We start from the raw sequence: 71,233 nt of genomic DNA, 5'->3' as shown, positions 1-71,233 counted from the left end.
CCGTCTGTGTGCTGCAGCTGGGACAGGCAGCCTGACACGTTGTGGGTTCAACAGAGTGCAGGATGTTGGGGCTTCCGGCGGCAGGCATCCCCCCAGCCTGCTAGAGGTCACGGTTGATGAGACGTGGGGGTGGGGGGCAGACAGGATGCTCCCACCACATGATTGGAAGGAGCCGCATGTCTAGGGGGAGAGGGGAGACCTCATCCCCCTCACACCTCCAGCAGCTCCCTGCCCTCTGACTGACTGCAGCCCTTGCCCTGGCGTGAATGAATTCTCCTTAGCATAGCTCAGAGTTAGCACAGTCCTGCGGTTGAATGAAGGCCCTGGGCTAGACAGTCTGGGTCAGAAACTGAGCTATGCCCCATACCAGCGATGCCATTTTGAGCCTCACTTTCCCCATCTGTAAAAAAGATGAAAATAATCATACCTTCCTCATTAGATTATTGACAGGATCTAAAAGGCACATGGAATACTTCATCTCACGTAAAGTGGTTACATAGCCCTGCTTGGTATATGGCCAGTGTTGATCGTCTCTATTGCTTCTTTCCCAAGCCCAGCCTCCACCCCAGCTGCAGGGAGTTCCAATGTGGCTCTCACCTGCTACAAGAATTCCTTATAGGTGACTTTCAGAGTGATTGTTATTTCTGATGTCTGGCACATTTTAGGTGCTTAAGGAATGAATAAAGGAACGAATTCTTCCCTTATCTTGATATGATGGAATAGCTGACCTTGGAATGATAAAAGAAACAAAACCAAAAACCTGGGTTCAAATTCCCGCTGCACCCCATGGCTAGTGGTGTGTCCTGGCCAAGCTGGATCCCTCATTCTCGGCCCCTCCAGTCTCCTCACTGTCAAGAGGGTGTGATGGCTCCTGCCCAACCTCTTCCCAAGGCTGTGGGGGTGAATGGGCACAGGGTCTGACGCTGCTGTGGAAACTGGAAGGGGCTGTGCAGCTTGAGGAAGATGATTCTTTATCTTCAATTATTTCAGATTCCCTGCTCCAGGAAGACAGAACTGTTCTATTAAGCCCTCTTTCACATGACCATGTCTCCATACTGAGGTTTGCCTTAGCTGTGCCTCATTGTCTTCCTTCTGTTCTTGTCTCTCCCTCAAACTCTTCCTTTCTCTTCTCTCACCAGCCTCACCCAAGCCAAAGGCGCCATTCAACCCATCACTCCAATGTTCCCTGCACAGAGGCTTTGGGTGGTACACTGTCTTTTCCTTTGGGCGTGTTCTCATACTTTTGAGGAAATCATCCATTCACCATGGTTTTATGTCAACCTCAGTCCCTTTTTTTATTATTTTATTTTATTTTATTTTATTTTACCTCAGTCCCTTTTAAAGCAAGGCCACATTACTTCACTTGAATTTCAGCTCAGCTCTCAGCTCTTGAGGGAGCAGAGATGGGTTATTACCTTCATTTTATAGATGAGAAAATTGAAAGCTAAAAAATGTTATTTACTGACTCAAGGTCTCCTAGCCAGTGAGTTGTACCCAGTTCTTCGTTCTTCCTTGCATTACAGCTGGGGAACCCTGAGGTGAGGTGGTATAACCAAGGCTCTTCTGATGGGCCACATGGCATGGGAGCTCCGACTTCTTGTCTAATAGACCTGGAGTTTCCAATCTTTGCTTGCGCTTTTACTGGCTGTCACCTTGAACAAGTTACAAGTTACTCAGAATCTCTGATCTTAGTTAACATGTCTGTAAAACAGGGATATACTATCTGCCTCATATGCAAACACTTGACCCATAGTAGGTACCCAACATTCCCTTTCACTCCTTATACAGGGTGTTCCCCAAAATGTATAACAGCTGGTAGCTCATTATGAAAATGAAATACATTTTAATAAACACCGCCTTTGTAATTATTTAAAGTATGTGTATACATTTTTGAGACACCCTATATTTCCTCAAAACACCAAACTGCCTCTAATAAGTGTGCACATTTTATTATATTTTCATTACTACCCCCATAAAGGTCTCTCCAGGTGAGGTGGACTGAACATCTAATTATTCCGTAAACATACATTAAGTGCCTAGTATATACTAGACATTGTGCTAGACTCAGAGACAAATGGGTAAAAAGGCATTATTCTTGCATTCAAGAAGCTTACAGTATGGTGAGGAAAGGCACCTGCTAGAAAGAAGACTACTCTGAGTGTGATTGTGCCATGAAGGCTCTGTGTTCAAAGGCTCTGGGTCCAGCAGGAAGAGTCTCTGACTGGCCAAGGTAAGTCAAGTTTGGCTTCAGGAATGGTCCGTAGCTGACCAGAGTTTGAAGGATTATGAGTTAGCCACCTGAGCCACTTGTGATACAGGAGAGATTACTTTATTTATTTATTTTAAAATATTTTTATTGATTTCAGAGCAGAAGGGAGAGGGAGAGAGAAATAGAAACATCAATGATGAGAGAGAACCATTGATTGGCTGCCTCCTGCATGCCTCCTACGGGGGATCGAGCCCAAAACTCGGGCATGTGCCCTTGACTGGAATCGAACCCGGGACCCTTCAGTTCACAAGCTGATGCTCTATCCTCTGAGCCAAACCGGTTAGGGCAAGGGGAGATTATTTTGAAAGGGAGATCACATGTGGAAATACAGTCATGAAAGAACATGACATCTTGGGGAGGCTGTAAGGATTTCAATGTAAGCACAGCATAAAAGGAGGTGAGAAAAAAGGGTACTTCTATAATACTTTCAAAAATAAAGATAAATTAAAAAAAAATAAAAGAGGGTGTGAAGTATTGGGAAATGAGGGAGGAAAAGGTGGACAGTGTTGGATTATAGACAGACTTGTATGACATATTAAGGGATTTAGATTATAATCTCAGCCTATGGGGAAACCCTGAAAATTCTGAGCAGGGAATAAACATGATCAAACTCATGTTTCAGGATGATCACTCTGGTAGCAGTGTGGTGAATAAATTTGAGGAGGACTAAGACTATACGCATGGAGATCAGTAAGCAAAATTTCAAAATATTCTAGATGAGAAATGGTAATAGGCTGAACTAAGCAGGAGCCATTTGGGGCTAGAAAAAAATAGGATTATGAAAGATCTTAAGAAAGAACTCAGAGGAATAAATGATTGACTATACATGGGAGTCAGAGAGGAGGATTCAAGGATGACCCTGGGTTTCTGAGATGGGTGCCTCCAGGGCTGATGAGCATCAGAAAGCAATAGGTTTGGTTGGAGAGATGATGAGTTTGGTTTTGTTGGGTCTGGGGAATGTTAGAGGGTATGTGATTTTGGGGAAAGAGATCAGGCCTGGTGGTAGAGACAATGGGAGTTGTTTTCATACAGGTGATAGTTGAAGCAATATTAAGGATGGATCGTCCAGGGAGAGCACATGGGCTAACAAAGGAGAGCCCTGGATATTCGGGGAATATTGGCCTTTCCAAAGAGAGTGGAGGAACAGGAGCCCTCAAGAGATATCAAGAAGTGTTGCTCATAGACTTTTGCTGAGGCCCGTCAGTCCCTCATTTCCCGGCAAATGCCATTGGTTGCAGTGGCTTCCTTGTAAAAGACACACAGAAGATACCACAGGCAAAGGCACCACCTTTATTACCAGCCAGAACTTCTGCCCTCGTGAGCTGTACTAGGCAGTGAGTGACCTCGTGGGCATCACCAACTTTGAGATCTTGGCTACACACAAAGGCAGCTTCTTCTTGCTCTCTTCTCTGTAAGCTCATCCTTCTCTTGATCTTGGGGTCTTAACCTGTCTAATTCCCAAAGGAGGAAATGAATAAGACATTTAAATAAAGGGGAGAATGGAAGGCTCCTTTCCGAGAAAGGCCGGAGCAAAGCTGATGCGGATCTCTTCTCTTCTCCCTCCCACCCTGCCCTGATGCCCACTGGGATTCTAAGGAGGCAGAGAGAGAAGGGAAGAAATAAAAGGGATCTTAGTGGCTGAGAAGAGGGTATGGTGTGAGTTACCCCATGCTGCTTCTACGTATAGTTTACTTATTCCTTCTACTAAAAGGCTCCATCCTACAGTATCAAAACTTCAGTGTGCACCCTTCAGAAGAAGAAACCTATTTTGTTATTGACTCATATTTGAGATTCCATTCTTAGGGGTGGAGTGAGGAGTAAGTCTTAAGCTCCCTATGGAGATTGGAGTGTGTTCTTAAGGATCAGGAATGGAGAAAGGAAAATGAGGATGTGGGATAATACAAAAGCAAGAGGAAGCAGAACTTCCAGAAAGAGGACATGATTAACCATATCAGGTGCAGCAGAGAAGGATACATAAGCTAAGGGTCCAGATTTGCATTTTTTTCACTCATGATTTTGCAAAGAGCCATTTCAACAGAGTAGAATTGGTGACCAGATTGTACAGACTGAGAACAGAACAAGGAATGAGGAAATGAAAATAGAAAAGAGCCATAACTGGTTTGGCTCAGTGGATAGAGCATCGGCCTGCCAACTGAAGGGTCCTAGGTTCGATTCCGGTCGAGGGCATGTGCCTTGGTTGTGGGCACATCCCCAGTGGGGGGTGTGCAGGAGGCAGCTGATTGATGTTTCTCTCTCATCGATGTTTCTGACTGTCTGTCCCTCTCCCTTCCTCTCTGTAAAAAATTAATAAAATATATTAGAAAGAAAATAGAAAAGAGTGAACACTCTTTTAAAGCTTGGAGAGACAGTAGTAGGAAGAGACATAGGGTGATGTTTCAAGCTAATTATTTAAGAAATTCAAAATGAAAATGATATTATTCAGACCACACATGAAACAAATTCAGTGGTTCTCAACCTTCTGGCCCTTTAAATACAGTTCCTCATGTTGTGACCCAACCATAAAATTATTTTCATTGCTACTTCATAACTGTAATGTTGCTACTGTTATGAATCATAATGTAAATATCTGATATGCAGGATGGTCTTAGGCGACCCCTGTGAAAGGGTCATTCGACCACCAAAGGGGTCGCGACCCACAGGTTGAGAACCGCTGAATTAGAGGACAATTACTGCCAATCCTCACTTGTTTCATTTGTTCTAATCATAGTGCGTTCAGCTTTGGGAGCCATCCAAGGCTTTGTGTGACCGTCTTCTCCAGGCAGGAAAATTGGAAACCAGAAACTGAACTTTGAATTTAAAAATGATTTGCTCTGGCCTGGCTGGTGTGGCTTAGTGGTTGAACATCCACCTATGAACCATGAAAGAAATAATTGACAAGCTGGATTTCATTCAAATTAAAGACTTCTGCCCTATGAAAGACAAAGTTAATGGAATGAGAGGACTGCCGGGATCCAGCCCCAGCGGGTCCAGGGGTCCCCAAAGGTGTGGACAGAGTCGGCGAAGAAGGAATGCTTCAGATCTCCAGCCAAGTTCGGTCGCCAGGTTCTGTAGCGGGGTTCTTCAGCCAGGTTCAGTTACCAGGTTCTAGTCAGGTTCTCTTGCCAAGTTCTGTAGTCAGGTTCAGTCCAGGCTCTATTGCCATGTTCTCTCCAGCGAAGTTCTTTTGTCTCCAGGCTCCGCGTAGGTTCTGTCTTCTGAATTCTGTTCTAAGCTCTGTCTCTTTCTGTCTTGTTACATCCGTATTTATACCAGTTGATTCAATCCCATCAATCTCTATTACAAAGGTTAGGGCGTTTCTTATCTCCATTCCAGGGAGAAAAGATTATGTAGTTTAAGCATGATTGTTCGTAGTTAAAGGGATTAATTACCCGCCTGGCACTTAGTTGAGGGGTTTTATTCCCTCCCTAACTTCAGGGGAAAATCCCTACCTGGGGATTCAACCTTTCTCGGAGAGGTGACCTTGGTTAAAACACAGCGCCAAGAAGGTGAGCAAACATATTAAGAACCGTATGCCATATATGCCAGATCCCTTGAAACAGCAAGGATGGACCGGCTCCCGGCAAATTCCCCCTTTTTTATTTTTTAAAAGCAAGCATTAAAAAGAAAAACCTCAAATGCTCTCTTATATCCATTTTAAGAGTAGGATTGGCGCTTTCCGCTATTACCTGAGTCCTGATCTATCATCCCAGGGAGAGCTTGCCAATCCTGCACTTTCCCAGGGTAGAAAGGCTGCAGTGGGGTTAAGGATAAGGCTCCTTGGGCCTACCTTCTCCCATGCCATTACATTTACCTTTCCTTCCTCAGAAAAGCATGGACATACTTCTTGTATAAAACGTTCTGTCTGACTGGGAGTAACCTTAATTCCTCTGCTAGCAAGCACATATGTTAAATGATCAATACAGAGTCTTTTTTCTTTAGACTCAGTATGGCACATCTTCTTAATCTAAAGATCAATACAGAGTCTTCTTTCCTTGGACTCAGTATGGCACATCTTCTCAATCTAAGGATCAATACAGAGTCTTCTTTCTTTGGACTCAGTATGGCACATCTTCTCAATCTAAGTTCTGTACTATCCACCTTCTTACCCTACTTATCCTCTATAGGGGGGTTTGCAGCACCCTGGTGGAGTCCTATCCGTCCCGAATGTGGGGGTTCTCAATGGGGGGGGCTTACCTAGGGGAATCCTTTTCCAGGGGTTCCCAAAGGTGTGGACGGATTCGGCGAAGACTATCCACCCTCTTCCTACGGTGGAGTCCTATCCGTCCCGATAATGGGGCTTACCTAGGGGTCCCTGTTCGGGCGCCAGATGCCGGGGTCCAGCCCCAGCAGGTCCAGGGGTCCCCAAAGGTGTGGACAGAGTCGGCGAAGAAGGAATGCTTCAGATCTCCAGCCAAGTTCGGTCGCCAGGTTCTGTAGCGGGGTTCTTCAGCCAGGTTCAGTTACCAGGTTCTAGTCAGGTTCTCTTGCCAAGTTCTGTAGTCAGGTTCAGTCCAGGCTCTATTGCCATGTTCTCTCCAGCGAAGTTCTTTTGTCTCCAGGCTCCGCGTAGGTTCTGTCTTCTGAATCCTGTTCTAAGCTCTGTCTCTTTCTGTCTTGTTACATCCGTATTTATACCAGTTGATTCAATCCCATCAATCTCTATTACAAAGGTTAGGGCGTTTCTTATCTCCATTCCAGGGAGAAAAGATTATGTAGTTTAAGCATGATTGTTCGTAGTTAAAGGGATTAATTACCCGCCTGGCACTTAGTTGAGGGGTTTTATTCCCTCCCTAACTTCAGGGGAAAATCCCTACCTGGGGATTCAACCTTTCTCGGAGAGGTGACCTTGGTTAAAACACAGCGCCAAGAAGGTGAGCAAACATATTAAGAACCGTATGCCATATATGCCAGGTCCCTTGAAACAGCAAGGATGGACCGGCTCCCGGCAGAGGACAAGTCACAGACTAGGAGAAAATATTTGCAAAAGAAATATCTGATAAAGGACTGTTATCCAAAATATACAAAGAACTGTTAAAACTCATCAATAAGAAAATAAACATGTTGATTAAAAAATGAGCAAGCACATTACTAAAGGTGATATACAGGTGGCAAATAAGCATATGAAAAGATGCTCCACATCATATGTCATCAGGAAAATGCAAATTAAAACAAACAGATACCACTACATACCTATTAGAACGGCCAAAATCTACAACACTGACAACACCAAAGGCTGGCGAGGATATGGAGCAACAGGAGTTCTCATTCATTGCTGGTGGGAATGCAAAATGGTAGCCACTTTGGAAGACAGTTTGGTATCGTCTTAGAAAACTAAACATACTCTTAGCATACAATTCAACATTCATGCTCTTTGATATTTATCCAAAGGAAAACTTACGTCCATACAAAAACTTGCACATGGATGTTCATGGCAGCTTAATTTATAGTTGCCAAAACTTGGAACCAACCAAAATATTCTTCAGTAAGTGAATGGATAAACTGTTATATCTAGACAATGTGATATTATTCAGGGCTAAAAATAAGTGAGCTATCAAGTCATGAAAAGACATGGAAGAATATTAAATGCATATTCCTAAGTGAGAGAAGCCAATCAAAAAAGGCTTAGTGATATGTGTTTCCGACTCTTTTATTCTAAAAAGATAAAACTATGTAAAAAAATAAAAAGATCAGTGGTTGTCAGGGATTGAGTGGTGGTGGGGGAAGAGGGATGGATAGGTGAAGCACAGGAAATATTTAGGGCAGTGAAAATGCTCTTTATCTATCTATCTATCTATCTATCTATCTATCTATCTATCTATCTATCTATCATCTATCTATCTATATATAAAAGGCTAATATGCTAAGTGTCACTCCAACTGTCCAACTGGTCGCTATGACACCACACTGACAACCACGGGGCAGATGCTCAACCAGGAGCTGCCGTGACACACACTGGCCATTTACAAAGAAACGGCACCATGGACCTGGCACACGCTGACAAAGCAACACTCAGCTTCCCTCAGGTGGGACACAGGCCCCACCACCACCCCAGAGCGACACCCCACCAAATCACAGCCAATGCTGCCAAGACCCTTTGGTGCAAAATTTGGCCCACAGCCCAGCCCAGCCTGGAAACGGTCGCTGTGGGCGCTGGGTAATGATGTCACATAGCAACACCCTGCTTCCTCTCCCTAGCTATTAGCCTCCTTGGAGTTTCTTTAGCCCAGGAACCTGACTTGCTTTATAGCCAGGTGCAAACATTTTACACTTTAACCAAATGTCTGTGAAGCATTTTCCCATGCCTCATCTCATTTGATCCTCACAGAAGTTCCGGAGTAGGTAGATAGGAGACTCGGTAGAATCCAATTTTCTTTTCATTAACTAGAAAACGGAGATTTAGAAAGTTTAGAAACTTGACCTCACAGAAAAGAAGTAAGAAATGGTGGACCTTAAAAATGACTTCAGGTTTTCTCACTGCACAGAATATAGTCAAACACTGCTGCAGTTAAATATTTTACCCTTTGTTCTCCCTGCGTGATCTACAATAATAATCTGCTTCATGTTGGTATTTACTGCTGTGTTGCTGCCAATTACCTGAAAGAGAAGTTGGGGTGCTTCACTGGGCTGGGAAAAGTTTAGCTAAATCAGAAAGCAGGTCTAATTAAATAAGTTTATTCTATATATATAAAAGGCTAAGTTGACTCACACATGTGCAATACATATAAAGCTCTCACTGGCACCTATCGCACACGTGTGTTTCGATCTGTCATTGTTGATCATGAATTTGGTTGACACTTCCATTATAGAGAAAGGGTGAATAGCAATATTAAAATATTTCTTCTAATTAATTTCCTTTCAACGTGCACAAATCCATGCACCTGGCCAGTAGTGATACTATAATGATGGAAATGTGTCATCTGATACATTTGTCCAAACCCATAGAATGTACCACACCAAGAGTGAACCCTAATGTAAACTATAAACTTAGGGTGATCATGATGTGTCAGTGTAGGTTCATCAATTGTAACAAATATGTCAATCTAGTGGGGGATATTGATAGTGGGAGAGGCTATGCATGTGTAGGAGCAAAAAGTATATGGGAAATCTTTGTACTTTCCTCTCATTTTTTTCTATGAACCTAAGACTGCTCTAAAAAAGTAGTCTTAAAAAAATATTTCCTCCTTAAAATGTCCATGGACCTTATGGCTGAAAAGTTTGGCAAACCCAGAAGATTCATTTTAGAAAATAAAAAGCAGTTGCTGTGTCCTGCTGTAACATTTGCTCTGTGATACAGCTTCAGCATGCATATTTATCTAATAAATATGTATCGGGTAGAGTTGTTATGTGATACGTTAGCAGTAAAAAATGACAGACCTGGCCTCTGATCACAAAGTAGTTTGTGTCTAATAGGGAAGAAAGACAATTATAGAAGTCACATCAAAGTGTGATAAATGTTACAAGAGGGGTAGAAGACACACCCACTGGAAGGTGTGGCCACGGGGCCCATGCAGGCACAGGGGTCAGTGAATAACCAGGAGTACATGATGATGACTAAATTGAGATCTGAAACATGAGCAGCTTGGGAAACGATAGAAAAGTAGAGATAAAATTTATTCAGTCTCTCCAAACATAAATAATTACTTGGTGATAACTTAGTGTATTTCCTTCTGAACTTTCTTTCTCAAATATTTTTGGTTTGTGAAAATGAGTTACTCATAAATAATTTAAGTAAATAAACAAAGTCAAGAAAATTTCACCCATAGATATCTACTCTTGAATGAACATTATTCTAGACATATCTATGTTTATTTTTTATAAATAGAACAGGTAGAAATGTTAAAAGAAGTATTTTTATAAAAATGGAACCATACCATATGCTCTACTTTTTTAGCAAAAATGTTTAAATTAGATATTACTCAGATTTAACAGAATAAAAAGAAACAGAAGTAAAACTGGTGAAGGAATTGGTGAATTTCAGTTAAATATGATATTTGCACAAGATATTGTTTTTACAAAAATTCTTCTACATTTAAGAAAATAGGTTATGAAAATATTATGAAAAACATTAAAAGATTAGAATCTTTGCCTATATATATTTTTTGGTTACTGATTATTTTTGGCAGTTCAGTTGGGTAAGTGCTAGGAAAAATAAGGTAAGTCTTCTCTCTCTCCTCACAACTCCCTAATTTTGTTAATTTATATTAATTTTATATTGACAAAACTTATAAAAAATTTGTCAAAGTTTACATTGTCAAACTTTGTTCTATAATTATAATGTCTACAACTGTCTAGTTTTCATTCAGTATCTAAAGGTTTGTGCTTGCCCTAACCGGTTTGGCTCAGTGGATAGAGTGTTGGCCTGCGGATTGAAGGGTCCCAGGTTCGATTCTGGTCAAGGGCATGTACCTTGGTTGCAGGCACATCCCCAATAGGGGGTGTGCAGGAGGCAGCTGATTGATGTTTCTCTCTCATCGATGTTTCTAACTCTCTATCCCTCTCCCTTCCTCTCTGTTAAAAAAAAAATCAATAAAGTATCAACACTAATAAAAGAGAAAAATGGTAATTGGCGTACGAGCTACCCTTTTCATTGGCTAATCAGGGCTATATGCAAATTAACTGCCAACTAAGATTGGCAGTTAACTGCCAACAAGATGGCGGTTAATTTGCATATGTAGGCACAATGCAGGGAGGCGAAAGGGAAAGCAGGAAGAAGCCCCCTGCCACTGACAGTGATCGGAAACCCAGGGGGTGGCTAAGAGCTGGGGGGCAGGGCAAAGGTGGCCCTGAGGCCGCCTTTGCCCTGCCCCCCAGCCATGATCGGAGAATCAGGCGCCTTTGCCGCCCTGGCCAGTGATAGCAGGAAGTAGGGGTGGAGCCAGCGATGGGAGCTGGGCATGGTCGAAGCTGGCAGTCCCGGGAGCTAGGGGTCCCTTGCCTGGGCCTAAAGCGAAGCCCACGATCATGGGGCCGCTGCAGCTGCAGGTCCCCGCTGCCCGGGCTGGACTCCTAGGCCAGAGGCGTCAGGCCTGGGCAAGGGGCCGATCCTGCGATTGGAGGGTGATGGGGGTCAATGCCTGAGGGCTCCCAGTATGTGAGAGGGGGCAGGCTGGGCTGAGGGACACTCCCCCCCGCCCCACACACCCAGTGCACGAATTTCGTGCACCGGGCCCCTAGTTAAAAATAAATAAATAAATAAATAAATAAATAAATAAATAAATAAATAAATAAAGGTTTGTGCTTACTTCCAGTACTTTTTCAGCTGTTTCTCCTTTCCTGAGGTTTTTTAATTCATATTTTACTATATAATTGTATTCAAGTGGTTCTCCTTCTACCAAGTAGGATTCCTGGTGCTATCTTCTTAAGTTCTTTTAGGTTTGAGAAATTCTGGCCTTTATGTTGAATGATTTCTTGGTGGTTATCATTTTAAGTGTCATTCTCCCCGCCATCCCCCGCCCAGAAACTTATATATATTGTTTTATTATTTTATGGCATTAAATATTGATCTTGAAAGTCTGAAGTCAGCTTATTTTTTCCTTCATGCAGGTAAATTGCTTTTTATGCTTATATTTTTTATTTGGAAGGGCTAAGTGTCAAGCACTGTTTAACTATTTTTAATATTTGAGTTATATTAATTTAAAAATTTATATCATCTTCAGAATGCCTGAAGAGTTGTTAAATTTCAATAAGTTAGAATATATCTGGGTGTTGAAGCTTCTGTGTCAAGTTTTTCATGGAACCAGTGTGATCTTTCAATCTGCAGATTTGATTCTTCTTGCATTTCAGGGAAAATTCTTGTTTTATATCTTTAATACTTCCACTCCATTTCTTGGTTTCTCTATCTCAGGAACACCAAACGTCCTGTGTTAAGTTGTCTTTCACCCTCTTTCATATCTGAATTGCTTTTATTTTTATCTTGGTGTTCTTTATTCACTGTCACTAGCTCAGGCCTTTTCACCAACAAATATTGTCACAAATAGTACATCTAGCCTGTTTCTTATCTATTTATTACTTCTAGAATGATCTTGCTTTGCTTCTCTATTTATTTCCTTAGCTCAACAATCTCCTTTTTTTCTTTTTAATGCATATTATGTTTTATGGGAATAAATGCTAGGGGGAAAATTCAAATTTTCTGTGCATTTTATTTATTTTTGTTGTTGTTTATCCTCACCAGAGGATATTTTCCCATTGACTTTTTATTTTTATTATTATTTTTTAGAGAGAGTGAAGGGAGGGGGAGAGACAGAGACAGAGAAACATCAATGTGAGTGAGACACATTGATTGGTTGCCTCCTGCATGTGCTCTGACCAGGGCCTCTGGTCCAGCCTGCAACCGAGGTACGTGCCCTTGACCAGAATCAAACCTGGGACCTTCCAGTCTCTGGACTGATACTCTATCCACTGAGCCAAACCGGCTAGGTCTCTCTCTCTCTCTCTCTCTCTCTCTCTCTCTCTCTCTCTCTCTTTCTCTCTCTCTCTCTCCTATTCTATTGTTTTGTAATCTCATCTTTGAGTTTTAATTTTTATATATTTATTTTTTAAATATATTTTCATTGATTTCAGAGAGGAAGGGAGATGGAGAGAGATAGAAACATCAATGATGAAAGAGAATCATTGATTGGCTGCCTCCTGCATGGCTCCCACTGAGGATAGAGCCTGCAACTTTTGTTTTTATTGAATTCATGTACTATTTAGGCTGCTTTGTTAGTGTGAAACTCATGTGGAAAATTTCCTTCTTTTCCTGGAGTTATGTTTTCTTCCAAACTAGGTTCTTTGGCTATTTTTTTTCATTTATTCTTTATTGTTTAAAGTAGTACATATGTCTCCTTTTTCTCCCATTGACCTCTCCCCAGCTGTCCCCCCCCCTCCCCCCAGCACATGACCTCATCCCCCTACTGTTGGTGTCCATGGTTATGCTTATATGCATGCATATAAGTCCTTTGGTTAATCTTACTGCCCCCTTTACTCCTCCCCTGCCTTCCCTCTGAGGTTAGACGGCTTGTTCGATGCTATTTTTGTTCATCAGTTTGTTGCTCATTATATTCCACAAATGAGTGAGATCACGTGATATCTATCTTTCTCCGACTGGCTTATTTTGATTAGCATAATTAATGCTCTCCAGGTCCATTCATGCTGTTGCAAATGGTACAAGTTCCTTCTTTTTTACAGCAGAGTAGTATTCCATTGTGTAGATGTACCACGGTTTTCTAATCCACTTGTCTCCTGATGAGCCCTTACACTGTTTCCAAATCTTAGCTATTGTAAATTGTGCTGCTATGAACATAGGGGTGCATATATCCTTTCTGATTGGTGTTTCTGATTTCTTGGGATATATTCCTAGAAGTGGGATTACTGGATCAAATGGGAGTTCCATTTTTAATTTTTTGAGGAAACTCCATACTGTTTTCCACAGTGGCTGTACCAGCCTGCATTCCCACCAGCAGTGCACAAGTGTTCCTTTTTCTCCATATCCTTTGCCAGCACTTGTCATTTGTTGATTTGTTGATGATAGCCAGTCTGACAGGTGTGAGATGGTACCTCATATCGTTTTGATTTGCATCTTTCAGATGATTAGTGACTTTGAGCATGTTTTCATATGTCTCTCGGTCTTCTGTACGTCCTCTTTCAAAAAGTTTCTACTTAGGTCCTTTGCCCATATTTTTATTGGATTATTTATCTTCCTTTTGTTAAGTTGTATGAGTTCCGTATAAATTTTGGAGATTAAACCCTTATCGGAGATAACATTGCATATGTATTCTCCCATGCAGTGGGTTTTCTTGTTGTTTTGTTGATGGTTTCTTTTGCTGTACAGAAGCTTTTTATTTGATGTTGTCCCATTTGTTAATTTTCTCCTTAATTTCCATTGCCCTAGGAGCTGTATTGATAAAGATATTGCTACGACATATGTCTGGTATTCTGCTGCCTGTGAATTCCTCTAAGATTTTTATGGTTTTCTGTCTTATGTTTAAGTCCTTTACCCATTTTGAGTTTATTTTTGTGTATGGTGTAAGTTGGTGGTCCAGTTTCATTTTTTTGCATGTGTCTGTCCAATTTTCCCAACACCATGTATTGAAGAGACTGTCTTGACTCCATTGTATGCTCTTGCCTCCTTTGTCAAATATTAATTGAACATAATGGCTTGGATTGATTTCTGGGTTCTCTGTTCTGTTCCATTGGTCTATATGTCTGTTCTTATGCCAGTACCAGCCATATGGAGAGAGAGAAAGAGAGAGAGAGAGAGAGAGAGAGAGAGAGAGAGAGAGAGAGAGAGAGAGAAGCTTTTCAGAGGAACACCATGGTTTCAGACATGTGAGTGAAACTTTGGATCTTCTGATTCAGCACAGTCACCAGCTAAACACAACTAAGTAAATGACCCCATCTGAGTCACATGGAGCAGAAGAACCACCTGCTAATCCCTACTCAAGTTCTTGATTTCCAGAATTGTGTGAGAAATAATAAGTGATTTTTGTTTTAAACCACTACATTTTAGAGTATCTTGTTATCTATAATAATAAAAGGGTAATATGCTAATTAGACTGGACATCCTCTGGACATCAATCATTCTGGATGTCCTTCCTGATGAAGCCAGAGCCAGAGGGAAGCCAGCCCGGGTCCTGAGTGCCTGCAGGCGACCTGAGGGAGGCCAGCCCGGGTCCTGGGTGCCTGTGGGCAGCCAGAGGAGGGAAGCAGCCTGGGTCCTGGGTGCTGGAGGGAAGCCAGTGCTGGCAGCTGGGGGAAGGAAGGCCTACTCTTGAATGAATTTTTGTGCATTGGGCCTCTAGTCCTATATAATAAAAGGCTAATACAGTGGGGCCTTGACTTATGAGTGTCCCAACTAACGAGTTTTTTGAGATATGAGCCGTCTCTTGGCCAACTTTTTGCTTTGAGTTGTGAGCTAAAATTCGGGTTACGAGCTAGCTTCAGATACCCCATCACTAGTTGGCGCAGCGAACATCACAGTGAACGCCACAACATCAGCCCAGCATCATGTGTCTCACTCGTTCACTTTTTGATTTGACATATGAGTAATTTGAGTTACGAACTCTGTCATGAAATGAATTAAACTCGTAAGTCAAGGCCCCACTGTATGCAAATTGACCAAATGGCAGAACGACTGGTCGCTATGACGTGCACTGACCACCAGGGGGCAGACGCAGGTGCGCTCCCACAGGGTGAGCGCTGCTCAGCCAGAAGCCGGGCTCATGGCCAGTGAGCGCAGCAGCGGTGGTGGGAGTCTTTCCCACCTCCACGGAAGCACTTGAAACACATTGTATAGAGTTTGAGTTTGAGTTCATCCAGCTGTGGAGATAGGCTTACACGGAGACACTAACCGGTGGTATATATACGGTGACAGCCAATTGCATTGAAATAAAACGAAAGAAAATTAGATAACAAGAATGTCTAACAAGTGACCTTGAATTAATTAGTACCAGTCTCTAATTGACAAAACTGGCAAAAACAACATTTGTTTCATATTGTTATTACTTTACATTGGATGGTGCATGAGGTAGGAGAGCAATCTTTAACTTCATGGCATTTTATGTGAAGGAATAGCCTGCATTTTATAAACAACTATTCCATAGAAAAGGACACTGAATTCAGAGAACTTTCGTCAAGGACAGTGGTTCTCAATCTTTAGTGGGCATAAAAATCAACTGATGAACTTAAAAATGCAAATTTCCAATCTCTACCACCAGAATCTAATCCTGGAAAGGTGTAAAACACATCTGCATTTTAAGCACGTCCCCAAGGAATTCTGATACAAGGTAACAATTTGAAAATGCTGTCCTAGTAAAAATGAAGAAAAGTAGCTTTTTTTTTCTTTTGTTTGGGTCAAAGGAGAGTTTTGTATTCTGGGCTAGGAACCAGGAAAAAGATTTTTATACTTAACCTCATTACCTCATTTGATCACAGAAATAATTATATTCATGTTCCAGATGAGAAAACGGAGGCTCAGAGAGAAAGATGAGTAGCTCTATGTCAAACACAGCTAGGAGGAATTCAAACACAGGTCTGTCTGGATTTTGCACTGTGGAGGGACCTTCTGCAGCAATAACCAGGTTAGTGACAACCTTGGTGATGGAACCTAGGAGATCCCACCACCAATGTAAGAAGCAAATGCCTGGAGCAGTGATTTTTAATGGGTGTGCCACAAGAATTTTCAAAACATGCAGTACCTGATTATTTAGTCAGGGGCACTGACCTCTTTTCCCTTAGGTTGTCAAATTAAAAAAATGACAACAGCCAATACAACAATAGCCGTCCAGTGTGACTGAATTAAAATTATACCTATTTTATTTTGTCTGCTCAGCCAAAAATAAAATATATGTTTGTTGGTGTGCCGCAGAATTCTAGTAATGAGTTTATGTGTAACATGAGACAAAAATGGTTGAATATTGCTGGCCAGGAGTAATTAAGCAAATCATCATTAACAACCCGAGTTCATCTAGCATTTTCTTTTGAAAGGTTCTGTTAAATATGTCCCTTCTGTAATTTTCTGTGCCATGTTTTGGTTACTGCATCATTAAGGTTCCATATGTGTATCTCAGGAGAGGACAGTCAACTCAGCAAAACAGAACTATTCACTCTCCTCTACGGTGAACCAGTGCTCCTGAGTCGGTAAAAGATAAGAAATAGCAGTTTGCTGAGACCATCACTCTTAGAATACCTGCTGGTATTAAAAAGTACATTCTTTTTAGGTAGTAATATCCCTAAACGCAAGCCATCTGATACTCAACCCTCCAGAAAACTGTTCTGGAAGAACTGGAAGAAGTGGACCTGGTGAGAGGTGACACGTTGACGTGCAATATGTTACCTTCTAGAGCAGTGGTTCTCAACCTTCCTAATGCCTTGACCTTTTAATACAGTTCCTCATGTTGTGGTGACCCCCAACCATAAAATTACTTTCGTTGCTACTTCATAACTGTAATTCTGCTACTGTTATGAATCATAATGTAAATATCTGATATGCAGGGATGTATTTTCTTTTTTTTTTAAATTTATTTATTTATTTTTTTTATTGCTTAAAGTATTACAAAGGGTATTACATATGTATCCATTTTATCCCCCCGCCCTAGACAGTCCCCTAGCTTCCCCTATCACCCAGTGTCTTATGTCCATTGGTTATGCTTATATGCATGCATACAAGTCCTTTAGTTGATCTCTTACCCCCCTACCTCCTGCCCCCCAACCCTCCCCGGCCTTCCCGCTGCAGTTTGACAATCTGAGGCAGCTCTGCCTCTGTATCTATTATTGTTCAACAGGGATGTATTTTCATTGTTACAAATTGAACATAATTAAAGCATAGTGATTAATCACAAAAACAATATGTAATTATATATGTTTTCCAATGGTTTTAGGAGACCCCTGTGAAAGGGTCGTTCGACCCCCAAAGGGGTCGCGGCCCACAGGTTGAGAACCACTGTTCTAGAGGGATTTTGAAGGGCCGTGTTGGTTTTGCACAAAAGCTTACTTAGGGTTGCCTCACCCTAGACCTGCGGCCTAGCTGAGCAGCTGGGCTCAATTGCTCATTGGCTCTTTGGGGTGTCAATCTCCACTGCCTTGGGATCAGCTGCTGGTGGTGAAGTGAAACTGGGAGCTGAAGGCCTTTCCTCTCGAGGGTCCAGGCTGTCTGAGAGGGCAAATGGTCACGGGGTCTTGAGAATCAAATAGAGAACTCCTTAAAGCATTGAAAGCCAGCCAAGGAGCTGGGTGGGAAGGAGGGAGGTACAGCCGCTCACATGAGGACATGGGCACCCGGGGGCAGAATCACCTTAGGACCACGGGGTCAGGACAAGGCAAGCTCCTCACTGCTTTCCCTGAGATTCATGGGTTCAGACACTTTTCTTTTGGAAAAGTCACTTACTGTATGCTTTTAAAAAACAACAACAACAAAAACCTTCTATCATTACTTCTTTTCCGTTTCCCCTGAAGACTTGGTTTCTTTGGGAAATGTCTACCTGTCCCAACTGTCCTCAGGGAATCCAAGAGAAGTCTTCTGTGGGATGGGCTGGTTTGCTTGGTGGTAACAGTGGGAGAAACGCCCCCCCCCCCCCCCCGGAGATGGTAGAAAATGAATAGGGAAATCCAGTGTAAAACTTCCCTCGGAGTCAGTCACCAGTGCGGGACTCGCTCCTGCAGAAGCACAGGGTGGGCTTGCAGCATGAGGGGCTGGGGCTGGAAACAGAGAAGGTGTAGCTTCCCAGAGCCATGGGTAGAAGTCTGCTCAAGTCTCATTGGCTGGAAGGATGTCATATGGCCACCTCTGAAAACAGAGAGGCTGAGCAAATGAGCATTTTGCCTGGAGCTGCACACATTGCTGGCCCAAGCAAAACTTGATGCCATCAGATGGGCCACAGTTCGCTCCGTCCCTCTCCCTTGTCTGGTACGCAGTGATGTTTGGCTTGGCTGCATTTTCTCCTCTTTCTGCACCAGTCTAGTTGACTCTTGAGCAGCAAAGGTTTGAATTGCGTGGGTCCACTCAGATGCATATTTTTTTCCAATTGACCCACACAATTCAAACTCATGTCATTCAAAGGTCAACTGGTGGTTGGAAATCTGCACATGGAGAGCCGATTTGTTATACACAGATTTCTGACTGCATTGGCAGTTGGAACCACTGATCTCTGAGTTGAGTCAACTATCTATATCAGTGGTTCTCAACCTTCTGGCCCTTTAAATACAGTTTCTCATGTTGTGAACCAACCATAAAATTATTTTCGTTGCTACTTCATAACTGTGATTTTGCTACTGTTATGAATCGTAATGTAAATATCTGATATGCAGGATGGTCTTAGGCGACCCCTGTGAAAGGGTCGTTTGACCCCAAAGGGGTCGCAACCCACAGATTGAGAACCACTGATCTATATAATAAAAGCCTAAGATGGTGGAACGACCAGAATGGCTGGTCGCTATGATGCGTACTGACCACCAGGGGGCAGATGCTCAATGCAGGAGCTGCCCCCTGGTAGTCAGTGCGCTCCCACAGGGGGAGCTCTGCTCAGCCAGAAGCTGGGCTCACAGCTGGCGAGCGCAGCGGCAGTGGCAGGAGCCTCTCCCCGTCTCATCTCCATGGCAGCGCTAAGAAGCAGCGAGCAGGTGGGTGGTGAGTGAGGAGTCCCAGACTTCGAGAGGGTGCAGGCCAGGCTGCAGCCTCCCATCCCTCCTGTGCATGAATTTCGTGCACCAGGCCTCTAGTATTTGTATAATAGCCTTAATTTCTCCCACGATAATCATCAATGATCTCAATCCCAGAGATAATGACAAGTGTTAACATTTTGGAATGCTTCCTTACTGAAATTTTCCTACATATATTAAATAATATTATAGTATAGATTCAGTATAGTACCATGCTTTTTTACTCAAAGTTTATTGTATTTTTCCATGCCTTTAATGTTTTTCAAAGTCACAAGTATTTTTATTTTTTATTATTTTTTTGATCATTAAAGTAACTAATGTTTATGAATAATCTCTATATTTTCACCTCAAGAGAAAACCACATAAACAGCCAGCAGCTTTATCAGAATTTACTTAATTATTCCCATGTTGTTGGACATTTAGGTTGTTTCCATTATTTAAAAAAAAAACCACACATTTGATTTTATTCACATTTCTGATTATTTCCTTTGTGTAGATTCCTAGAATTGGAATTAATAGGATAAAGGGCACAAATATTTTCAAAGCTGATGCATATTTGCCAAATTGCTTTCTGGAATGACTGTGCCATTTATACTCTGACCAGCATTTTATGAGCATGCCCAACTTATTCCAATCTCACCAGGATTTCTGAACTTCTTTCAGCCTTTTTGCAAGAACGCAATGCGATTTAATAAAAACCATAGTAGTGAGAGGTCTGGCCAATTCTGACTGGTAGTCAGAGTCCTGGTTGTAAGTTCTGACTCCTCCAGAACTTGTGTGTGACTTTGGGCAACTCACTGCACTTCTCTGTTTAGTTAAAAAAAATTACTGTGAACTGTGGTGGACACTGTTGGTTATCTGTTCCGTAATTATTTCCCCTTTCTAACAGAATCCTGCTTCTTTAGATAGCACCTCCTCTGTATAGCCCTAGAGCTTCAGGGGATGCTGACCCCATCCCAGCCTCAGTGGGTAGAAGCTTATTAATCTAAACAGTGATTCTCAAACTTTTCAGTCTCAAGACTCCTTTACACTCCTAAAAATTATCAAGAAGTGCCCTGGCTGGTGTGGCTCATTTGGTTGAGCATTGTCCAATGCCCTGAGCAGCCAATGGATGTTTCTCTCTCTTCTTACCCTCTCTCTCTCTTTAAAATCAATAAAAACATATATTTTTTGAAGTATCAAGGTACAAAAAAAAAAAAAATAAGAAAAGAAAAGAAAAAAGAGAGAAGAAAAACAAAGCAAAAAGTATCAAGGAGCCCAAAGAGCTTTTGTTCATGTGGGTTTTATCTATTTATATTTACCTACTTTATTTGACACTAAAACTGAGGAATTTTAAAACTATTTTGAATTAACTTAAAGATAACAACAGCCCTATCTGGTTTGGCTCAGTGGATAGAGCGTCGGCCTGCAGACTGAAGAGTCCCGGGTTTGATTTCAGTCAAGGGCACATGCCTGGGTTGCAGGCTCGATCCCAAGTAGGGGGCATGCAGGAGGCAGCCGATCAATGGTTCTATCATCATTGATGTTTCTATCTCTCTCTCCCCTCTCTTTTCCTCTCTGAAATCAATAAAAATATATTTAAAAAAGATAAGCCTATTATAAGCTTATTATATGTTGACCCAATTTGCATATTTTTATGAAAATAACTATATTTTCCCAAACCAAAATAATTTAATAGGGAAAGTGGCATTGTTTCACATTGATTCAGATTTTCTTAAACAAAAATAAAATTTGTTATCTCATAACATGAAGTCCATAGGTAGGGCAGTTTTCAGGCAAGTGGGCAGGAGGGATGTTTCTGGTTGGAGGAAGGGAGCCCCACCTTGAACCACATCATGTAAGTTGCTGTGCATGCTGACTATTCCTGGGAAATTCTGGTGCCCACTGACTCCAGCCAGTGTTCTTAATGGCTGGGAATGTGTTGCTGGTCCCTATTTCTATCACCTGGCTCACCATCCAAAATCCAGGGAAGATTCATCTCTAAGAAGCCCCCTGATTAGCCTGGCTCCCCCTAACTTCTCCTTAGCCTCTTATAACCATTACTTCATAGCCTCTCAGTGCTGATATAGTACTCCCTCCTTACCTGCAGTTTTGATTTCCATGATTTCAGATACCTGCTGTCCACTGTGGTCTGAATACATTAAATGGAAAATTCCAGAAATAAACAATTCATAAATTGCTGTTCTGAGCAGCATGATGAAATCTCACACCGTTCCACTCTATCCTACCTGGGGCATGAATTGTCCCTTTGCCCAGCATCTCCACACTGTATACACTCCCCAGGTACTTGTCTAGGTATCAGATGGACTGTTGTGTTATCACAGTGCTTGTGTTCAAGTGACCCTTATAGTAGCCTAATGCTTCCTTACAATGCCTCTGCCATTCACCTCAATTCATCTCATCACAGAGGCACTGTGTCATCTCCCGTCATCACAAGAAGTGACTACAGTATAATAAGATATTCTGAGAGATCACATTTACATCATTTTATTACAGTATATTATTACGATTGTTCTATTATGTTATTAGTTGTTGTTAATCTCTTAGGGTGCCTAATTTATAAATTCAACTTTATCATAGGTATGTATTTATAGAAAAAAACATAGAATATATAGGTTCAGTACTATCCATGGTTTCAGGCTTCCACTGGGGTCTTGGAATGGGTCCCCTTCTGATAAGGCAGGACTACTGTATATGTAAAAGTAATTATGAACAAGCACACAGAAATCCAAATACGGAAAATGAACTCATTGCAATTCATCATAGGTTTCTTTTCAGAACAGCCGAATTACCGTATTGCACATGGGCATTTAGCCTTGTCTCCTGTTTCCTTCAGCAGCTCCAAAGGACGGTTTCTCAGAGTGGTGCTGAAGGAAGGCAGCTGGAGAACATCCCGTCCAAACTCTCAGTGCCAGGTGAAGCTCAGAGGGGAAATGACTTGCCCGCGCTTTCCCAGCTGATTTGTGTCACAACAAGGGGTGGAGAGAGCCCCAGCTCAGCACATATTCTTCTTCTGGCTGTTAGCCTCCGAGGGACCCCAAACATGCCCTGTATTGTAGTTCATCCATTAACTTATCTAAGCGTCTTCCCCAACCCTAACCATGTTATCAATCTATATTAACATTTGATAGTAATGTGTTATATAATTTTATCACCTGCATACAACTTGATAGAATTTATTTATTTAAAATTTTTTCAGAACTGTAAGTTTTGAGATGGGAGCTTACATTTTAATATTTTGAGATTTGTGGAATAAAGCCCATATTTACCCTAATTACACTTAACTAAACTATCTTGCAGACTTTGATCATATCACATCCTTTTTCTTAGTATGCATTTTTTTAAAGTCTTTTAAAACGCAGGGCAAGGTTTGGGCTGATCTAAAAGCATCATTCATTTTAAAGCCAGAAAGGACCTTCAGGAGTGAAAGAACAGCCGTTCCCTAGTGTTGGTTAAGTGTCCTTCTCAGGAACTTTACAAGAGAAAGTTTACTTACTGTACTTATACTGCAAGTTTTGTACAAGAATTATTTTGGATGCAGTTTTCCATGAAGAAAGCTACTACATATGGTGACATTAATCTGCACTAAAGTTGTCTTCTGGAGACGGTCCTCTTATCTCTCCCCATTTGTGTTGTCTTCCTGGTGAGACCCATCACTGACAGAGGACAGGGCATATTTCTAATAATTCTAGTTCTGCATAAACCATGCCCCATCCATAGTACTAACACTGGCCTGAGCATGCAGAAGGCCCTTCGTGAATGCTTATTCAATGAACGGACTAACAAATGGATGCAGCCCAATGAGAGAGACTCTTCTTTCTTTAAGGCAAAGAGCGGCAAGACATACAATCATGCTAATTCTCGAAACAGCAACAAGGATACTATTCCCGTAAAGAATAGAAAAGACCTGTTTCCGGCTAGCATCTGCCAAAGTTGGTCCAGGAAGGAGGGCAGCAATGATGATCATTTCTCAGAAAGTGTTTTTGTCCAAGCACAGATGCAACGGTCCTGGGAAACGACACCACGCAAAGGTGCCGAGTCCAGGGGTCCTGCTGGCCACCCTCCCTTCCCTGACCCCAGCTTTCTCCTCTTCCTGCCCCTACTTGTCAGCAGTGTACCCCTGAGTATGCTTCAGATTCCAAGAATCTTTGAAACTCAGGAAGGGCCTGAATCATAAGGAGAGAAAGAGAGGCACTATACAGAGGCCTTGAATGTCGCAGGGTAGAGCTTGATTAGTTAGCAATTCCCCATTTCTCTGCTAATAAAGAGGAAGATATGGATGATGTGGAAAAGTGGAAACTTCAGACATGTTGGTTATGAAACTTCGGAGACCGTGAAGGAAGCCTTAGCAGATAGTCTCTGGAGCACACATCTACTGATGTGAAGTTCTCCATAGAGATAAGTTGCAGAGGCTTAGTGTCCTAGTGTATGTGAGGCCAGCAACAAGAGCTAGTTTATTCAATTTAGTGAGGTCTGAGTGAAAGGAAGAGTCATTTTTTGGTTTTTGATTAACATGGGATGTTTGGTTTAAGTTCTGATTGTTTAATAAGTTGTCTTCTCTGCGTAAACCATCAATTTGACCATTTTCTAAGAGATTTGATCATCCCAGCCATCTTAAGGAGAACAGTCAAGCACAAAAATCAGGTAACAATCTGGACTAATTCCTAAGAAAGCCTCAAATGTTGACCTAATCTAAGGGAGACTACACGTAGCTGCAACTTGTGGCACTTGGGACAAGATTTGGTGTATCACTTACCAGTAAGATGGGAAATGTTGCACTCTTCTGATTTATGGGTCTTCATAAAATTACAACTGGTGTTAATTCTATCCTCCCCTCCACTTGCAGCGGACTTGAAATTAAGGATGGCATTCAGTTTGAGGCTGCATGGAGGGGAAGGACAGAGCCAGCACTCCCTTGAGTTCAAAGAGGAAGTTGAAGCTCATTATGATATAATTATAGGGAATATTGGGGGCAGTGCCAGCGACTGCCTCGCAGGCTCACATATGGGAACCAGATGTATAGTTTTTATGAGATTTGAAAGGCAGTATTGTCCCCACATAGTGAGAAGTGACCTCAAATTATTTATCCCCTCTGGGTCTCAGTTTTAAAGTCTGCGTGATGAGGGAGCCAGCTGGCATTCTTCATTCTCGGCCCAGGCTGAGTTATGCCTGGGAGTCATAAAATGGCTCTAAGCCTGGGTGAGCAATTCAGAAGTGATTCTGGGTTAGAATACGGAAGTGATTAGGGGGAAGCCAGGCATCAGCATCCTGAAAAAGCCCTGCAGGTGATTCTCTCGTGCGGCCGGGGCTGACGACTGGCACGGACGGATGTTCGCTGTGCTCTCAGCACTGACTTTCCCATTGTCGTGTTCTGAGCAATGGATGGCTAGCTCAGTGGTAGTACCTGCATTGCAGTTATTCCTTCTTATTTGTAAGGGGCCTCTAGTCTAAAGGGATATTGTAGAAATCTGTTTACTTTATAACTGAGGGTGGGTAAGGATGCTATTTTTGAAAATTTTAAAGGGCTTCCATGGAAATTCGAACCATCTAGATCCGTAAGTTCTTTTTTACATGGGGGATGTACACATGAATAATGTTTCTTGGGACTCAGGGAAGAGCACGGGCAGGAAAGCATCATCATTTGAATAAAGGCTCCATAATTCACTGGTCAAGCAGGCAAACAAGGAGCCTTCAAGAATAAGTCTTTAGTCCATGCAATCATCTATTCACCCAACAGTACTTACCAAACGCCTACTTTTTACGAAGCTATTCTGTCAGGCCAACTTGTTGAGATTGCTCGGCAAGCGAGCCCTCTTGGGCTCCCGTCAGAGAGATTTCATTGAATGGGCAGTGCTAGGCTCCAATGCCAGGGAAGCTTTTCTGCTCAGATATTGTCAAGGTGGTGCCGGTGAGGGTTACATGGGCTCACCTTCTGTGCCCACATGGGCATTTCTGCCTCCTAGTGTCAAAAGAGTAGCAGCTAAAGTTTATGAAGAGCTTACTGTGTGCCAGGCATGCTGCTTTACATGTATGATCTCCTATAATCCTCCCAACCACGGTAGGAATCAGGCTTTATCATTATTTTTATAGGGGGAAAAACAAGGTTGAGAGGTTAATTAACTTGTCCAAGGCCATATAGCTAAGGAACGAGAGTTGTAACGCCAGCCGGGACTCTCTGGCTCCCTGCTGGACTTGTAGTATTGCCCACATCCCAGAACGGCACCTCAGGCCCTCTGTTCTCCTTGACATTCCAGTCCTGCTTCCTCTGTTCTCCTTGACATTCCAGTCCTGCTTCTCTTTCAGGATCCAGTTTGAGACTCACATGTGCGGTGAAGCCTCCTCTGAGCACTCAGCCCCACCCGGTATTTCCCTCCGTTTGTCCATTCAGTGCGTGGACCTGCCCTGTGTGAGCCCCGCTTCTAGTGGTAGCAGTGCCCATAGGGAGGTCAGCCGTAAGGCACAGGCCTGTTTCCCTATATGTATTATAGACCCCCTGAGGGTCCAGGCTCAGCTTATACTTCCCTTCACTGTGCCCAGCTCAGACTTAGACCTGTGTGAAGACCCAACACATGCTTTATGATTGCTGAAAAGCAAATAGATTAATAAATATTCTAAGTTCTTGTTTCCAGAGAAAGAATCAACCCAAATACCAAAGGCACCCTCACTGTTGATTCATTCAACATGTTGGTTGAAAACATCTCCAAGGATTTCATCCTCACCATTTTCTTAAGAGTTAATCTGAGACCTGGCCGGCGTGGCTCAATGGTTGAGCATCGACCTATGAACTAGGAGACTACGGTTTGATTCCCAGTCAGGGCACATGCCCAGTGTGGGACGTGCAGGAAGCAATCAATGATTATTTCTCATCATTGATGTTTATATCTTTCTCTCTTCTGCTCTGAAATCGATAAAAATAAATAAATAAAGAGTTAATCTGAGCAAAAATCTATTGGAACGGGGCAGCACCCAAATCAAAAGTGGTTAGGAGTGCTCCTCACCAACTGTTTTTAGGTAGCCCCAAAATGTACTTCCCATCCTATAAAATCAAAGAAGCAGTTAAAAGCAGTCCTTGTTTTCTGAAAGTTATACGGAGTAGTTTCTATCACAAATGATATCATGTAGCTAAACTGTGAAGCCAGAATCGGGCCAGGGTGGCTGTGCCTTCAGCCCCTGTCCTTGGGGCAGGGACTGTGCATTATACTCCTCAGTCTCACCGTCCCCTCCCCTCCCCATCAGGCACCAGACGGGGCTGAGCACAGTGTAGCACAGTCAGAAAATGACCTGGTGGGGAGTGAGCTAATTGGAAAAGATGCTGGTTGTGGGTGAACTCCCTCACCTGAGAAATTTCCAGAACATGCATGCTAAGGCACCAATGGGTAATGTTCTGAAGACATCTAAGAACTGGGCAAGTGCTCTGAGTGGCTCATCTCGAAGGGGGTATAGGCTGTTGGCCCCTGTAGGTTCCTTGCAGCCTAAGCACTCAGTGTCCGCTTCATTCCTAGAACTGCTGGCTGACAGAGAAATGCTTACGATAAACCACAGCATGGGACCAAAGGTGACAGGAACCGTGCCTCTGGCCTGATGTTTATCTTGTGGGCCAGCCAGCCACAGGCGACCATTTACTAGCATTTCATCAGCTGTTGTAGGGCTTTCCCCAGCAGCTTCCTTTCCAATTACAGTACTCAGAAGCACCATACGAGGAGGGAAAGGAGGACACGTGGGGGAAGGGATCTCCCTCCTGAGCGCCACCCTGGCAGGAGGCTGCAGGGAGCTTGAAGCGCTGTCCTGTTTGCTGTCGGGACTGGAAAACCTGATGGCCCACCTTCTAATGGTCCAGAGCCCAGAGCTTAGTTAATGACACACGCCACTCATGCACCTCATCCATTGATGGTTTTACTCTCTGAACAACAAAAAAATGGATTCATTCTAGGTCCTCATTGATACCACTTTCTTTCTAACTACTTTTCTAGCCCATCTCATATACTCCCAAGTATATTCATGCGCTCATTTATCCTTTCAATGCAAATATGTTAATGAGCACTTATCATGTTCCAGCAGGTGGGTTTGGGGTGGCTGATCCTTGGATCAATCTAGCATCAATCTCTGCCCTCAAGGAGCAACTGGCAAGTGGGGGAAGCCAGCAAGGACTCAGGAGAGTGGAGTGAGGTGTGAGAAATGTGTGTGCAGAGTGAAGGGAGCTGGCCCTGAGGCTTCCATTGGGGGTGACTTTTGAGCTGGGTTGTGAAGATTGCTTTGGGTGGGAAAGGGAGGAGCAGCTCATGCAGGAGGCAGAGACTCAGAAGGAGTTGGATGTGGGGGAACAGTGAGTTCTGTGTGACACCTGGGGATAGGTATTGAAAGTCTCCAAAGATTAGATTGTGAAGGGCTTGTACAGGGAGTTTAACGTTGTGAGGGAGTTTAGCTCTCCTTCTATAAGAGATGTGGGCCAAAGAAAGCTCATCCTAGTGGCAACATGCAGGTGACGCCCGAGGGACCGCGCAGAAGGCTGAGAGTCAAGCTCGACACCAGTTGTCACTGTCCAGAGCACCCATGACGAGGCATGAGGAGGCTCAGCAGTGGTGCTGTAAATTGACAAGTTTGATGAAGACGTAGTGCACAGTAGGTAAGAGCCACAGCTTAGAGTCAGACTTCCCTGGGTTTGCATCCTGGTTCTGCCCCTTTCTTGTATGACCTCAGGCAAATTCCTTAACATCTTTGTCCCTCCTGACCCTCATCTGTCAGTGGGGAAATGGTCAGAGTGCCCACCTTAGAGACATGCTGTGAGAGTTTAAGTGAGATGATGCCTGACCACGGTGGGTGCTGTATGCACAGTGGCTCTTATTAGTAAGGAAAGCAGGAGGGGAGTCATGGGTGACTGGCTTCAGCAGCTAAGTGGGCGGTGCTGCCAGTATCAAGAAGAGGATACTGCCAGAGGGGCAGGTGTAGGAGAGGGGCATGAAGAAGGGTAGAGATGTTGGGTGGGGCATAAGGCTTGAGAGGACAGGCTCTTCGTATCTAAAAAGGCTGAGATGAGGCCATCACTCCGTGTTGCTCCAGCTACAGCCACTTCTTTGCCACAGGAACTTCGCACTTGCCGTTCTCACTCATTCCAATAATGACTGCTGCAAACAAATCACAGTGAAACTTAATGGCTTAAAAACACATCATTTTATTATTACATCTCTCAGTTCTGGGATGTCTGGGCTCAGCGAAGGGGTTCTCATTCGGGGTCTCTCCTGTGGGTGAAGCCAGAAAATGGCCAGGGTGGAGCCATCCCAGAGGCTTCCTCACTCACAGTCCCAGGGTTGATCCTGGATATGGGCCGGAGCACCTACAGTGGCTCTCCACCTAACCCGGACTTCCCCCCGCAGGCTGGCTGTCTTTCCAGAGCGAGTGTCCCAGGAGAGCCAAGTGGGAGTTGTGTTGGTGGTGGTGATGCAGGCTTGGGGGCCATGTTGTGCTACTTCAAGTAGAGGGAGTGAGGACCTCATCTCTGAATGGGAGGACTGTAAACTCACAGTGCAGTCAGGTCATGTGGGATGAGAGCTATTGCTGTGTCTGTCTTTGGAAATAATATCTGTCATCGCCTGCCTGGCCTGCTTCCCTCTCCCTGCGGCACCAGCAGCTAACGCCCCCTCCTCAGGGAGCCTGCCGCGACCTTCTGGCTAGGTCAGATGACCCTGTTGTGTGCTCCTGCACAATAGCTTTGTAATTACTTTGTCATGTATGTGACTTGAGGGTTATGTCTCTTGTCTCCAGCAGTAGATAGGTGCTCCTTGAGGAGGGATTCTTTTGACTGTAATTGTACAATATTGTATTTCCAGTCTTTGGCAAAGTGCTTGCTACATATTAGGAGCTAAATGACTGTGAGAGAAAGAAAGAAAGAAAGAAAGAAAGAAAGAAAGAAAGAAAGAAAGAAAGAAAGAAAGAAAGAAAGAAAGAAAGAAAGAAAGAAAGAAAGAAAGAAAAGGAGAAAGGGGAAAAAAAGAAAAAGAGAAAGGAAAGGAAAAGAAAAAAACGAGAAGGAAAAACAAAGGAAGGACAGACGGAAGGAAAGAGAATACTAGTTCTAGAAGCTAAGCTGGTTAGGGTTTGGACTCTAGGCCTCAGTCCCCATAAGGGCAGGAGAGACCCTGAGCTGTTGGGTGGCCTGGCCGTGGAGACAAAAGAGCTGGCTCTGGAGTAGGTTTTGTAAACTCGGTGCTTGCTGTCCACCTCGCTCCTCTGTCCACACTACAAAAACAACTGTGCATAGGTGCAGAGGATGGTCTTAGAGGCCTCTAGAGTATGTAGGGCACAGCAGTGATCATGGAGGGCTTCCTGGTGGCGATGACAGAGTTCAATGGAGCCTCTCTCCCAGGGCTCCTTCAGGGGAAGTCTCCCACAGCGAGGGATGTGCCTGACCCTGGGCTGTGTCTGCACGAACTTTCAGAGTGGGAAGACTCCGGGAGGGCCTGTGACTGACCTGAGAAGCCCCGTAGCTACAGGCAGATGGGCAGGCTGACTGTCAGAGAGGGCTCTGGGGCCAGGGGAGGTTGGAAAGCAGCTGGCAGGGCTGGGATGGTGAGGCTGGTGGGACCAGTCACAGTGCTGTGGAGACCCATACTGGGGCCTGGGACAAAAATGGTAATACTGATTGTCTTTATTTAAAATTGTATTCCTGCCATCATGGATAATTTTATATTAAATTAGGTTTTATTTACATTGATTATTGAGTTTTGGGGCATCCTTTAAAATTTTGTCCCTAACCCTAACTCTAATCCCAACCCTGCCTCACTCACCTGACCCCAGCCCAGCCTTGGTAGCTGGACTCACAGTGTCTTGTTCTTCTGGCCTTGGCTGTGCAGTTCCAGGGTCAGAAAACTCTTCCCTGCAAATGGGGCAAAGCTCCCAGATGGTCACAGGCCACTCCTCACAAGGTCTCCCTGTGAAAAGCCTCGAGGCACAGGCGGTGCCATGGTTCCTTCCCTTGGGAAGTGCTCAAGTGCAGGCTTCCCCCAGGCCTGGGGGGGGAGCACCCCCCAACCCCCACCCCCAGAGGCCCTGCCCTTCCCACGGGCCTTCTGCTTGGAACAAATTACTTCCATGGGTCACAGTGCAGCAGAGATGTCAAGCCCCTCCCCCCCCCCCCCCCCCCGCCCCGCCCAGCCCCTAGAGATGCTACAGGAAGCTACTTGGTGCCAAGCTACTTAGTGACAAGGCACAATTCCTGCTGCACCTCCTGCAGTCAGGGCCCCAGATGGGCTGGCAGGCTGGGGGCTCAGAGTGGCGAGGGCAGGGGAAAAGTTAGGGGGACTGCCAAGCAGAACTTGGGGGGCCTCCCTATTCTGGGCCCAAGGAGGGCAGGAGAATTTCAGTTGCATGCTGGGCTCTCCTCTGAGTTCCTGAACCTGGACTCCCAAGACAGCCATGGATGATGCACAGAGGGAGCAGGGCTGCCCAGAGTGATGGGCCATTCTCGGGCTCTAGAAAAGCCCCCGCTTGCCCCTTGCCCGTATGCTCTCTCGCAGTCACTAAGGCAGGTAATTCCTACATATGGGGGTGAAGTGGGAGTGAGGAGAACCTGTTACTCTGTAGTTAGAGCAAAGAAATAAATAATATGTATAAAGAAAATTCACACATGACTCTTAAATCCACACTGTGGAGCCTCTGTGATCATCTTCATTTCTGATGAGCTAAATGAAGCTCAGAGAGACCAACCGATTTTTTACCAGCTGGGTGTGGAGCTGAGGTTCGAACCAAATATTCTAAGTACAAATTTCCTATGTTTTTCACTTATATTTACTGCTTACACTTTTAAGAAGGTACACATGATGGTGGGGAGGGGAGTGTAGGAGATTCCCAAGGCTGTGGAGGGGTGTTAGGGCAGGGTTGCCAGCTCAAGTACAAGATGCCCAGTTAAACTTAAATTTCAGATAAAGACTGAGTAATTTTTTTAGGATAATTATGACCCAAATATTGCCCGGGGGCATACTTATACTAGAACATCATTTGTCGCTTATCTGAAATTCAGTGTTAACTGGACATCCTGTATTACTATTTGCTAAATCTGGCCACTCCCCTCCAAGAGTATGAAGAGATGCACAGTAAGAAGACCAGGGATCTGAAAGGAAAATGTGGATCCACATCCTCTCCTCCAATGTTTGTGTGTAACAGGCTGCCCTGCAGGTGGCCCTCTGCGTCCGCGGGTTCTGCATCTACGGATTCAGCCAACTGCAGATTGAAAATATTCGAGAAAAAGAAGTAACATTGGGCTGACGTATCCTATGCAGTTCGACCTATGATAGTTGTGTCTGTAGTGAACATGTACAGATTATTTTTCTTGCCATTATTCCCTAAACAATATAGTATAACAACTATTTGCATAGCATTTACATTGAATTAGGTATTATAAACAATCTAGAGACGATTTAAAGTATGCGGGAGGGTGTGCGTAGGTTATATGCAAATACCACACTTTTTTTATATGAGGGACCTGAGCATCCTTGGGTTTTGGTGCCTGTGGGGGTCCTGGAACCAAATCCATTGCAGATTCGGATGCCGAGGGACAGCTATAATCCTGTATGGAAGGTGTAAGTTGGGGCGAAAGGAAGGTTCTAAGGAGGAGAAAAAGGCTTAAGAATTTAGCTGCTCTAGACACCATTTAACACCATCTACAAGAATTTAGCCTGAAACACATAAGGGACCCACGATGACATTATGTTCAATGAACAGGCCAGAAGCAAAGGCAAACTAGTGGCTGATTCCACTATATGAAGTACCTACAGCGTCACAGCCACAGAGACAGGAAACAGAATCGCGGCTGGCAGGGATGGAGTGGGAGGGGTGGGGCGTGGTGTTTAATATGTGGCAGGAATGTCTGGTTAAAACGAATTTCAGTTGGGGAGGATGAAAAAGTTCTGAAGAGGGATGGGGATGGTGGCACGATGATGTGAATGTATTAAATACCACTGAACTATACACCTAAAAATAGTCAAGATGCTAAAACTTACAAACAAATCCATAGAAAATAATTCAGTCCAAGATCCTCCCATGTCCTTAGAAGAACTCCAGAGGGTTGCGGCCAGCTCATACCTGGGTCGCTCTGGGCTCTGGGTGCAGAATACAGAGGACAGGCTTCCTGCTGCTTAGCACCCAGCCTGTGGGGCCCGGGGTTCAGTGCCCACCCACAGGCAGAGGCTCATGTCATTCAGTTAAGGTCACTCTGGGCAGAGGCTCAGGGAGCCCCAGCCTCCCAGGCTCCAATGTGGGGCCATTCCTCTGCCTTAAAGGGAGAGGACAACACCAGCATCCTGCCCCCTCTCCTCCTTCCACTCCTGTCCCCGGGAGCTGATGCTGAAAAGAGCCCGGAGCTCTTCTCAGAAGGGTGCTCTATAAATACAGCATCTTCTTGCTAATTGGGCCTCCAGCGGTCACGGTCAGATCACCCGCGCAGATCACCCGCGGGATCCAGATGGGGGAGGGTCCCGTGGGGACTTAAATTTAGCCCAGGCAACTCAGCTCAGGTCACTGGCTGCAAAAGGCCTGGACGCTGTCCCCAGAGGAGCCATCAGGGGGTACTGCTCATTCTTTGTGATTTGGTGGCTTCCTCTTCTCCCAGGCACAGCCTCTGAGCAGAATGGATTAATATGGGGGTTTGGGTGCAGAGTATACATTTTTATGAACAACCGTTAGGACGCCCTCCCTGGTCCTTGCTGTAAGGTGCCGGGGCCCTGCTAAATTCAGACCAGACAGAGTTGCTGCTCAGACAGACCTTACAAGGAAGCCTCAAGGCCAGGGAGGCATGAGCTAAATGCGACAGCTCTCCTGCCTGAGCCATGGCTCGCCAGGGCACTCTGGATGCTGTAGCAGCACCTTCTCCGGTAATGTGAACTCACAGAGCAGTTCTCTACCCTAGCATGCAAAACAGTACATTTAACAAAAAATGTTTTATAGCACCATCTTCACGATCTTAAGGTGAAATTCATAGTTAATATAATTTATATATAGCATTAAAATCAATATGATGTATTAACTATAGGATAAGTGAAAGGAAAATAACTTAATAGTCCATATTTCAATTATTTTTAAAAAACTATTCTAAAACTGATTTTTAGAGAGAGAAGAAGGGAGAGGGATAGAGAGATAGAAACATCAATGAGAGAGGAAGTCATCAATTGGCTGCCTCCTGCACGGCTCCCACTGGGGATCTAGCCTGCAACCCGGGCATGAGTTGGTGACCTCTTGGTTCCTGGGTCAATGCTCAACCGCTGAGCCACACCAGCCAAGCTGTATCTCAATATTTAAATGCTCGGGCGCAGCCACATTAACAGACTTATGAAGTATTCAGATGCTATTACCTAATTATAATGGATACATTTGAATTTAAGAGCAGTAAAAAAATGTTCAATTAAAAATTATGTGCCTAAAATTAAAAACAATGTACCTTTTGACATTTTTTTTTTTAAAAAAATATTTTAAACAAAAAGAAACAGTGGGAAGGGAAGACCTTCCTAAAGGACAGAACGATGAGTGGTACACCTCATTATCCACTTTGTGGCGAAGGAGAAGTGCTCTGGGTGGGAATACCTGTCTATGTAGCTACCTATCTCAGTTGAATGATAGCTCCCCCCGACAAAGGATAATGTCCCCAGAACCTGTGAGTAGGACCTTACTTGGAAATAGGGTCTTTGCCAATGTAATTCAAGTAAAGAGGTTGAGATGGGATCCCTTTTGACATTTAAAATAAGAGTTAAATTAGTATATCTGTATATATATATATATATATATATATATATATATATATATATATATATTACACTGTGAATGCGGAGCTACAAAAGCAGAGTGCTGATGACTCAGCACCACCGGCAGCATGATCATTACATGATTTTCCAAAATGGTAAACTACTGTTGAAAAATTCCAAACAAAAAAGGTAGTTTTACACCCTAATGGGAAAATTCAATGTGTGTTAAACTCATGGGGAAAAGACTTTTTGCATAATTAATCAGTGTCTGCTTCTAGGCTCAGAGTTATAAACAGGTGTTTCACTTACATGAAATTTTATTTTAATTTTTTAAAATAATTTTTTATTTTTCAATTATAGTTGACATACAATATTATATTAGTTTTAGGTTTATACCCCAGTGATTAGACATTATATAACTTACTAAGTGATCATCCAATAAATCTTGTACCCATCTAACACCATAAATACTTTTAATATTAATGACTATCTTCCCTATGCTGTACTTTACATCCTATGACTATTCTGTTACTGTACTTCTTAATCCCTTCACCTTTTCTACCCACCCCCCCAAACCCTCTCCTATCTAGCAACCATCAAAAGATTCTTTGTATCTATGAATCTGTTTCTGTTTTGCTTGTTCATTTATTTTTTTAATAGATTCAATTGTTGATAGATATATATTTATTGCCAATTTGTTGTTTTTTTTTTGTTTTGGGGGTTTTTTTTTGGTTAATCCTCAGTGGACGATATTTTTTCCATTGATTTTTAGAGAGAGTGGAAGGGAGAAGGGAAGCGGGAGAGGAGAGAGAGAGAGAGAGAGAAACATGGATGTGAGAGAGTCACATCAATTGGTTGCCTACTGGCATGTAGCCCAACTAGGGTGGGGAACCTGCAACAAAGATATGTGCCCTTGACCAGAATTGAACTCACGACCCTTTGGTTCATGGGCTCTAACCACTGAGCAATGTCAGTCAGGGCTTATTGTTCATATTTTTAATCATTTTCCTCCTCCTCCTCCTTCACCCCCCTCCTTCTCTCCCTTCTTCTTCTTCTTCTTCTTCTTCTTCTTCTTCTTCTTCTTCTTCTTCTTCTTCTTCTTCTTCTTCTTCTTCTTCAAGGAGACCCTTTAACATTTCATATAATACTGGTTTGATGATGATAAGCTCCTTTAGCTTCTTCTTATCTGGGAAGCTCTTTATTTGTCCTTCAGTTCTTTGCTGGCTAGAGTAATCTTGGTTGTAGGTCCTTGCTTTGCATCACTTGGAATATTTTTTTGCTAATCCCTTCTGGCCTGCAAAGTTTCTTTTGAGAAATCAGCTGACAGTCATGTGGGACTGTCACTGCTTTTAATATTCTCTTTTTGTCTTTAACCTTTTGCATTTTAATTGTGATGTGTCTTGGTGTGGGCCTCTTTGGGCTCATCTTGTTTGGGAGTCTCTGCTTCCTGGACTTGTATGTCTATTTTTTTTTCACCAGGTTAGGGAAGTTTTCTTTTTAAAAAAATAATTCTTCATTGTTGAAAGTATTACATATACCCCCCTCTTCCCCCATTGACCCCCTCCAGCCTGCCCCTGCCCCCCACCCCAGGCCTTCAGCACCCTATTGTCTGTGTCCATGGGCTAGGCATATATGCATACAAAGTGTTTGGTTGATTACTTCCCACCCACCCTCCCCCGCCTCCCCTACTCGGTTCCATGCTTCCTTGTCTCTGGATCCACTCTGTTCATCAGTTTATTTTGTTACTTAGATTCCACATATGAGTGAGATCATATGATACTTGTTTTTCTGTGACTGACTTATTTCACTTAGCATGATACTCTCCTGTTCCCTCCATGCTGTCTCAAAGGGTAAGAGATTCTTCTTTTTTACTGCTACATAATATTCCATGGATAAATGTACCACAGCTGGAGAGAACCTGGCTAGGACCTAGCTAGAGAACCTGGCTAGGCCCTGGCTAGAGAACCTGGCTAGGCTGCTGATCAACTGAACGCTGCTTCCGTGTCCTTCATTCTTCGCCGACTCCATCCACACCTTTGGGAACCCCTGGACCTGCTGGGGCTGGACCCCAACAGGAAATAATTGCAAATTTACATGCAGCATCTATAATAATAAAAGGGTAATATTCTAATTAGACCAGAGATCCTTCTGGACAAAGCTGGGGCTGGAGGGAAGCCCGGGTCCCAGGTGCCAGAGGGAAGCTGGTGCCGGCAGCCGGGGGAAGGAAGGCCTACTCTTGCACAAATTTTCGTGCATCAGGCCTCTAATTAAGAAATAACAGAGAAATTATGTATAACCTTCACCCAATTTCCCCCAAAGGTAACATTTTGCATTACTTTTGTTAAATATTACAATCAGGAAATTAACAATGATATAGGCCATTGACTTTATTCATATTTCACCATCCTACTTGAGCTTGAGAGAGAGAGCAAGAGAGAGAGAGAGAGAGAGAGACAGAGAGAGAGACAGAGAGAGAGAGAGAGAGAGAGAGAGAGAGAGAGAGAGAGAGACAGAGAGAGTTATATTTAGTCCATGCAATTTTATCACATGTTGAGGGTTGGTGTGACAAACACCAGAGTTCCAACATAAGAAGCTTTGATGCTACACTTTTACAGTCACAGTAACCACCCAGCCTCCCCTTTCCACTAACCCCTCACAGCCATCAATAAGTTCTCCATGTCTATAATTTTTTTATTTCACGAATTCTATGTGAGCCTGGCCAGTGTGACTCAGTGGTTGAGCACTGACCCATAAACCAAGAGGTCACAGTTTGATTCCCAGTCAAGGCACAGGCCCGGGTTGTGGGTTCAGTCCCCAGTAGGGGGCATGCAGGAGGCAGCCAATAGATGATTCTCTTATCATTGATGTTTCTATCTTCTCTTCTGCTCCTTTCTCTTGCTGAAATCAATAAAAACATATTTAAAAAAGAAAAAAAAATGTACCACAGCTTTTTATCCACTCATTAACTGATGGACACAGGGAAGTTTCCTGTTATAATTTTTTCAAGTAGGTTTTCCATTTCTTGCTCTCTCTCTCTCTTCTCCTCCTGCCACCCCCATGATGGAAATGTCGGTATGCTTGAAATTGTCCCAGAGGCTCCTTACACTATCCTTATATTTTTGGATTCTTTTTTCTTTTTGCTGTTTTGATTGGGTGCTTCCTTATATTCCAAACCACTGTGTTGATTTTCAGCTTTATCTACTCTACCATTGATTCCCTGTAAATTATTCTTCATTTCAGTTAGTGTATGCTTCAGTTCTGACTAGTTCTTTGTTATGGTTTCCATGTTCTTTTTAATGCTGTTGAAGTTCTCTTTAAGTCCATCTACTCTTCTCCTGAGTTCATTGAGCATCCTTATAACCAGTGTTTTGAACTCTGTGTCTAGTAGATTGCTTCTCTGTGTTTTGTTTAATTCTTTTTCTGGAGTTTTGTTTTCTTCTTTCATTTGGGCCATGCTTCTTTGTCTCCTCGTTTTGGCAGCTTCCCCATGTTTCTATACATTAGGTAGAGCCTCTATGTCTCTTGGGCTTGGTAGAGTGGCCGAATGTATGTGTTCTATAGGGTCTTGTGGAACAGCCTTCCCAGTCATCCAAGCTGGGCACTCCAGGTGTGCCCCCCACCCTATGTGGGCTGTGTACACCCACACCTGCCTTGTTGTGTTGAGCCTTGCTTGCTGTTGGCATGCCAGTGAGAGGGATTTACACCCAGGCTGATCAGCTGTGGGGACAAGCTGTGACCGCCATGAAGGATCAGCTGTGCAGGGGCTCATCCCACAGAGCAGCACTCACTTTAGTGGGGCTCTGGTGTCCACTGAGTATGCCTCTTGAGTGTGTCGCTTGTGGAGGTGGTTGGATGGTGCTTCAATGTGGTCTGAAGCTGTCCACCATGTGCGCTGGCTCTGGGGCCTGCTGGGAGGTGCAGGCCATGGTCAGCCACTACCTGTGTTCTGCCTGGGGCCACCCAACCTGAGCTACAAAGTCATCTGCAGATGCCTGCTACTTGTACTGGGTTTGGAGATGCCCAGGAGAGGCCAAGCTCTAAACTAAGGTTGGCTGCCTCTACTGCCAAGTCTTGGGCCACTTAGTGAGAGGTATGGTGCACACTGAGACCAAGTATTACTTGTTTGAGAAATTTTGGAAAAGTCTGAAGCATGAACCAAGACTGGTCATTCCTATGGGAAAGCCACTGGAAACAGCTTGGGTGAGCCCACAGGTTGGTTGGGTGGGATTTCAGGGAATCACCGGGGCAGGGCAAATAGTGTTAACTCTGCAGGCTCTGTGGGGGGGAAGTCTCAACATGGAACAATGGTCTCTGCTAGCACTTCTGTCTGGCAGAAAGCTGCCTCCCCCCAGCTCTCAACCTGATGCCAGACACTTAAGTTCCTCCCCATATGTCCCTTGCTCCTTTGCTGCCCTACTGCTAGGACTCAGAGGAAGTGAGTCCAAGTAAGTCTGTGTATGAATCCTTTAAGAAAAATTCCTGGGACTCTGCAGCCTCTGCATCGCTCAACTCAATTCCCACTTTTTTTTTTTTTTTTTAATAGCCAGCAGTTATGGGGACTTCTCTTCCTGGCAACTGGAATCCTGGGCTGGGGGCCTGGTATAGGGCTGGGACCCTCTCACTCCTCAGGAGGGACATCTGCAGTTATATTCCTCCTGATTTTTATCCAACTCACGTGAGTGTGGGACCAGTCAGTTTTGCATCTCCACCCCTCCTACCAGTCTTATGGTGGCTTCTTCTATATATCTTTAGTTACAGGACTTATGTTCAGCTAGATTTCAGGTGGTTCTGAATGATAGTTGTTCTGTAGTTTAGTTGTATTTTTAATATGGTTCTACATGACTTTTTAAAGTTGAGTAAAGTACAGGGCAGTTCATCATGAAGGGGAACTGTCCTGCATACTGCAGATGTCTCTAATCTGTGGTCCCTGTCCACTAATGCCAGTAGCATCTCCAATCATTGTAACAGCAAAGCACCCTCCCAAATTGCCAAAAAGTTCCCATGGATAACCATGGACATAACAGTTCTGAAGGTGCTTCCTTCCTTCATTTCCTTTCCTTTTCCTCCTTTTGTTTTTCCCTATGATTCCAAGAAGTGGGAGCAGGAACAGGGAAAGAAGAACTATATCTATCTTACTGTGCAGAATGGTTAAGGAAGGACCAGATGAGTCAATTGCCAGGGGACCCATGGGCAAAGGTCTCAAAGATTTTCCCAAGAAGTCATCATCAGCAAGGAAAGAAAAACTTCCTTCTTACTTCTATAGTGATTGCACTTCACACAACTCTTCCCAGCATGTCATTTTATTCGAATCTACACACTAACTCTGCATGGTAGGTAGGGCAGGGTTATAAACAACATTTAAGAGATTAAGAAACTGAGGAACAGACAGCTTAAGTGACTCATTGACCCAAGATTATCCACTATTTCAGCCTGTGTTTGTTTCCTTGCCAGCCCTTCCATGACATATAATGATGTTGTTTGTTCTGTGGTGACTTAATGGACTGAAAGCTCCCAGTAGCAGGAGCCCACTGCCTCTCCAGGTCACCCATCGTCACGAGCACTAGCATGGTTATTTAAAGCGAATGGGGTTTAAATAAATATTTTTAAATAAATGAGTTAGTAGCTAACTTGCTTCCAATCTTTTATCATCTTCACAGGATTCTCCTCTTAAAGTAGGATCTCATTATGCCACCTTCCTTGCAAAAGTCTGCAGTGGTTCACCACCATCTACAAGACAATGTTGAGCTCCTTAGCTTGGCATTCAATATCTGGCTTCAACTTATATTCCCTTCCACACCCATCCATGCCATCCACACTCTAAACCACCTGAACTACTTGCCTTTATCAGCTAGCATTTATTGAACACTTATGTAAGCCAAGTACTGTGCAAATAATGTATGTTATTCCATTCAATCTTCACAAGGACTCTATGAGATAGGTAACATTATTATCCCCATTTTTGTGTGGAAGAGAAAACTGAGGCTTGAATAACTCACCAGCAGTTCTTAAATGGACATCCAAGACTCGGCCTCCCACCTGTCTACCACCCAAGCCTATACTCTTAACACCCACACTAAGTGAAACTTACGCTTTGCTATCTTGACGGGGCCTGCTTCAGGCTCTTCTCATCCTTGCAGTCCCCTATCTAGTGGCCCTTTCTCCATGAGTCTTCCCATCCATCCACTCCAGTGAGTCACTTTTCCCTCTGTAACCTCTTGTATTCTGACTTAAAGCAGCATCAGCTGGGCAGCTGATTGTCCTCCATTCAGGACTGTGAGCTCTTTCTAGGAAAGGACTGTGATATATTCATTCGTAGAGTCAGCATCCAAGTCCTAACACACAGTTGGCATTAACTCTTTCTTGAACATCTAGGGTTGAAATCCAGTGATAAAATCATTATTATTAAGGAAGTAACCACAAGGGGGCAGTAGCAAAGGGACTGAAGATGGATTGCCCTGACTTCCTTCTGGGAGATGGCTGTTCTACATGAGGTTCTGTGTCAGAGGCACTCAGGGACAAAGGAATCAGGGTATAAAATAATTAAAATGTACTTAGTCAAAAATAGTAAATAACAACATGAAGTGTGGAGGAAAATTGAAGAAAATTAGAAAAATAAAAAGTTTTGGAAGATTTCACTTTTGAGATTTCTAAAAAAGTTGGAAAACAAATTTATTTACATCTTTTGTTTCCAGAATATAATTTTATTAACAAACCAAAAAACATGCAACATTATATTAAGGAAAACATATACTTAGATCTGTAAAGACAACTAAAAATATAGTTGGTCTTTTCTATTACAATCCTCCAAATTTTGCCACCTTTCTCCCTCTACCTTCCAAATCATTATCTAAAGATTTTAAATGTTTTAAATCAATAATTATGGGTTATTTGCTTTTCATTTCTGTGTTGTTTTGCTAGGTTTTCCCAACTGGAAATGGATAGAAGACCACACAAATTTTGAAGAGTGTTATTTTCCAAGCACTGCTGGAGATCAGAGGACACCTACAGCTAACCCTGCAGAAGGGTGGGTTAGAACTGGATGGAGAAGAATGGAGAAGGCCCCCCTATATTGTTGAGCCATAAGTGCCAGAATTCATTCATATTGAGGTTCAGAAAATAAGAGAGTTTTGAGAAGTGGGTTCTTAGGGGGAGCCTTCTTAGAGGACTTTTAAGGAGGGCCTAGAGTGCCTTAACATGTCAAGAGAGAGATTTGGGTGGAATCCCGCAGAAGGCTGGCTATGTGTTCCCAAAGCTGAGGGCCGTGATGGGCGGCTGTGCTAATTCCTTCCTGGACAGTCTCCAAAGCAGGAGAGAGCAGGGGTCATTGCCGCTTCCGTGATAAGAGTGAAGGGCAGGCTGCTGCTGCTCTGGGGTCAGTCTTCACTCCTGGAATTTGTAGGGAAACATGCAGACTTAGTACAGGGCCACGCAGGTAAGAACTTACTGTCCTTCCTGGCTTCCCTTCTTTCCCCAAAGGGTTAGAAACAACAGCTAACAAGTCAAGAAGGAGGTGATGAAGGAAAAGGGGAGATTGAGCATGCCCTCCCTCCCCATCTGTAGCAGGCCCAGGGGAAAGCAGTCTTACCTTTGAATGAAGACCAAAGTGCAGATTACTTCGTATTACCTGACATTATAATTTCTGGACTGTGGCTCTGTTTTGCAACTTTAAATGTCCAAATGCCTTTGTATTAACTTAGAGTGGCCAGAAACGTCTTGGGAGTGGCTGGGTTTTCCTCCAGGGACACTAGCTCCATGGAGCCAATTGAAGGTGGGCAGGGAGAGTAAAAAAGAAAATCTCTTTGCAGTAGCATCTCATAAGCTGTGCTTGTCCTATATAGTTTGTTTTACGTATGCAAAGCTGAAGGGAGATACAATAGAATCTAACATCAGTAGTCTCTGGGTGGTGAGATTATGAGTGATGAGATGATTTGTTAAATTTCCTGGAGTTTCTAAATTTTCTACCATGAACATATTTTAATTTTATAATCTTTAAAAAATGAAAATAAACAGTGTTCTTTGGAAAAGGAGAGAAGAAATTAAGGTGATGTAGGTAAGAATAATTTATTGCTAAAGTTCTGTAGAACAGTCCTGCATGGCCATGGTGGGGGTGGGGTGGAGGCTGGAGATGAAACCATGATCCAGGTGTAAGGCGCTGAAAGACAATGGCAAGAAAGAAGAGTAAGTGCCTGCTGAGTGCCTTCCGATTATTCCCCTTGGATACTAGTCACCTTCCCTTTGCTACTCCTTTGACCCAGAAACTCTTATCTGACACCCAGGTCTATGGTTCCTCAGTGCCCATCTGCCAACTCTCTGCTCTGGACAATTCTTGATAGTCCACCGGGACTTCCTGGGGATCAAGATGTGCATGTGAGCCCCTATGTTCATAGCAGCACAATTCACCATAGCTAAGATTTGCAAACAGCCTAAGTGCCCATCAGCAGATGAATGGATTAGAAAACTGTGGTACATCTACACGATGGAATACTATGCTGCGGTAAAAAAAAAAAAAAAAAAAAAAAAAGGAACTCTTGCCTTTTGCAACAGCATGGATGGAACTGGAGAGCATTATGCTAAGTGAAATAAGCCAGTCAGAGAAAGATAAATACCACACGATCTCACTCATTTGTGGATTATAGAGAACAACATAGACTGATGAAAAGGGACAGATCCAAAGACAGAGAAACAGCGATCAGGCTATCAATCCCCAGAAGGAAAGCAGGGGAGGGCGGGGGTAAGGGGAAGAGATCAACCGAAGGACTTGTATACATGTATATAAGCCAAACCAATGGACATGGACAACAGGGGGATGGGAGCATGAGTGTGCAGGGCGGGGGGGGGGGGAGGTTGGGGGTTAATTGGGGGGGATGAGGACACATTTGTAATACCTTAACTAATAATAATAAAAAAATGTGCATGTGAGGGTGAGAATGGCATCTGAAGCTTCTCTCCCAGCTTTTACTTCCTCATTGGTCTTCAGTAGGGTTAATTTAAGAATTTCAGGACAAATAAGAGGGTGCATTACTTTGGAGCAGAAATTCCTCAACCTTGGCATTATTGCTCTGTGGGACTGAGTCACTCTTTGTGGCAGGAGGCTGTTCTGTGCATTGTAGGATGTTTAGCAGCCTCCCTGGCTGCTGCTCATCAGATGGCAGTAGTACACACTCCCCACTCCCAGTTCTAACAATCAAAACTGTCTTCAGCTAGTGCTAAGTGCCTCCTACATGTCAAAATCATCTCTTATTGAGAACTATTACCTTGGAGGTAACTACCTGTTTCACCCACTCAAAAAAATAAGGCCCTGAAATTAGAACTATATGTAATTATAGGAGACCCTTGGGAGTCTGGTAAATGGGTGACTGATGATTTCCCTCCTGAAATGTTAGAATGACATAGGGTCTGAGGTCAGGCTTCTCCAGATAGAAGTGGGACACTTTTAGGATGGAACGTTTATGTCCTCCCAAAATTCATGTTATATTTGGAGATAGAGCCTTTAAGGAGGTGATTAAGATTAAATGAGCCTGGCCAGCATGGCTCAGTGGTTGAGCATCGATCTATGAACCAGGAGGTCATGGTTCAATTCCTGGTCAGGGCACATGCCTGGATTGTAGGTTCAATCCCTAGTGTGGGGCGTGCATGAGGCAGCCGATCAGTGATTCTCCCTCATCATTGATGTTTCTATCTCTCTCTCCCTCTCCCTTCCTCTCTGAAATCAATAAAAACATATTTTAAAAAAGATTAAATGAGGTCACAAAGGGCAGGAATTTAATCCTATAGGACTTGTGTCCTTATAATGAGTGGAGAGACACCAGAGAGCTCTATCTGTCCACACTCACACACAGAGGAAAGGCCATGTGAGGACACAATGAGAAGACGGCTATCTACAAGTCAGGAAGAGAGGCCTCACCAGAAACTGACCCTACTGGGCCTGGATCTTGGGCTTTCAGAACTGTGAGGAAGTAATAGTGTTTAAGCCCCCAGCCTATGGCATCTGTGGCTGAGACAATGAAATAAGCACTCTGTGCATTCTCTAAGAGCAAGGGACTGTGGTCCCTTGGAACTATGAGTAGCCTTGCCTCATGGGGACATATTATGACCCATTGGATGGAGAGTATCCCACCAAAACCAGATGGGAGGGCTCTTGTGCTACCAATAAAAATAAGTAATAATTAGCCATTGATATTTATAATCAGCACTGTGACCAGACAGTTAAGTGACTCTTCAGCCTCCCAAATGGCCACAGTCAACAGCCTCTCTTCTCTCTTGCAGGGCAACTCCAGGAGGAATGCTTGGAAATGGAATATTTTGATTGGCTAATTAAACACACACACACACACACACACACACACACACACACACACACACACACACACTGAGCATTAAACTCGTTTCTGATAATTGTACAAAGTTTTGTGTTGAAAATGTTTTTAAAATATGCATTTATTCCTTAATAAACACCTTTGTCACCTGAAGTTTCCATAGGTCTTGAGGTGTTCACTCTGAGCGTCACATCCTGTTGTGTGAGACGATAGCAGAATGTGGTGCAGAAGTTTGACTGGGTGCGGTCAGACCTCCGAATATCCCTGGAATAATGTTTTCACAACAAAAGAAGTCCAACACCTTTTATTAGCTTGTTTCCTTGGCATTCGGCTCTTTCTCTGAAAGCCAGAGGAAAGGAGGGAAGGATCTGGCCAAGCATGTGCTTGTAAAATGAGGCCATAGTGTCCCTTTGCCTATGTCAAAGCCATCATGTGGCCTCAGGGCCTTGACAGACACAGATGGACAGAGGAGCTTCTTGTCCATCCATCCAGGGATGTGAGCGGTCATACACAGGATGTGCAACCTGTAGAGGTCCACCTCAGAAAATGGTGGGGGCTGGTTCCTATGGTTTTGGTTTTAAAATTTTTAATTAATTAATTATTATTATTTTTTTAGAAGAATCAGGCTCATTCTACAAAGAGCTCCCTGGAGTCAGGGCTGTTGTATGAAGTGAGCAGCCTCTTTGCACCCTCCTGGCACCGTGCTGTCCTGTGGGCATCTGCTGTAGCCGGGCACTCCAGAGGCTCCACACTGTTCTCCCCTCACAGGGCTCACCTCCTCCAAGTCACTTTATATAAGACAGTTCCAGCGATCATTCTGGTCTTATTCCTTCTTAAACTCAGTAAGGACCCCTCATTGTTTTAAGATGAAAAGGAAAGGTCCTTCAGTGAAAGAAGCCAAGCACAAGGAACCACATATTGTGTGATTACACGAGATACCCCAAAAAGGCACAACTTCGAAAACAGAAAGCAGATTGATGGCTGCCTGGGATGGACATGGGAGGTGGGGAGGGAGAGTGAATGTGCGTGAGGGATCTTGTTGGAGGAATGAAAACGCTCTAAAACTGCTTTATGGTGATGATTGTACAACTGGTGGCTTTACTTAGAAATCACTGGCTTGTGCACTTGAAAGGGGTGAATTATATGGCAGGAAAAATTTAAATACACAAGCAGCTGACCGTACTCACCAGGTGCCCCATGAGCCAGCTCCTAGCAGACTCAGACTGTCTTGAGCCCCATCTTGCCCAACTCCCCTCACTCTGTACCTCGTTCAGTGCCTCCAGGCTGCCCTGTTCTCCTCCTTGGCCCCCATCTGCGCCGTCAAACACCTCCCGCGCTGTCAAACACCTCCCGTGCCCTCGCTCCCCCAGAACACTCCTCCCCTGCTGCCTGTGACCCCACCCACAGGCCCTAAATCTGACTGACCCCTTAGAGTTCAGCTTTCTCTGGGATGCATTCCTCATCCACCCACATGAGGTGGGGACCCTGGTCTGTGCCCCCATAGTACCTGACCTTTCTCTTTCTTGTCACTCGCCATGCTCCACCGTGATTATTTGTCTAATGTCCATCTTCCCTGCCAGTACATAAGCCCATATGTAATCTGCCAAGTGATATTCCTGGCGCCCAGCATGGTTCTGGCACACAGTAGGAGCTTAGAAACATTGTGTGAATAAACACAGCACTGAAGTTGGAGGCCACGAGCGGGCAGCTCTCCTGAGAGAGCACATTGATTTATTCCGAGCCCACGATGCTCACCCGAAGGCACAAGTTAGCCTCCCAAGACTGCATGAGGAAGCAGAAGGTGCTGTGGGGTGCAGGTGCAGGGGGCGTGGCGGGAGGATGACAGGTGCGAGGATGGGGAGGCGTTGGGGGGGAGTGCACCTGGGAGGGGAAACACAGCCATTGAGGGTTCTAGTTCTGGTTGCATGGTCCTGGATAAGAAACTGAAACTCCCTAATCTTCTTTTAACCTATAAATAGTTGTTGTTGTTTTTTTTAAAAAAATAAGTTATAGAGTCTCTCTTAGCTCAAATGTTCTACACTTCCAGCTGTCCTGTGAGGCCAATGTCAGCATTACCTGGGAGGTGGGGTGTTGTAGAGCCAGACTCCTGAGCCTAGCATTGGAGTCTGTGCATCTGTGCAAGTCAGCTGGGAAGTCTGCACTGTAACACATGCCTCGGTGACTTTGCTCAGAACGTGTCTGCAAGCGAATGGGGACTGTGTCTGCCCCGTGCACTCACATATCCCCAAACCCAGCCCCATGCAGCAGAGATAGGATGCTCAGTAGATGTTCCCTGGTGGGTCACTAAGGGACTGAGCGAATGTGCCGGCCACAGACATGTGGGCATCTGGCCTTGACCAAGGCAGGAGGGAAGGGCAGCTGCCTCACCGTGTTTTATGGTCCACAGTGGCCTCTTTCCCCTCCCCACTTTACAAACACAATGATCAGACCAAGTGGCCTGCGTGACTTCCCCCTGCCTTAGCAACCCACAGCTCCGTGACTCTTTCATACCCACAGCAGGAATGTGCTTCTATTCCCCTTGCGGCCTCCCTGAGAGGTGGGAAAGAGCGAAGATGAAAATCAACCACAGCCTGGAGATTCACTGTCAGTTTTAATAGGAGGGTGGCGTCAGTGTAGAGGAACGTATAAAAAGGCCTTTCACTTTTTGCTGGAACATGATATGGTTTGTGCATAGCACATACATATTAACAAAATGGAAGCATCACATTTTACAAGCACATGACGGAACAAATTCCGAGCTTTCCTACTCGCTAGACCCAGGCTTGAGAACGCTTTGCGCTGGGATCCAGCCTGAGGTACATAGTGATTTGTAGAAAGGGAAAACCACAGTGATTTGTAGAAAGGGACACAGCTGCCCGAGTGCTGGAGCCTCAGCGGTTTGTGAGGTAAACAACATGTTCTGCGTGGCCTGTCTGCGCGATGGACTAGATTTGGGGTCTGTTTGGGGTGTAATCACTCCCCCCTGTCCTGGGAAGAGGAACCCCAGCTCAGGTGCAGACAGGAGTGTTCCTGTCTATTCTCTCGCCTTGTCCCAGGCGTCCCTGCCCTGGGAGCTTTCCTGGGAGGTAGCAGAATGAGTGGCTGGTTCCTTGCGGGAGGAGGGGGGACAAATGTTAGAGACCTGAAGTGGCAAAGGAAACCTCTTCAGAGCCGTTGGGGAAAGCACTGGGAGGAGGGAGGTGGGAGTTTCCTAGTGTGCGCTCTCATGAGAGGCTCAGAGGGGACAGGGCAGAGGGGACAGGGCAGAGGGGACAGGGCGACAGCACTGGTGGAGGCGGTGCCCGTGGCTGTGGCATTGGCAGTGAAGCCCAGCGCGGGAGGCAGGAGAACGCCAGCTCATGGGCTTTGCACCTGCTTCTTCCTCAGGACTTGCACATGTGAGAACTTGAAGGGTTTGAGGTGGAGGACAAGACAGGGCCCTGAGCCAGCATGGGCAGGAAAACTCCCAGCGCCCGGGGCAGGGTGGGGGTGGGAGAGAATGTTAGGCCTGGTTGATTGGCCCGAGGAGAAACCTACTTGTCTGCAAAGGAGAGAGGTGTGTAGCCTGGATCAGATGAAAGAGAAAATATTCTCTTTCTTAAGTCATAGGATCAGGGTCCCAATTGGGGCGTGGAGTGTGTGTGCTGGAGGTATCGTGGGATGTGGTGGCAGAGGGGAGGCTGTGAAGAATAATGACAGGGTATTAATCACATCATTATATGCTGCTTTCCAAAGGTGGGTCAAAATGTCTGGGCAGTGGGAAGGGAAGGGGGATCAGAAGGCAGCGAGTGATGACACAACATAATCTACAGCTTGAGCAGGCAGCTGGCGTTTCCTGGTTCCCCTGACGTCCATCCATTGCCCTGACGGATGCAGATCTCACGTGGCCTGGGGCTCCCCATGGTGTCTGAGCTAACCTCTTCCAGCTGAGAAGTCTGTCTTCAAAGGGGTTAGTATGTCACTCTCTCTATCATTTACTCTGGAAGAGGGAACAAGGCGGCCTCAGGGCTGCTGGAACCCCAAGTTTGCATGGAGCTGCCAGAGAAGTTCAGGGTGGAAGAGAGACCAATTAGCTACAAAACTCTCTACACCAGTCTCAGAGCTCAGGGTTTGGGGGAGGGAGGACCACATCATTCATGGGACGTTGTCAGCCGGAAGGAGGGGACACCTTTGTTCCCCTGCCTATGCAGCGTTTTCTGCAGCCCCTTGGAGCCCACGAGGCTGGCATCGGAATTCAGATTCACAGACACGATGATCAGATAGGTGAGGACTCTGCACACCTGTGCGCCGACACGAGCAGGAGGGAGGGACTGAGTAGCCCTGCGCAGATTTTGCCCTGTTCCTGCCCCTTACCCTGCTTCTGTGAGCGGGGACTGATTTTTCTTAAGCCCAAGTCACCTATAGGCCAAAGAGAAAGCCTTGGCAGATTTCCTTTGGATGGGAAGGATTTCAGAGTCAAGGATGTGTGCCTCCACCCAGCGGTGTAACACAAAACGCTTACACCTGGCACAGCAGGGACCTGGCACGGATTAGAACAGACGCCCAGCTGCTCAGAACTGATTCTAGTCACAGCCGGCACGCTGGGGCCGCTATGTGGTGGCCGAATATCGCCTGCCTGGTCCTGGGCGTTCCACAGCTTCTCCTTCTCACTCCCAGCATGACAAATGGGAGCAGACATTTGGGGAAACTCCTTGTTGGGATTTGAGTGCTTTTATGAGCCTCTAGACCAGTGGTTCTCAACCTTCTGGCCCTTTAAATACAGTTCCTCATGTTGTGACCCAACCATAGAATTATTTTCGTTGCTACTTCATAACTGTAATGTTGCTACTGTTATGAATCGTAATGTAAATATCTGATATGCAGGATGGTCTTAGGCGACCCCTGTGAAAGGGTCGTTTGACCACCAAAGGGGTCACGACTCACAGGTTGAGAACCGCTGCTCTAGAGCAATGCAGGAAAGGCCTGGCAGCCTGCAACCCCTCTCACGCCACCTTAGCTCAAAGAGCTAGGCAGGAAGGAACTAATGCTTTGGGACCTAAAACTTGTTCCTCCTCCATCCATCCACCCAGCCTTCCTGCACTCCCACCGCCTTCCATCGGAACGGATATGTGCCTTGGGTTCTGAGAGCACCGGTTTCTGACGAACCTTGTTATAGAGACAGATTGCTCTGGACCGCCTCCTGGAAAACAATCAGCTTCGTCCCCTGCCTCCTAGCAGGCCTGCACTTCAAATCTTCCACTCAAGATGGGCCGCTTTTCTCTCTTCTACTTGATCCAGGACCTCAGCCCCCTCCAGTTTCTATCCCAGGCGTGGCCATGCTTTTCTTGGTCCTCAGCTCTTACTGTCTGCTCACCTGGGGGTGGACTTTTCCTCCTCACCCAGCACATGTGCTCCTGCTGTTTGCTGGGCAGAGGAGGCGGCCAGTATGGCATCTCTCCCTTGAATTGCCAATGGCCGTCTTGGGCTCACGGTCGTTCAGGTCAGGCCTATGTATAGATGGCACATCTGCACTAGCACGGCACGCCAGGGGTGAGGCGCGGCAGCCGATGGGGGGCTGTCTTGCAGGCAGGGGCCCCTGGGAGTAGCGGAGGGTGTCAGGTCATCGTGTAACTCGTGGTTCACATATGCCAAAAATATTTGCATTCTGACATGGCTCTCTCTGGTTTCAGATTTAGGAACGGTCCGATGGCTCAGGAATCTGAAAGCTCCGGGAAGACATTTATAGTCGCTCGGGGGAACCTCTGCTTTAAATACTCTCAAAGGGCAGGAGGCAAGAAGCCATCAAGCAGCAAGGAGCTGCCTCAGCTTGGCTGCTTGAGTTTACAGGATTAACACTCTTCCACTGTAGGGGGCCAGAGGGGGCAAACCCCAGACGCCACGGTGCCCATTCTCCCGCATCCAGGCACAGGCGTGTATGTGAGACGAGGACGACCAAGAAGGAAGTGCGGGTATCGGATGAGAACTTGGGTGAGTTTCCTGGACGGAGCTGGAGAGGAATTATCATCTGGAGTCCAGAGCTTCTCTACTTCCTTCATGCTCTATTTTGCTCCCCCTCACCCCTTGCCAAAGAGGTTGCCATTATTAGGATCCTTGTCATCTGAGGTTAAAATAAGACCTGGTTCACAGTGAGGAAAAGTTATGGGCAGGCAGCCTGGCCCCACTTGATCTCGGAGCCACACAGCACTGAGTCCTCCAGCAGAATGGCTCTCCATGGAACATCCAGTCCCTCTGCTGCCTCCAGCAGGCCTTCCCCAACCGCCCGGGAAACTGCTGTCCTCCGAGAAGGGCACCCCTTCTCCCCCCAGCTGCCCCAACAATGCGCCTGTGTCCCCACAGTCCTCCTGAGCAGGACGATCAGAGTGCCTTCCCACTTTCCTTCTGGTTTGCAGTCAAACCTTACTCCTGCTCACCCTGCCTCTCTGCTGTGCAGCCAGGGGCCTCTGAATGCAAAGGTGATTGGAAAGAGGCAGAGTGGGAGCACGCATCAATCCTGGTGGTTTGACAAGTGACACTCTTGCAGGCAGATGCCTGCCACAGTGATCTGGAGGGAAGAAACCCGATGCTCTGAAATGCCTTTGCTCTGACAACATAGACAGAGATGTATGGATACACACCAGCACACACATGTTTCCTCGCTGGCCTCTCCTGGGCACAAGGTCACATTCCACAAGTGTCATCTGCACCTTCTTTCCTCAGGTGAGGTCAGAGCATGGGCTCCGCTGCCATTCTACAAAGCTGGCTGCAACCCCTCACCTGGGTGGGTTACATGTCCTGGGGTCTGGTGGCCGAGGGAACCAACTCGGGCCTCCCCCAGTATTAGAGAAACCTGACTCAGGAGGCATGGGGGTAAGGGAAAGTGTTCACTGTGCAAAATTCCAGTAGAAAAAATGTCACTTTCCGCCTGTGCACCTTCTTTCAGGGTCCTTATATCCTGGGAAGGAAGTGAGTGACGGTCATGATTGGGGACACCTTGCTGCCCCGCTTTACCCGTCCATATTTGCTCAGTGCGATGTAGGTCCCTCGATACAGGTCTGACTCATAGGCGTTGTAATTGTTGGGCAGGAGGGTTTCTCTGAACTTGCATTCCTCTTGGAAGCTGGTCTGTGAAAGAAGGGGCAAACAGCAGGCCAGTTACAAGTGAGGCCCAGCCGACCCGCTGTCAAGAGCCCCCCACCCCCACCCCCCACCTTTGTAGAACAGCCACTTGAGATGCAAGGCACTCCGGGTGAACAGAATCATGAAAGGTTGGAACAGAAAGAGACCTCAGAACTCTCATGGTCCCCTCGCACCTTCCCTCCTTTGCAAGGAGGAAACCAAGGCCCAGGGACGTGGGTGGACAGTCTGTGGCACAGGGGGTGAGTCTCCTGATTTCCAGTTCGGGGCACTTTCTACTAAGCACCTATGATCATTTATCCCGCTCAGAGAAAGGACCAGAAAGGGATGTAACGGGCTGTTTTCTCCAGTCCACTGCGAGAGGTAGTCTAGTGGAGCAGGACTGAGAGAAAGATTTGGGGTTCTGGTTAGTGGTTTCTCCACTCCCTGGCTGTGTGCCCCAGAAGGCTGCTCCTCTCTCAGCCTCAGTTCCCTTTTCTGCAAACTGTGTGGTGGTGGCCGTGGTGGTGAGGAAGGGGCGGTTGGAGAAAGGGTCAAGGCAGATGATTCCTAAGTCCTTTCTCGTGCTGTCTGTTGATCATAGTAACTCACTCTCCACTTGTGTTTCCTCACTGCCTTTCCTAGTTTAAGTCCCAAGTTTGCAATTCCTTAAAGAGGCATTTTGACTTTGAACCCAAAGATGCCCTGTGCCTCCCTGGACACTCGTAGTTCTCCAGGGAAGTGCAGGAATAGAGAAGGTGGGGAGCAGTGGTTTTTGTGGGGAAAGGAAGCTGGCTGCCTGTGTGACAGCGGTGCCATGGGGTCTGGGCCAGTGATAAAGCGCTGATCTGGTAGAGGACGGTATGTGAACCGCCCGCTCAGAAGTGAGTGCTGGACTTCCTGTCACGCACCCACAGGAAACAGCCCACGTCCTCCTTTATTCCTAGAAAAGAGAGCCCTTTGCTCCCTCAGGGCGCCGGGTCCCTGTCCTGAGGGGAGCTGGGAGGGTTCTGTGCTTTTGATGAGGAGCAGCTCCTTGGGGTCTAGAGGAAGAGAGCGAGCTGGGAGCCAGGAGACCTGGGATCTAGTCTTTTAAAAAAAGGATGAAACAGAGAAATAGGTGGAGTATCATTTTTGATTCCTTCCTCCTGACTGAGGCCATCAGCTATAAAATGACCCACTCGATGGCTGACCGCACCAGAGGTGTCATCTGACCTCTGCAGGAATTGGACTGTGAGTTCACTGACCCGCTGGCAGTGGGCTTCTTCCTGTTTTGAACAGAAGGTGACGCACTCGCTCACCAGGGCTCCCAGCCCCTCGAGTTCACCTCTCAGGCAGCATCTAAAACAGTGTGTGATCCCTGTGGACGGGTTTTTCTTTCCCAATAGACTCCAAGTTCCTTAAGACAAGAACTGTGCCTTGTTGAGTACATGATGCTGAATGAATGATGACTTATTAGGGACAACACTGAAATGTATAGATACCCCCACATGGGTGGCTGTATCGATGCAGGGTGGGAGTGAGCAGGGGGGAGGTGTGGTCTTTGGAAACACACTGCGTACTCCCCTCCTGCCCTTGCTCTTTGCCTCTCACCCCCCTGGTTTACAAAGCTTTCACATTATGTTAACTCCTTGAGACAAATGTGAAAACTCTCATCAGCCACCATCAAACGGCTCCTTGATACCATCTAGGGAGTTGCCACAAGCTTTCCTTTCTCTCCTAAGGGTGCTCAGTAAATACTTGCGGGATCCATGAAGGAAGGATTATCCCAAAGGCGGGGAGAATAAACACATCCATTGGGTAAAGAGCACATTTGAGCAATAGCTTTGAGGTTAGACGCAGCTGTGGGCAAACCACGGCCCGTGGTCCAGCCTGTTTTAAATGAATAAAATTAAAAAAAAAAAAAAAGACCGTACCCTTTTATGTAATGATGTTTACTTTGAATTTATATTAGTTCACACAAACACTCCACCCATGCTTTTGTTCTGGCCCTCCAGTCCAGTTTAAGAACCCATTGTGGCCCTCGAGTCAAAAAGTTTGCCCACCCCTGGTTAGAGTGATGATGCTTCACCTCGTACTTAGCTGTGTGGACTTGGGCAAATTAACGTCCTAAGCCCCAGTTTCCTCATCTGTAGAGTGGGAGCAGTAAGAATAATTATGTCATAGAATTGGAGTAATTATTAATTGAGATAATGCATAAAAAGTCCTTGGTATAATGCCTGGCACATAAAAAATAAAAAATAATTGTCTGGTGCCACAATAAAAGTCTGGTGCAGACAAATGAACCAAATAGAAAGTCAAGAAGTAAACCCAAAGATACGTGAATATAAAATAAAAATGGACCTGAAGTGAATATAAAATAAAAGTGTATCTAGAAATAGAAGTGTGTTTCAAATCACTGAGAAAATGGTGTTGGTAAGAACAATAATAACAACAACAATGAATTTGATGTATGCCTTCATTCTTATATTAAAATAAATTTTAAAAGGAGCAGAGATTTCATTGCAAAAAAGAGAAACTTAAAGCTAAAAAAAATTTTTTTTAAGCCAAAAATCTTTCTAAGCAGGACACAAAAAAAACCCTAAAAGCCATAATAAATAAATAAATAAATAAATAAATAAATAAATAAATAAATAAATAAATTTGACTGTCTGGAAAAAAATTTAAAGACCTTAAAACAAAATAAAACTATAAGTAATATACTGGATAAAAAATATTTTCAATGCATTTTATTTTGTAATGCAGTTTGCAATAAATTGCAAAGAGGACATTTTGTTACTATATTCAGAATCCTTAACTCACTGAAAAATGGATGTTAATGAACAGACAATTCACAGAAAGGGAAATACAAATAGCACTCACACATAAGAAAATATGCCCTAGCTGGTTTGGCTGAGTGGATAAAGTGTCGGCCTTCGGACTGAAGGGTCCAGGGTTTGATTAAGGTCAGGGGCATGTACCTTGGTTGGGGTGTGTGCATGAGGCAACCAAATGATGGACGTTTTTCTCTGTCTCTCCCCCTCCTCCCACTCTCTCTAAGAAGCAATGAAACAAATATCCTCCGGTGAGGATTAATAACAACAACAACAAACAAAAAAACCACAAAAGAAAATATGCTTAATAAGAGAAATGTAAATGACATAAAATGTGAGGTCCCATTTTTAACTGTCAGATTACAAAGAGAACAATATTTGATAATATACTTTCATTGGTGAGGACACAGAAACTAGGATTTCTCATTTAATGTCCATTGATGTGTAAATTGTTATAGACTTTATAAAGAGCAATTTGACAGTGTTTATTAGAATAAAAAATTGTTACAGCTTTGATGACTTATTCTGCTCCTAGAAATTTACCTTACTGGTACAGGCTCCCACATGTACAAAAGTGACTGTAAAGTTGTTTACAGTAGTGAAAGCCCGACATTAGCCTATGTGTCTATTAGGAGGAGTGGTGAACTCAATTACAGCAAGTCCACACAGTGGAACACTATAAGCCATCCTATATAATAAAGAGGTAATATGCAAATTGACCCTCACACCCTCACAAGATGGCTGCCTACAACCAGGCCAGCAGGAGGGTTAGTGAGGGACGACCAAACAACTGAACAAGCAGACTGCATGGGGTGACTAGGCTGGCAGGGGGTTAGTGAGGGACAACCAAATGACTGAACAGCAGGCTGTGTGGGGCGACCAGGCTGGCAGGGGGGTGGCAGTTGGGGGCGACCAGGCCAGCAAGGGGGGTGCAGTTAGGGGCAACCAGGCCAGCAGAGGGGGCCAGTTTCAGGTGACCAGGCTGGCAGGGGGGCAGTAAGAGGCGACCAGGCTGGCGGGGGGGCAGTTAGGGGCAACCAGACTGGTGGGGGGGTGCATTTGGGGGCAACCAGGCCAGCAGGCAGGGCAGTAAGAGGTGGCCAGGCAGGCAGGAGCGATTAGGAGCCAGCGGTCCAGGATTGTGAGAGGGATGTCTGACTGCCGGTTTAGGCCCGATTCCTGGGATCGGGCCTAAACTGGGCAGTCGGACATCCCCCAAGGGGTACTGGATTGGAGAGGGTACAGGCTGGGCTGAGGGAAGCGCCCCCCCACCATGCATGAATTTCATGCACTGGGCCTCTAGTGAGAAAATAAGAAACCTCTTTGTGCACTGACTTGAAATGGTCTCAAAGATATACTGTTAAGTGAAGAAATAAGCTTCAAACAGTGTGTGTACCATGCTCCTGTTTGTGTGATTTTAAAAAAAGATCCCGTGTGCAAGCGCAGGGACACAGGTGCTTCCTGGGATGGTATTCAAGAAACTGGTAAGGGCGGCTGAATCTGGGAGGAAGTGGGTGGCTTTAGGACAACAGTGAGAGTGAGGCTTACTTCCCACGCCATATTCTTTTGTACTTGTTCTCTCCCTTAGGCCATGTTCATGTATTACCTAGTCATATAAGTAGGTTACTTAAAATGGAAAAGGAACTCAGGATAGAAGATGGGCCAGGAAACGAAGAAAACATTGGTATCAGAACCCGGTGGTCTCCTCCTCCTCCCATCACAGCCCAGTCTCCACCCGCCACTTTCCCCGCCCTTCTAATTTTATACATCCCTGGAGAGTAACCGCCCCGCTGATTTCCAGGAGAATTCATTTCTGACGGGGATGGTGGTTAGGAGAGAGGTTGCATATGTGGTTTGCAAACTCCAGAGACGGAATCAAATCCTGGGGTAGAGGGAGGGGGAAGAGAAGAGGAAGGGAAGAAATTGAGCCATTCTGGCAAGAAGCTATGAAGGCCTTTGCTCATATCCTCTGTTCTAGAATGTGTCCAATTTAAGAACTCAGCCTTTCCTTAGTGCCTGGGTCTCCTAAAACATATTTGTTTACAAGTGGACAATGATGCTTTATACATCAAGTTTTGTCCTCTGTTCATCAGATTTTGATTATTCAAGTTCCCCCTCCCTTTTAAAGCAGCTTCTGACTTGTTTTTTCCCCCCCATTCTGTCGCTTTTATCTAGCTTATCTCATATTCTTAGCCTTTCTCAGAATTCTGTACAAATCTAAAGAGAAAAAAGAGAAATAGATGGAGTCTGCTTTAGAAGCCCTCTCTACTTTCCCCTGGCCTGTTCTTTTAAGCACACCCCCACCCCCATGCTCTAGTTCAAGTGGCTATAGACCTGCAGCAAGATGCCAAGACAACTTCCCAAACTCTTTGGTGCAGCCAATGCTTCAGGCCCTTGGGATTTTCCTGAAGATTGGTGCTCAAGGTGGTATCACGACCCAGCCCCTAATTCATCTCCACCATTTCCCTGACCTCTGAGTTCTCGTGGCTCAGGAAGATTGGCTCCTCAGCTCTGGTGTGAAATGCACTCGGCCCAGTGAACACCGTGATAATAAAAGCAGCTACAACATATTATTCCTTGAACAAATGAAAATAATTCCAGCAGATCACATTTCCTGGGCCTTCCGGGCCTCAAGCCCCAGCGTGACAATGTCTTAAATTCCATATAGGTCTCATCAGACTTCTGTGGAACCAGATCAAGCACCGACGCTCACTCTGGAGAGGGTAGATGTGTGGGTGTTTCTGCAGGAGTTACCACAGGCAGAAATGCCTCTTGAAGTCTGGGTGGACCAGACAGCCATCTCCTGCCTTTATGCAGAGTCCAGTCACCCAGGCTGATGGGAGTGGATTCTTGTCTTTAAAGTTTTTCCTCCTTCGGCGGCCCTTGGCACTTGTCCCTATTTCTTCTGGTTGTGCGTGCATGTGTGGAGGTGGGGGCGGGTGGGTTACGGAGTGGGCGGTAGAAACGAAAAGAAAACTTTTTCCTGAGACCCTTTCCTCCTGCAGCCACTGACTGCTTCTTTCCCTGTCCTCAGCTGCAAAGAAGTCATAGCACCTCCCGGCTCTGAAGAGAGGTCTGTACTGTATTCGCTAACCCTCATTCCTAACACACAACTGCACTGACAATTTAGAAGTGTTAGAAAATGTTTTCACCAGGCACATCATTCTTCTCATTCCTGTAGCTCTTTGCAGCAGGCCACGCGTTCTGAGACTTCTCTGCTCTGCAGGGCACTCTGGCCTCACTGCAGCACGGCCTCCTCCGCGCCCAGACCTCGCACACGCTAGATGAGAGGAGCGGCAAACTGAGCATGGACGGAGGGAAAGGTGTGGGCCTCCTGAATTACCCCCAGGGAATTCTCAAAGGCCTCTCGGGATGAAGCAAGTAGTGTGTTCTGCACATTGTCACACTACTATTGATATAAAAGATGTAGACACAGTTATAATTTGTAAAGCTAAAATCATTTAAAAGCATATCTGAATTTCTAGTACCGTTTTGCTGGACGAAAAAGGGGCCACATACTAGACCTGACAAGCTCAGGGGAGGCCTGCATGGTGGGCCCTGCAAACTCAGAGACTAGGATGGTCTGAAATGAAAACTTCCTAACAAAAAGCAAGTCACGGCAGGTAGGCCCATCCGAGGCCTGTAGCTTCCCTGACAAAGGTCAGCCTTTGCCTTAACGGAGCCTGTCGATGGTCTTTTTGCTTCTCTGATAACATACCTTTGGAGCGTCAGAGTAATCCCCTTTTCCAGACCCCCCAGGGCACAACTACAGGCAGCAGGGCAGAGACCACAGAACCCCCCATTGTTATCTTGTGCCCCAAATACCATTTCTACGTGCTGTAAACGTTAACTATTCTATACAGCCCAATGTAAACGAAGTGTCTCTCTGTTTTACCTTTTATCCAGTCCCAGAGATTTCCCCACTTTCTTTTCTCCCACCTCCCAACTCTACCACCAACACATCCCATGTAACCCCCTTACGTCTCCTCCTTTGATTCCTATCTATGAAATAAGCTGCAAAACTGCCACTCAGCGGAGCATGTTCTCAGTGTGTCGAGATTTTGCTTCCTGGCAGTTGTCCTCAGTTTGGCTCAAATAAACTCTTCTTAAGACTTTTTCTTAAGCTGGATGTTGTTTCATTGACGGCATTTTTTTTTTTTTTCAGCCAAAGGATTCTAACAGAACCACTGTCCAGTGGAGAGCCTTGATTTTTTTATTATTATTATTTTAAAGAGGAGATTGGGATTCACTGATTTCTGCCTCATTTGACACGGGTCCTTGTCTGTACATCACATGCACTTCTACTGGGGGCCTCCACAGCCATGATGGACACAATTCCTTGGAGATCTGGGGTCTTAACTATAAAGTGAGGGTCAAACCTGCCCCGGGGGGGGGGAGGGGAGGTGGGGCGCAGGGTTGCTGGGGGATAATGCTCAGAAAGCCCTCTGCAGGGCACCCTGCAAACAGTAGGTGCTTAAAACGGGGTGGCTATCTGTATTGTCCAAGGAGGGGCAGGCTCTGCAGTCCTCTTTTCTGCAAGTGAGACAAGTGGGAGGCCACTTTTCCTCAGGAGGGCTTTCATGACACGTATTCTCCCCCCAAGGGCTGTCCCCTTCCCCCTGTCCCCTGCCCAGCACGGTTCCCTCCCTCCCGGAGAAGTCCCATTTAGCAGCAGGAGCAGCTGAACCAACTTGGGATGAGGCAGCTCTGGGGGCTTAAAGGGAAATAGTGTGAATGAAATCATCGCCCAGCAGGAGTCTTCCTGGCTCCCGGATCAGTTGGCAATAGTTTTTTCAGACTGTGATAACCAGCTCTGAAGGGCAGGGCAGCGACTCCAGGCTCAGCTGTACACTCCCCTGTCCAGACCCACTCCTGCCTGGCCCTGGGCTCCATCCGGGAGGAGACTCTCCCCACTTAGAGAAGGTGCTTCTGGGCCCAGTGCTCCTGGGGAGCGTATGTGGGGTGTGTGGCAATCGGGCGATCTTCTCCCCTCCTTCCTAAACCCTGGTCATTTAATGAGCCCTGCTTGTCCCCTTAAAAGTCATGTGCCCAAGCACGAGGGCCAGGGGTGTCCCCTGCACTAGCAGTCAATCCGCCCTTCAAAGCGACGGCTCCCCCTTCCTGTGGTTACTCTGAAGGCTGTACCCTGTGCAGCATGTCCCCGATTGTTGAATCTAGTGTTCCCAGCCTCCTTGGCTTCTCCTCCCGGGACTATGGACTTAAAGAAAGTGGGGAGTGGATATGGACTTAAAGAAAGTGGGGAGTGGCTATGGACTTAAAGAAAGTGGGGAGTGGCTATGGACTTAAAGAAAGTGGGGAGTGGCTATGGACTTAAAGAAGGTGGGGAGTGGATATGGACTTAAAGAAAGTGGGAAATGGATATGGACTTAAAGAAAGTGGGGAGTGGATAAAGATCCTCCATATTTGTGCCCTTTCCCACCTCCCAGGTGAATTTCTTTCTGGGCAAAGAGATATATTGAATAGCTTGTTAACAAAGGTGGCAAGAGTAAGGGTTGCTGTACTGAATGCTTCCTTCCAGATTTCCCTGCCTAGGAGCCCTTGCATAGGGTCCCCGAGCTCAGAAGTCTCCAACCTTTCGGATGTCATGGACCACCAGTGGGCCTAGCTCACACCCGCATCGTGGCTCTCAACCAGTGGGCTCCAGGCATCATGCAGGCTGCGAGGGGCTCTGAGGGATGACGCACGCCTCGGAGGGGTCCTACTCCATGGACATCCCTGGCCCTAATGCTTAGGCACATGGCTAAAACCTGGGTTGGTGCTGGCTGCCTCCTGTCCCCTCCATCACCGGTGTGGTGTCGAGGTGTAAAAGGTGTCTGAGAATTCCATGCTTTCATCTCCCCAGCCCTCCGGCTCTCAGGGTTGGGGTCACCCTCAGGCAGGGCAGAGGCTCTGTAGCCTGGTGGTTCCCAAGCCTGCCTGTGCCTCAGAAACACCAGAGAAACTTAAAAAGCAAAAACAGACAAGCTGATTTCCAGGCCCCAGCCCAGCTTTCCTGGATAAGCATCTCTGAGAAGGTCCCCGGAAATCTGTACCTTTAACAAGCTCTCAAGGTGATGTGAATGCAAACAGTGCTCCCACATGTCTCATGTGTAGGAAAGAGAGGTGTTTGCAGGGTGCCCTGTGGAGGGCTTTCTGAGCATTATCCCCAGCACCCCTGGGAAGCGGTTTGATCTTCATCCTCACTTTATAGTTAAGACCCCACGTCTCCAAGGTCTTATGTCAATCATGCTGTGGGGACCTGCCTCAGGGCCTGGCAGGTAAGGCAGGTAAGGCCCACAGCAGACGTGCATTTGGTGTACAGACTGGGACCCGCGTTCTAGCTCCTGCCCCACTGCCCCTCTGTTACTTGTCTTATTTCAGAGACCCACGGAATTTAATCCATGCCCCTCTCCATGGAAACCAGCTCAGACGGAGAGGTGTTCAAGGGCAGAGGCCACACGGGCACCCCATTCAGGTATTTAACAGACCTGAGCTGTTGGAATAGTCTCCCCAGAAGCCGGCACCAATCCCAGATCTCTCTGTCCACTTCCTGATCCTCAGTCTGTCTCCAAGGAGAGGTAGAGCAGCCCTCCACGCCCTTCCCATAAATAACTCTGGTATTCCTTGACCATTGCTCAGAGCCCTTTCTTTTTAGCCCTCTTATTTCTGTCGAAAGAACTCTTGGTTTCTTCAACATCATAGGGATACTTTCCCAGCCTGTATTTTGGAATCAGCCAAGGGGTTATAATAGGGCCGATGCTTCTCCAGGCTCTGGGGTCAGGGGTTGGACTTAAAACCTACGTGAAAAGGTCCCCATACTGATGAAGGTGAGGAGAGCGTCTCTGTTTCCCCTCCTCCTGTTGCACTGGGGCTGGAGGTGCCTCTCCGATGGCGGGTCATGGAGAACTGCACACTGGCCACTTGCTTCTGTGGCCTCTCCAGTTCAGGGGATCAAACCTGCCATAGCCCAGAGGGCGGCCGTAGGACAGAGTGCAGCTTTTCCTCAGGCCAGCAGCCCTCTGAGCTGCAGGTCCCTGGAATTACAAAGTGCTGGGAGGCAGGACCAGGAGGATCATGGTCCAATGCAGAGGTCGGGGTGAAGCTTCCAAAGCCTGAGCTTCAAGGCCCCCCACCTGCACAGCCTCCTCCCACAGCCCCCTCTGCTCTCATTCTAGAGAAATACTCATCTCCATACTCCAGAGTTTGTATTCTTTTCCTCAGTGGAGTCAGTTTTAGGCCTTGTACAACCTGGAGCTTCCCCTGGCCGGATGAACTCACCGTTGTGTATAATCTTCCTTTACTGTTCATGGCAACGAAGAGGGCGCTTTTCACTCCGAAGAGACTCACCACACCTCGCTCCACGGTGGAAATCTCCAGCAGGCCTGATGAGGAAATACGGGCTGTGTTACCTGAGGCTTGTGCAGATCAGACTGAGCTGTCAATCTAAAGGTGACCTGGCGAGGCCCATCCCCCTGCTCCTAGAAAGTCAGACCCTCGTCACCTGCATCCCTGTCTAATTTTAGGAAATCCCGCAGCTAGACTTGGCAGATCTTGCCAATAGACTGTCAAAATCCGGTTCTGCAAGGGGATGTTCTGACATCAGAGTTAGGGATCACAGTGGCCACTTAGGTATCTACTTAAGATTAGCTTTGAATCTGGGCTTTCACTGACTTAATCACTTCTTGAGTTGGATAAAAATTGCATTCAGATTCATTTTGTTCAAAATGTACACTCCACATGTTTCAACAAATCTCAGCCCACTTAATCTTGCAAATGCATCAGCAGAGGCTGATGGTTTGCCTGGATCCTGCAGCCCTTCCCCTCCCCCCGCCCCCTTAGCTGGGAGAGCCTATCTATGCAGCAACCATCAACATGTAGGACACAGACCCCAGGACAGAGGGGGCAGGCTGAAATGAAAAGAAGGATGTGCTTCAGCTGGAAATTGTGCAAACCACTCGCCCTCCCTTCTCAGAGGGGAAGCTAAATAAAAACAAGCTTGTGTCTAATTTGGTCCAAGTAGCCTTACTCGTTCTCCCCATCCTTGCCTTTGGTTTCCCAGGCTGATGGTTCCCAGTGGTCTTATATGGCCACAGATGGCCCCGTAATGCTGAAATATGAGTGCCACAGGGGCTCCATGAGATCATGGCAAAGCACTCGGGGATGCTGGGACCGCCGCATACTGAGCCTGCACCTGGGCAGAGTCAAAGTGAGTCTGGAAGGGGTGGCTCTGTTAAGGGCATCCAAGTGGAGAATAGCATTTCGCTCCCCTTCCTAACAGGACCCCATGCATCAGAGCAAGTCCCCTTCATCCGTTAGCCCTGCTTGAGCTCAAGCCCCCAGCTTCCCAACTGGCTGCAACTGGCACTCACTGTAGGGGTTCTCCTCGTGGGTCCCGCTGATCCGGCCGTCGGGGGGCACCTGGAGGTGAAAGCCGATGCCCACGTTGCAGTAGAGCCTCCGCTGTCGCTTGATCCCCACCAAATAGCCACTTTCCCAGTTCACCCCGGCAATCTCTCCAGCTAGCCCAGCTCGGGACCTGGACAGCAGGGTGCCCCAGCCCCTGGAGTCCAGCAGCGTGCTGTTGGCTCGGGTGCCCGCAGGGGAGGGCACCACCATGCCCACTAGGACGCCTAGGAAGAGGAGAGCCTGCAGCGTGCCCTGAAGACGTCCTGCTCCCCGGGACATAGCGATGAACAGCCTCTGTCCCAGGGCCATCCACCTTGCCTCTCAGGCACGTGGTCAGAATTAATGGCCCTAAAAATACCGCCCTTCTTGTTTTTCTCCCCTCGGCATGGCGGCAGGGGCTTATTTTTGGAAGGCAGATGAAGGCTGCTGACATAAAACCAAAGCCTGCTTCGGGCACTCGGGTCGGGAGCAGAGGGACCCAGGCTGAGCCGCGGCTGGTAGGGACCATGGCTTGGGGACGCTGTCTAGTTCGCCCGCTAGCTCTGTCCCGAGTTGATTACATTTGATTTGACCTGTCTTTATAGTTCAGCAGCCTGGCGCTCCCCTCCACCCATCATCACCCTGACGTCAGCTGTCCCAGCTCACTTATCCAGGGCTGTAACATTAACCTGCTCCTGAGCTGGCTGCTCCCCAGACCCCCAGCACCCTCCCCATGCCTCAGGGATGCTGGGAGCCACTGTCATTCCAACTATGAGGCAGGAATGAAGTGAGCAGGGAGCATCTCTGAGGGAGGGAGGAATTGGCTGGGGGCCCAGGGAAGGAGGCAGGCGAGAGGCTACCCAGGATCCAAACTGGGCAGAAGTTCTTGGCTTGGCAGCGCTGGCTTCCTTATTTTGAGGGCAAAGGTAAAGACGGGGATAGGGGAAGGCTTGGTGGCACGTGGCGACCAGGGCCTATGAATTACCCTAGAGACCTTTACATGGAAAGAGCACATGGTTGACAGCAGTAGTGGCTCAGGGGACCCTTTTAGCAGGAGAGGACAGAGATTGGGTGGCGAGGGGTGGGGGGTTATCCAAGGAGCATTAGGGTCATGGAGGGAGGGAGGTTGGGGTCTGGCTTCTGCTCACTGTCCTGGCCATGGCATTCACCCAGCCAATGGGGTGGATGTTGTCTCTGGCCCTTGACATAGCCCACTGGCCATTTTCCTACCTGGGCTCATCCTTGGCATCTGATTGGTATTATTCCTATTTACAGACAGGAAGGCTCAAGCATAGAGAGCTTAAATGACTTGCCTGAGTGACCATAGCTAGTGAGTGGCAAAGCCAGGACATAAAGTTGGCCTGAGAAGAAAGCCCATGCCTTTAACCTCTGTGGTTGCCTGGAGTGGAAATGGGATTTCCAGGCTGGCCCTTGGGGACTACTACTCATTACATGCCACGAGTCAAACACAGGATTATTTCAATAGCCAACACGATTCACCCGTGTCCACAGGCTGGAGGCTGCAGGCAGCGTGGGGAAAGCTCCTAGGGCGGGTCCACTGCTCAGGGACTCTTCCGAGACTCCAAGTCTTCGGCTTCTGCTTGGACCTCAGCCTCATCTGTGGCATCTACCTGCCTTCTGCTTCTCTGCCTAGTTCACTTAGAGTGATGCTTCGGTTAGAATTTCTGCCAAACCACACATTTCAGTTTTTCCCTTGACATGTTCTCTCAGATCCTTTGGAGCCCAGGCAACTTCTGTCATTACTTTCAGCTGATAAACTGAGTGGGCCCCCAGCTTCCAACCATCTTTCCCCTCCCTGTCACATACATTGCCTTATGCCCAGCTGTATCATCACCAGCACCATTTCCCACCACAAGGAAAGACTGGTACCTCTTGGGCACAGAATGAGTCTACCATGTAGGCCTTTGTTGGGAAAATAGTAAATAAATAAATGAAAGCTAAAAGCAAGCAAGGGTCTCTATGAAGAGTAGGAGAGTCGCGAATAATGCAAATACAAAACTAAAAAACAAACAAACAAAGCCCACAACCAAACGCCCTTCCCTTTGGATTCCCAGCTTGGTTTCACGTCTTTAAGCTTTCATGTATGCAAGAGCAGTGAAGACACTCTGACAATGGTGTTTACTTTGGGATCTTGTGTTAACTATGCCTGCGGGTCTGAGCTGGGGAAAAGGCACCCAGAAGTGTGTGGGTGTTCAGAAGAAGTTAGCCTGAAATGAACACTCGCCCTGGATAACTGGAGAGGTTCTCATCAGCAGAGGTCGGAATCTCTGGAATTCTTCTTGGAGACCTCTTCTTTGGGACCTCCTTAGAGGAGAGATCAAACTATAATAAAGTCCATTCTATCTATTAATAAAAATGTTAAATCTCTTTAGATTCCCCTCATCCAAGATTCTTCCTTGTACAGAGCAATGGGCTTTGGAATGGGGGACACCTGGGTTTGAATTCTAACTCTACTACTTATTAGCTGTGTGACCTTGCGAAAATGTTGAGCCTCAATGTTTTCATCTGCAAAATGAGATCATAACTTCATAGGGTTGTTACAGGCATTAGCAATAATATATGCAAAGGTCATGGTGCAAAGCACAGTAGAGCTTCTTCCCCAGTCTTTCCTCTGAAACATATTGAAAATCTCCTACCCAATTAAAGGAGGACAAACCCAAAGTAAGAAGGTCCCTCTCTCATCTCAGGGGTGAGAGAGACACATGAGCTTCTAGCTCTTAACTGCCAGCCACCAGAGCATATGTTGTGATGGCTGTTAACATATGTACAAACAGGCAGCCCAGATTCCTAAAATATTCTGAAAACCAGTAATAGCCTTGGTATCGTCCCCTGTTAAATATAAAACTTAAGTAATTCATGCTATTAAAAAGCCTGGATCTTATTTTTATCAGGTGATGTGATGAGGCCCTGTTCTAAATGTGCCGCCTGGGCCTGTCTCTATAGCAACTCCACTGCGCTCATATATCCATATATTTTTCCTGAAGGCTAATTAAGTTGACAACTGCTAGGGCTTCTTGGTTTACCAGATTTGCACTTGACCCTTCTCTTGGGGCTTAGGGACCCCTATGGATGTGAAGTGATAAAGAAAAGAGTAACAGGTGGAGGAGGCCTCTTTGTGGACCCCCCTGTCAAAGTTGTCCAGCAGCCTTTGGGGCTGTCAATCACTTTCTCTGGATGAGCCAAAAGTTAGTGGAGGTGAGTGGGAAAAAATGTTAACGTTTGTCTCCTTTCACGACAGGGTCCTTGACCCTAAGTGGGGTACCATGCGGTCCAGGTTGGCCAAATTCTACCTGTATAGTGGAACTACCTTGGTCACAGCCTGGCAGGTGACCTTCTATGAGTTCTGCTTATCTATACTAATAAAAGGGTAATATGATAATTAGACCAGATGTCTTCTGGACATCCTTCCAGATGTCCTTCCGGACAAAGCCATGATGGTGGGGGCCAAGGCAGAGATGGTTAGGGGTGGTCAGGCCAAGAGGAGAGAGCAGTTAGGGGCAATCAGGCTGGCAAAGGAGAGCAGTTAGTGGTGATCAGGCCAGCAGGGGAGAGTGGTTAGGAGTCAGCTATCCCAGATTGTGAGAGGGATGTCCCCTGAGGGGTCCCGGATTGGAGAGGGTGCAGGTTGGGCTGAGGGACCTCCCCCCCCCCACACACACACAAATGCACGAATTTTATGTACCGGGCTTCTAGTTACATAATAAAGTCAAACATCTCGGGAGTGACTGTAGGGAGAACACATAAAGCTTACGTAGATTATGAAAAGCTGTTTACTTGTACTTTTTACATTTGATTTTGAAAAAAATTTGCCTTTTTTCTATAGCTAATTTGGCAAAATAAAGAAAATTATAAGGTAAAGAATAAAATAGCTGTTGTGCTTAGTGTTTTTCTATTGTCTTGGTCTTTCTTTGAGCTCACCTGGCACAGGGCCCTGACCACCTGCCTTGGTCTCCCCCTTCCTCTTGCTTAGATAGGTGTTCAGTGGCGGAGTTTGCTCGGGGACCTTGATGGATGGGAGAGGGGCGTGTGCCGAGGAAAGGGATGAGGAAACACCTCTGCTCTAGAGCTGAGCAGAAGGGCGTTTAGGGCTCATGAAACTCACTATACATGGGAGGATTCAAGAGAAAAAGTTTCTATTAAAACAAAGGTCTCCAAGGAGGTGTCAAGTATTATCTTGCCAGTTGGTCTCTGGAGGAATCCATACTTTGCACTTTCCTAGTGAAATTCAACTTTCCCCATGTCTCACCCATATCCCAGTGGGAACCCATTAGCATTCGTAATCCAAATTCTCCTAGTTAGTTTTTGCTTTGACCAGCTCGTGTGGAACCTCCTCACCCCACTCTAAGTGAGCCCCGAGTTATTTCTGGAATTCCAGAGCAGTCTCACGTGTGTTGCCAAACAAGTGACTGCCCTTGCTTGGGGCCATGGCAGTGGGTTGGCGTGGACCACCCTGTCCACTGTCTCCCACCTCCTGATGGACAGCTGATGGGTACAGTAGTCCTCGCTATTGGCAGTCTCACTTTCTGTGGTTTCAGTTACCCGTGGTCAACTGCTGTCCAAAACTATTAAATGAAAAATTTTGGAAATAAACAATTCATAAGTTTTCCGTTGCAGATTGTGCTGAATAGTGTGATGAAATCTCACGCCACCCCACTCCATCTTGCCTGGGATGTGAATCTCCCTTTGTTCAGTAGCAGCAGAGTAGGGGTACATGCAAAACATGAAGGAGGTAAGGCCAGGAGGGGAGACAGGGACACCAGATCGACTGTTGCCACATCAAAGTGCTTGTGTGCGAATGGCCCTTATTTTACTTAATGATGGCCTAAATGTGCAAGAGTAGTGATGCCGGCCTTTGGAAATGCCAAAGAAGAGCTGTAAAGTGCTTCCTTAAAGTGAAAGGTGAAAGTTCTCAATTTAAAAAGGAAAGAAAAAAGTTTGTGCTGAAGTTGTTAAGATCAACCGTAAACACAAATCTTCTACCTGTGGAATTGAGAGAAGGAAAAAGAAATGTGTGCTAGTTTTGCTGCCACACCTCAGATTGCCGAAGTTACTGTCACAGTGTGTGACAAGTGCTTGGTTAGGATGGGAAAAACATACAATTTGTGGGTAAAGACATGAACAGAAAGCGTGTTCTGACTGATGGTAGCATGTTGCGCCAGAAAGCCCTGAGGGTACAAGAACACATCAGCAAGGGGCCCTCTGAGATAAGTGACAACAAACCGTTCACTGCAAGTAAGGGGCGGTTACACAGATTCGGGAATGGGTTTGGACTGAAAAACATAACAATTACTGAGCGGTTGTATTTTCCGATGAAAACGCCGCTGCCCCCTTTGTGGCAGAGTCAACGTGAATTAAGGTTCAGTACGACCTGCGGTTCCCGGCAGCCGCTGGAGGTCCTGGGACGTATGCCCAAGGATGAGGCGGACTACGCTATTACCTTTCTCAGGATAGTTCAGGACCCATGACCTCGAGGAGCCGACCCACGGCCTTATGCGTTTTTCAAAGCAAGGACGAATGCCTCAGTCCTCTTCTTCACAGTGATGCTTGTTAAAGGGATGCCTGAGCGCCACTGATTCCCTCGCCTGCATTTTATGTCAGTCTGTCTGTCTGCACAGAGGGCTAAGCCTTTGTTGTGGGTCCGGGCCATCCGGTTGGATTCCCTTTTCCCCCAGGATGGGCTCTTTCACAGGAGATCCTTCACTTTCCTGCAAATAGACGTCCACGGGGGCCGCCCATCGGCTGTCCAGATCTGTCTAAATCCCGGCCTACGTTTAGACTGAAGACGCTGCTCTCCTCCCAGCAGTCCTTCCCCTGGGAGGGAGGGAGGGAGGCGGGGAGGGAGGGAGGGAGGGAGGGAGGGAGGGAGGGAGGCCCTGCCAGTCAGCTTTGTGGCCTGGGCATCCGAGGATTTGCAGAGTCTGCTGGGAGGAGGTCGTATTCTCCTCTCCACCCCAGAAATCATCTTCTTGGTTTAAAGTTCTTGGTGATCTATTTCTTCAATCTGAGGGCCCCGCTTACTGTTTCAGTGTAATTCCTGTCTCCCAGATCTGTCTTTTCTCTCTCACTCGCTGTCTCTTCGCCTCACTCTGTCCCCCTTGTCCTCTCCTGTTCTGCAGCCATCTAGACAAGCCTAGAGGGTTAGCCAGCTGCCAAGGAGGCAGCACCTCCGAGTTGGCTGACCACCATGGCCGCACATCTCAGCTGAATTTGCAAAGGGGCAGAGGAGTCAGATAACTTTCTGGAGTCTCAGAACATGAGAGACTTGGCTCTGATTAGAGTTTTGCAGTTTCTCAGGTTTGCCTCTCACGGTCATCATCTAATAATACCTACTGCGTGCTGAGGAGTCATGCTCCCTGCCAGCCGCCGCGCAGAGTTATGTAAAGGACTCGGCCTAATGGCAGGCTCCCCAGTGTGGCGTGACAGGCCCTCCGTGCCTGACCTCTGCCGGCCTCTCCAGGCCATCCCTGCCTCTCCCTCTCGGGGGTTCTTGCTCCAGCACCCTCACGTGGTCTGTCGTTCTCAGGCACACGTAGTCCATGTCTTCTGCTTCTGCTTTCATGTCTTCACTTTCCCTGTCCTCCCCTTGCCTGGTGAACTGCTTCCCATCTTTAAAGATTCAGCTTAAATGTCACCGCCGGAAGCAATCTCTGTCCACCTTCCACCTGTCTCTAAGCTGGATCTGGTGTCCCTGTCTCCCCTCCTCGCCTTTCCTCATTAATGTTTTGCATGTATCTCCATCACTGCCCTTACCAGGTTATATTATAATAATCTGAATAGGTTGTTACTCTGATAGTAAAATCCTTGAGGCAGCAATGGTGTCTTATTCAAAACCAACGCAGTGCCTGCCACAAAATAAGGTTCATGAAATGTTTGAATAAATGTTGAATTAAAGGCTTTGAATGTATGGACTTCACTAGATGAGTGATTCTCAACAAGAACCAAGCCCTCTGTTAACGGGTGATCAGAATTTTGGTGGGGATAGAGCATATTAATTAGAAAAAAACCACTTTTAATATTATAATTTGCATTTTGTCATTAAGAAAAATAGTTTCATTGGCAATTTCTGCTTCCACCATGTTGGAGAAACTTGTACTGGATTTGTACTTCCAAAACATCAGCAACATAACTGGACAAATATATAAAACAACTACTTTTAGATATTGGGTAACGGGTAGGACTGTGATCCTGCAAGGAAAGAAACAAATGAAATGTTCCTAAGATCACATTTTCTTTCTTTCTGGATGCACTTTCCAGAACACAGAGCAGGAAAGGAGAACCCAAGTGGAGCCCAGAGGACACAGTGAGTTAAGCATTCAGAGATCGAAGTTTGGGGAGGCAAAGGCAGGCAGTATTTGTAGGGTGGAGTACCAAAGAAGAGCGCGTATATAAAAAAAAGAGCTTGAAAAATCTGTATGTTTGTCCTTAAGTCTGTTGTCGAACACTAAGCCACACGAGTAGGGGGGAAAGGTGGCACCGGCCCCTGCTATCGAGAAGAAGCAGGAGGCCAAGAAGGTGGTAAGTCCCCTGTTGGAGAAAAGGCCCAAGAATTTTGGCATTGGACAGGACATCCAGCCCCAAAGGGACCTCACCCACTTTGTCAAATGGCCACACTCCCGTCAGCTGCAGTGGCAAAGGGTTATTCACTATAAGCTGAAAGTGTCTCTCACCATTAACCAGTTCACCAAGGCCTTGGACTGCCAAATAGCTACTCAACTGCTTTAAGCTGGGCCAAAGTACAAGCAAGGGACAAAGCAAGAGAAAAAGCTGGGATAGTTGGTCCGAGCTGAGAAAAAAGCTGCCTGCAAAGGAAATGTCCCCACCAAGAGGACATCTGGCTTTGGGGAGGGGTTAACACTGTCACCACCTTGGTGGACAACAAGAAGGCCCAGCTGGTAGTGATTGCACAGGATGTGCCTCCCATCGACTGGTCTCCTGCCTGTGCTGTGCCACAAGGTGATGGGTTCCCTACTGCATTATCAAGGGGAGGGCCAGCCGGGGCGTCCAGTCCACGGGGAGACCTGCACCACTGTTGCCTTCACACAGCTTAACTCAGAAGACAAAGGAGCTCTGGCTAAGCTTGTGGAAGCCACCTGGACCAACTACGACAGATATGAGATACACCACCACTTGGGAGGCAGCATCTTGGGTCCAAAGATGACGGCTCACATTGCCAAGCTGGAAAAGGCCAAAGCTACAGAACTGGCCACCCAGCTGGGCTAAGTGTATGCTGCTGAGTTTTCTGTACATAAAAGTAATAAAAACCCTCCTTCAAAAAATAATAAAAATAAGTTACCATCTTGATTATAAGATTAGCATTTAGTAATTTTTCCTAGATAATTTGCATAAGTATAGAAATGTAAATCAATAGAATAGAATTGAGAGTCTAGAAATACATTCATACATTTATGGCCAGTTGATTTTAGAGAAAGGTGCTAAAGAAATTCAATGGGGAGAAGGGATTGTCTTTTCAACAATGGT

The 71,233-nt window shown here is 45.9% G+C and overlaps 1 protein-coding gene and 1 pseudogene across 1 annotated transcript; one reads left to right on the top strand and one right to left on the bottom strand.

Moving 5' to 3' along the window:
- Positions 1-49,177: 49,177 nt before the first annotated feature.
- FGF6 (fibroblast growth factor 6) lies at positions 49,178-63,064 on the bottom strand. Its single transcript, XM_059683839.1, has 3 exons — positions 62,719-63,064; positions 61,628-61,731; positions 49,178-51,545 (listed from the first exon to the last, which is right to left on the bottom strand). The coding sequence occupies exons 1-3, from the start codon at positions 63,062-63,064 to the stop codon at positions 51,369-51,371; spliced, it is 627 nt and encodes a 208-aa protein (XP_059539822.1). The 3' UTR covers positions 49,178-51,368.
- A 4,838-nt stretch (positions 63,065-67,902) lies between these two features.
- On the top strand, positions 67,903-70,975 carry LOC132226613 (large ribosomal subunit protein eL8-like; annotated as a pseudogene).
- The last annotated feature ends 258 nt before the right edge of the window (positions 70,976-71,233 follow it).

Source organism: Myotis daubentonii, chromosome 2 (assembly GCF_963259705.1).
Source record: "Myotis daubentonii chromosome 2, mMyoDau2.1, whole genome shotgun sequence".
Classification (NCBI taxonomy): Eukaryota; Metazoa; Chordata; class Mammalia; order Chiroptera; family Vespertilionidae; genus Myotis; species Myotis daubentonii.
Note: the sequence above shows the minus strand (reverse complement) of the source record. Positions and strands in the feature narration are given on the sequence as shown.

Bases quoted from the DNA above. Each gene is read 5' to 3' on its own strand.
- FGF6 (XM_059683839.1), bottom strand. From the start codon at position 63,064: ATGGCCCTGGGACAGAGGCTGTTCATCGCTATGTCCCGGGGAGCAGGA. The intron at 61,732-62,718 runs GTGAGTGCCAGT...TTTCCTCATCAG, and splicing joins CCACGAGGAGAACCCCTACA to GCCTGCTGGAGATTTCCACC. The intron at 51,546-61,627 runs GTGAGTTCATCC...CTTCTTTCACAG, and splicing joins AAGGAAGATTATACACAACG to ACCAGCTTCCAAGAGGAATG.